General features: G+C 46.4%; 1 long non-coding RNA gene across 1 annotated transcript; it reads right to left on the bottom strand.

The window, feature by feature from the left end:
• Positions 1 to 10359: 10359 nt before the first annotated feature.
• LOC138489803 (uncharacterized) lies at positions 10360 to 36593 on the bottom strand. Its single transcript, XR_011274913.1, has 2 exons — positions 35617 to 36593; positions 10360 to 11294 (listed from the first exon to the last, which is right to left on the bottom strand). It is a non-coding gene; the product is annotated as an uncharacterized lncRNA (long non-coding RNA).
• Between the last annotated feature and the right edge of the window lie 35496 nt (positions 36594 to 72089).

Consider the following 72089-nt stretch of genomic DNA (forward strand, 5'->3'; position numbering starts at 1 on the left):
TTAGGCTTTTTTTCCCCACATTTCAGACTTTGCAGGGGTTTCTGGGTAATAAATTCTGTGGTGATTTGCGCAAATCATACCTCTGCGGATTCCCACGGGTGTCTTCTTTTTGGAAATGCATGGGGTTCCCTGTTTTCCTTGGTGGCTTCGACTCCCGCGGCCCATATCTGTATGGTGTGCCGGTCGGCAGAGAGTCTGAAATTCCGGTCTAAAAACAGACTTGGGGTTACTTGTGTTTTAGGCTTCCCCCTTGGCGCCCAGGTAGGTGCACCCACACATGTGAGGTACCGTTTTCATCGGGACACCTGTGGGAACGCGGGACGGTAGGCCATATGTTGTTGGGGGCGTGTTTCGATGGGTGAGCCGAGCAAAATGTGCAGAAAATGCGTTTCTTTCCCACATTTCGGACTTTGCGAGGGTGTCTGGGTAATAAATTCTGGGGCGATTTGCGCAAATCATACCTCTGCGGATTCCCACGGGCGTCCTCTTTCGGAAATGCATAGGGTTCCCTGTTTTCCTTGGTGGCTTGGACACCCGAGGCACATATCTGTATGGTGTGCCGATCGGCAGAGAGTCTGAAATTCCGGTCTGAAAACAGACTTGGGGTTACTTGTGTTTTAGGCTTTCCTCTTGGCGGCCAGGTAGGTGCACCTACACATGCGAGGTACCTTTTTCAATGGGACACCTGTGGGAACGCGGAACGGTAGGCCATGTGTTTTTGGGGGCGTGTATCGATGGGTGAGCCGAGCGAAATGTGGGGAAAATGCCGTTTTTTCCCACATTTCGGAATTTGCAGGGGTGTCTGGGTAATAAATTCTGGGGAGATTTGCGCAAATCATACCTCTGAGGATTCCCACAGGTGTCCTCTTTTCAGAAATGCATGGGGTTCCCTGTTTTCCTTGGTGGCTTGGACACCCGAGGCCCATATCTCTATGGTGTGCCGGTCGGCAGAGAGTCTGAAATTCCGGTCTGAAAACAGACTTGGGGTTACTTGTGTTTTAGGCTTTCCCTTTGGCGCCCAGGTAGGTGCACCCACACATGTGAGGTATCGTTTTCATCGGGACACCTGTGGGAACGTGGGACAGTAGGCCATGTGGTGTTGGGAGCGTGTTTCGATTTGTGAGCCGAGGGAAATGTGCGGAAAATGCATTCTTTTCCCCACATTTCGGACTTTGCAGGGGTGTTTGGGTAATAAATTCTGGGGCGATTTGCGCAAATCATACCTCTGCGGATTCCCACGGTTGTCCTCTTTTCAGAAATGCATGGGGTTCCTTGTTTTCCTTGGTGGCTTGGACACCCGAGGCCCATATCTCTATGGTGTGCCGGTCGGCAGAGAGTCTGAAATTCCGGTCTGAAAACAGACTTGGGGTTACTTGTGTTTTAGGCTTTCCCTTTGGCGCCCAGGTAGGTGCACCCACACATGTGAGGTACCGTTTTCATCGGGACACCGGTGGGAACGTGGGACAGTAGGCCATGTGTTGTTGGGAACGTGTTTCTATGGGTGAGTCGAGGGAAATGTGCGGAAAATGCATTCTTTTCCCCACATTTCGGACTTTGCAGGGGTGTCTGGGTAATAAATTCTGGGGCGATTTGTGCAAATCATACCTCTGAGGATTCCCACAGGTGTCCTCTTTTCAGAAATGCATGGGGTTCCCTGTTTTCCTTGGTGGCTTGGACACCCGAGGCCCATATCTCTATGGTGTGCCGGTCGGCAGAGAGTCTGAAATTCTGGTCTGAAAACAGACTTGGGGTTACTTGTGTTTTAGGCTTTCCCTTTGGCGCCCAGGTAGGTGCACCCACACATGTGAGGTACCGTTTTCATCGGGACACCGGTGGGAACGTGGGACAGTAGGCCATGTGTTGTTGGGAACGTGTTTCGATGGGTGAGCCGAGGGAAATGTGCGGAAAATGCATTCTTTTCCCCACATTTCGGACTTTGCAGGGGTGTCTGGGTAATAAATTCTGGGGCGATTTGCACAAATCATACCTCTTAGGATTCCCACAGGTGTCCTCTTTTCAGAAATGCATGGGATTCCCTGTTTTCCTTGGTGGCTTGGACACCCGAGGCCCATATCTCTATGGTGTGCCGGTCGGCAGAGAGTCTGAAATTCCGGTCTGAAAACAGACTTGGGGTTACTTGTGTTTTAGGCTTTCCCTTTGGCGCCCAGGTAGGTGCACCCACGCATGTGAGGTACCGTTTTCATCGGGACACCTGTGGGAACGTGGGACAGTAGGCCATGTGTTGTTGGGAGCATGTTTCGATGGGTGAGCCAAGGGAAATGTGCGGAAAATGCATTCTTTTCCCCACATTTCAGACTTTGCAGGGGTGTCTGGGTAATAAATTCTGGGGCGATTTGCGCAAATCATACCTCTGCGGATTCCCACGGTTGTCCTCTTTTCGGAAATGCATGGGGTTCCCTGTTTTCCTTGGTGGATTGGACACCCGAGGCCCATATCTGTATGGTGTGCCAGTCGGCAGAGAGTCTGAAATTCCGGTCTGAAAACAGACTTGGGGTTACTTGTGGATTAGGCTTTCCCCTTGGTGCCCAGGTAGGTGCACCCACACATGTGAGGTACCGTTTTCATCGGGACACCTGTGTAAATGCGGGACAGTAGTCCATGTGTTGTTGGGAGCGTGTTTCGATGGGTGAGCCGAGCGAAATATGCGGAAAATGCATTTTTCCCCACATTTCGGACTTTGCAGGGGTGTCTGGGTAATAAATTCTGGGGCGATTTGCACAAATCATACCTCTGCGGATTCACACGGTTGTCCTCTTTTTCGGAAATGCATGGGGTTCCCTGTTTTCCTTGGTGGCTTGGACACCCGAGGCCCATATCTGTATGGTGTGCCGGTCGGCAGAGAGTCTGAAATTCCGGTGTGAAAACAGACGTGGGGTTACTTGTGTTTTAGGCTTTCCCCTTGGCGCCCAGGTAGGTGCACCTACACATGGGAGGTACCGTTTTCATCGGGGCACCTGTGGGAATGCGGGACAGTAGGCCATGTGTTGTTGGGGGCATGTTTCGATGGGTGAGCCGAGCGAAATGTGCGGAAAATGCGTTTCTTTCCCACATTTCGGACTTTGCAAGGGTGTCTGGGTAATAAATTCTGGGGCGATTTGCGCAAATCATACCTCTGCGGATTCCCACAGTTGTCCTCTTTTCGGAAATGCATGGGCTTCCCTGTTTTCCTTGGTGGCTTGGACAACCGAGGCCCATATCTGTATGGTGTGCCGGTCGGCAGAGAGTCTGAAATTCCGGTCTGAAAACAGATTTGGGGTTACTTGTGTTTTAGGCTTTCCCCTTGGCGCCCAGGTAGGTCAACCCACACATGTGAGGTACCGTTTTCATCTGGGCACCGGTGGGAACGCGGGACAGTAGGCCATGTGTTGTTGGGGGCATGTTTCGATGGGTGAGCCGAGCAAAATGTGCGGAAAATGCGTTTTTTTCCCACATTTCGGACTTTGCGGGGGTGTCTGGGTAATAAATTCTGGGCCGATTTGCGCAAATCATACCTCTGAGGATTCCCACAGGTGTACTCTTTTCGGAAATGCATGGGGTTCCCTGTTTTCCTTGGTGGCTTGGACACCCGAGGCCCATATCTGTATGGTGGGCCGGTCGGCAGAGAGTCTGAAATTCCGGTCTGAAAACAGACTTGGGGTTACTTGTGTTTTAGGCTTTCCCCTTGGCGCCCAGGTAGGTGCACCCACACATGTGAGGTACCGTTCTCATCGGGACACCTTTGGGAATGCGGGACAGTAGTCTATGGTTGTTGGGAGCGTGTTTCGATGGGTGAGCCGAGCTAAATGTGCGGAAAATGCATTTTTTCCCCACATTTCGGACTTGGCAGCGGTGTCTGGGTAATAAATTCTAAGGCGATTTGCGCAACTCATACCTCTGCGGATTCCCACGGTTGTCCTCTTTTCGGAAATGCATGGGGTTCCCTGTTTTCCTTGGTGGCTTGGACACCCGAGGCCCATATCTGTATGGTGTGCCGGTCGGCAGAGAGTCTGAAATTCCGGTCTGAAAACAGACTTGGGGTTACTTGTGTTTTAGGCTTTCCCCTTGGCGCCCAGGTAGGTGCACCCACACATGTGAGGTACCGTTTTCATCGGAGCACCTGTGGGAACGCGGGACACTAGGCCATGTGTTGTTGGGGGCATGTTTCGATGGGTGAGCCGAGCGAAATATGCGGAAAATGCGTTTCTTTCCCACATTTCGGACTTTGCGAGGGTGTCTGGGTAATAAATTCTGGGGCGATTTGCACAAATCATACCTCTGCGGATTCCAACGGGTGTCCTCTTTCGGAAATGCATGGGGTTCCCTGTTTTCCTTGGTGGCTTGGACACCCGATGGCACATATCTGTATGGTGTGCCGGTCGGCAGAAAGTCTGAAATTCCGGTCTGAAAACAGACTTGGAGTTACTTGTGTTTTAGGCTTTTTTTCCCCACATTTCAGACTTTGCAGGGGTTTCTGGGTAATACATTCTGTGGTGATTTGCGTAAATCATACCTCTGTGAATTCCCACGAGTATCCTCTTTTCGGAAATGCATGGGCTTCCCTGTTTTCCTTGGTGGCTTGGACAACCGAGGCCCATATCTGTATGGTGTGCCGGTCGGCAGAGAGTCTGAAATTCCGGTCTGAAAACAGACTTGGGGTTACTTGTGCTTTAGGCTTTCCCCTTGGCGCCCAGGTAGGTGCACCCACACATGTGAGGTACCGTTTTCATCTGGGCACCGGTGGGAACGCGGGACAGTAGGCCATGTGTTGTTGGGGGCATGTTTCGATGGGTGAGCTGAGCAAAATGTGCGGAAAATGCATTTTTTTCCCACATTTCAGACTTTGCGGGGGTGTCGGGGTAATATATTCTGGGGCGATTTGCGCAAATCATACCTCTGAGGATTCCCACGGGTGTCCCGTTTTCGGAAATGCATGGGGTTCCCTGTTTTCCTTGGTGGCTTGGACACCCGAGGCCCATATCTGTATGGTGTGCCGGTCGGCAGAGAGTCTGAAATTCCGGTCTGAAAACAGACTTGGGGTTACTTGTGTTTTAGGCTTTCCCCTTGGCGCCCAGGTAGGTGCACTCACACATGTGAGGTACCGTTTTCATCGGGACACCTGTGGGAACGCGGGACAGTAGTGTATGTGTTGTTGGGAGCGTGTTTCGATGGGTGAGCCGAGCTAAATGTGCGGAAAATGCATTTTTTCCCCACATTTCGGACTTTGCAGGGGTGTCTGGGTAATAAATTCTGGGGCGATTTGCGCAAATCATACCTCTGCGGATTCCAACGGGTGTCCTCTTTCAGAAATGCATGGGGTTCCCTGTTTTCCTTGGTGGCTTGGACACCCAATGGCACATATCTGTATGGTGTGCCGGTCGGCAGAAAGTCTGAAATTCCGGTCTGAAAACAGACTTGGGGTTACTTGTGTTTTAGGCTTTTTTTCCCCACATTTCAGACTTTGCAGGGGCTTCTGGGTAATAAATTCTGTGGTGATTTGCGCAAATCATACCTCTGCGGATTCCCACGGGTGTCTTCTTTTTGGAAATGCATGGGGTTTCCTGTTTTACTTGGTGGCTTGGACACCCGCGGCCCATATCTGTATGGTGTGCCGGTCGGCAGAGAGTCTGAAATTCCGGTCTAAAAACAGACTTGGGGTTACTTGTGTTTTAGGCTTTCCCCTTGGCGCCCAGGTAGGTGCACCCACACATGTGAGGTACCGTTTTCATCGGGACACCTGTGGGAACGTGGGACGGTAGGCCATATGTTCTTGGGGGCGTGTTTCGATGGGTGAGCCGAGTGAAATGTGCGGAAAATGCATTTTTTTCCCCACATTTCGGAATTTGCAGGGGTGTCTGGGTAATACATTCTGGGGCGATTTGCGTAAATCATACCTCTGTGGATTCCCACGGGTATCCTCTTTTCGGAAATGCATGGAGTTCCCTGTTTTCCTTGGTGGCTTGGACACCCGAGGCCCATATCTGTATGGTGTGCCGGTCGGCAGAGAGTCTGAAATTCCGGTCTAAAAACAGACTTGGAGTTACTTGTGTTTTAGGCTTTCCCCTTGACGCCCAGGTAGGTCCACCCACACATGTGAGGTACCGTTTTCATCGGGACACCTGTGGAAACATGGGACGGTAGGCCATATGTTGTTGGGGGTGTGTTTCAATGGGTCAGCCGAGTGAAATGTGCAGAAAATGGATTTTTTTCCCCACATTTCGGAATTTGCAGGGGTGTCTGTGTAATAAATTCTGGGGCGATTTGCGCAAATCATACCTCTGCAGATTCCCACGGGTGTCCTCTTTTCGGAAATGCATGGGGTTCCCTGTTTTCCTTGGTGGCTTGGACACCCGAGGCCCATATCTGTATGGTGTGCCAGTCGGCAGAGAGTCTGACATCCGGTCTGAAAACAGACTTGGGGTTACTTGTGTTTTAGGCTTTCCCCTTGGCGCGCAGGTAGGTACACCCACAATTGTGAGGTACCGTTTTCATCGGGAGACCTGTGGGAACGCGGGACGGTAGGCCATGTGTTGTTGGGGGGGGGTGTTTCGATGGGTGAGCCAAGCAAAATGTGCGGAAAATACGTTTTTTCCCCACATTTCGGACTTTGCGGGGGTGTCTGGGTAATAAATTCTGGGGCGATTTGCGCAAATCATACCTCTGAGGATTCCCACGGGTGTCCTCTTTTCGGTAATGCATGGGGTTCCCTGTTTTCCTTGGTGGCTTGGACACCCGAGGCCCATATCTGCATGGTGTGCCAGTCGGCAGAGAGTCTGAAATTCCGGTCTGAAAACAGACTTGGGGTTACTTGTGTTTTAGGCTTTCCCCTTTGCGCCCAGATAGGTGCACCCACACATGTGAGGTACCGTTTTCATCGGGGCACCGGTGGGAAGCGGGACAGTATGCCATGTGTTGTTGGTGGCATGTTTCGATGGGTGAGCCGAGCAAAATGTGCAGAAAATGCGTTTCTTTCCCACATTTCGGACTTTGCAAGGGTGTCTGGGTAATAAATTCTGGGGCGATTTGCGTAAATCATACCTCTGCGGATTCCCACGGGTGTCCTCTTTCGGAAATGCATAGGGTTCCCTGTTTTCCTTGGTGGCTTGGACACCCGAGGCACATATCTGTATGGTGTGCCGATCGGCAGAGAGTCTGAAATTCCGGTCTGAAAACAGACTTGGGGTTACTTGTGTTTTAGGCTTTCCTCTTGGCGGCCAGGTAGGTGCACCTACACATGTGAGGTACCTTTTTCAATGGGACACCTGTGGGAACGCGGAACGGTAGGCCATGTGTTGTTGGGGGCCTGTATCGATGGGTGAGCCGAGCGAAATGTGGGGAAAATGCGTTTTTTTCCCACATTTCGGAATTTGCAGGGGTGTCTGGGTAATAAATTCTGGGGAGATTTGCGCAAATCATACCTCTGAGGATTCCCACAGGTGTCCTCTTTTCAGAAATGCATGGGGTTCCCTGTTTTCCTTGGTGGCTTGGACACCCGAGGCCCATATCTCTATGGTGTGCCGGTCGGCAGAGAGTCTGAAATTCCGGTCTGAAAACAAACTTGGGGTTACTTGTGTTTTAGGCTTTCCCTTTGGCGCCCAGGTAGGTGCACCCACACATGTGAGGTACCGTTTTCATCGGGACACCTGTGGTAACGTGGGACAGTAGGCCATGTGTTGTTGGGAGCGTGTTTCGATTTGTGAGCCGAGGGAAATGTGCGGAAAATGCATTCTTTTCCCCACATTTCGGACTTTGCAGGGGTGTTTGGGTAATAAATTCTTGGGCGATTTAGCGCAAATCATACCTCTGCGGATTCCCACGGTTGTCCTCTTTTCAGAAATGCATGGGGTTCCTTGTTTTCCTTGGTGGCTTGGACACCCGAGGCCCATATCTCTATGGTGTGCCGGTCGGCAGAGAGTCTGAAATTCCGGTCTGAAAACAGACTTGGGGTTACTTGTGTTTTAGGCTTTCCCTTTGGCGCCCAGGTAGGTGCACCCACACATGTGAGGTACCGTTTTCATCGGGACACCGGTGGGAACGTGGGACAGTAGGCCATGTGTTGTTGGGATCGTGTTTCGATGGGTGAGCAGAGGGAAATGTGCGGAAAATGCATTCTTTTCCCCACATTTCGGACTTTGCAGGGGTGTCTGGGTAAAAAATTCTGGGGCGATTTGCGCAAATCATGCCTCTGAGGATTCCCACAGGTGTCCTCTTTTCAGAAATGCATGGGGTTCCCTGTTTTCCTTGGTGGCTTGGACACCCGAGGCCCATATCTCTATGGTGTGCCGGTCGGCAGAGAGTCTGAAATTCCGGTCTGAAAACAGACTTGGGGTTACTTGTGTTTTAGGCTTTCCCTTTGGTGACCAGGTAGGTGCACCCACACATGTGAGGTACCGTTTTCATCGGGACACCGGTGGGAACGTGGGACAGTAGGCTATGTGTTGTTGGGAACGTGTTCCGATGGGTGAGCCGAGGGAAATGTGCAGAAAATGCATTCTTTTCCCCACATTTCGGACTTTGCAGGGGTGTCTGGGTAATAAATTATGGGGCAATTTGCGCAAATCATACCTCTGTGGATTCCCACGGTTGTCTTCTTTTCGGAAATGCATGGGGTTCCCTGTTTTCCTTGGTGGCTTGGACACCCGAAGCCCATATCTGTATGGTGTGCCGGTCGGCAGAGAGTCTGAAATTCCGGTCTGAAAACAGTCTTGAGGTTACTTGTGTTTTAGGCTTTCCCCTTGGCGCCCAGGTAGGTGCCCCTACACATGTGAAGTACCGTTTTCAATGGGACACCTGTGGGAACGCGGGACGGTAGGCCATGTGTTGTTGGGAGCGTGTATCGATGGGTGACCCGAGCGAAATGTGCGGAATTTTTTTTTTTTCCCACATTTCGGGCTTTGCGGGGGTGTCTGGGTAATGCATTCTGGGGTGATTTGCGCAAATCCTACCTCTGAGGATTCCCACGGGTGTCCTCTTTCTGGAAATGCATGGGGTTCCCTGTTTTCCTTGGTGGCTTGGACACCAGAAGCCCATCTCTGTATGGTGTGTCGGTCGGCAGAGAGTCTGAAATTCCGGTCTGAAAACAGACTTGGGGTTACTTGTGTTTTAGGCTTTCCCCTTGGCGCCCAGGTAGGTGCACCCACACATATGAGGTACCGTTTTCATCGGGACACCTGTGGGAACGCGGGACGGTAGGCCATGTGTTGTTGGGGGTGTGTTTCGATGGGTGAGCCGAGCGAAATGTGCAGAAAATGTGTTTTATTTCCGCACATTTCGGACTTTGAGGGGGTGTCTGCATAATAAATTCTGGGGCGATTTGCGCAAATCATACCTCTGCAGATTCCCACGGGTGTCCTCTTTTTGGAAATGCATGGGGTTCCCTGTTTTCCTTGGTGGCTTGGACACCCGAGGCCCATATCTGTATGGTGTTCTGGTCGGCAGAGAGTCTAAAATTCCAGTCTGAAACAGACTTGGGGTTACTTGTGTTTTAGGCTTTCCCCTTGGTGCCCAAGTAGGTGCACCCACACATGTGAGGTACCGTTTTCATCGGGACACCTGTGGGAATATGGGAAGGTATAACATTTGTTGTGTTTGTGTGGTTTTCATAACGTTTTGACCCATTTGCTGGTGCCCTTTGCCACACAACCCTTTCATTTCCCAAATGTGACCTACATTTATTTGCTGCTTTAGCCACCATACACTTTTGTAACCTGCACAAGTCACCTACCCTTGAAAGGGTGTGCCTGTGCTCTTTCAAAAAATGTATGCTTGCCGTTCCTCACCACGTTGATTTTCCCGATTTAGACATGCTAAGAGGGTCTGTTCAGGCCGTGAGCGTAAAACTCTTGTGTACCATAGCTCGGTGTTTGGCTTGTGGTATTGCTTGTTTTGTAAAACACTACAAAAAATGTGTGCTCTCCTAACTGCAAGAGTCGGGGGAATGTAGCGGAGCATTGCTTTTCTCAAAATTCATAGAAGCCATTGCCGTACCAAGCCAAGCATGTCCAACACATACCTTTTTTTCGGTCATTTTGCTGCTTTTCCCCCAATCTATGGCAGTTTCCCTACCTAGTTGTTGCCTGACCTACGCAAATCACCCCTTCCTAAACTTGGAATTTTGTCTAATTTTCAGAAATATATGCCTTTCTGTCCTCCAATTCGGCTTTCCTACCCTTTTCTTCCATTCCGTCCATGCATGTCCAATTGGCAAAAAAGGCCAAAATCGCCTACCTCTCACAAAACGGTTGATAACCACATCAAAATATTTTTTTTTCATTTCCAATCAACCTGTTCTTTAAAGCCAGGAACGTCGGGAACTCAGCACAGCAAACCATTTGTTCCTTTTACAAGGAAAAAACCACAGGCTTCTTTGAACATCATTTTATTGACATTTTTTGAAAAAACCCAAAATGTTTGCCCTTTTTGCTTATTTTCTCTCACCCCCCTACAGCAACCTAGGATTCCTGGGTGGCGTTACGGCCGCCTTCATGTGGGAAAAAGAGGAGCCAAATTTGGCCGAGATATCTCATGTAACAAAGAAGTTACAAGCCATTGAATGGCCACATAACGAAATCACCAAAAAAGGCCGTGGCACAGGGAAGAAATACCCATGGCACTTAAAGGGTTAAACATGACAGCTGAAAGTACAGGGCTGTTTCTTTCAGTCCTTAATAAAGTACACTTTTAATCATCATCTATTAGTTTCTTTGTGAAAAGTGTGTCTGAACCATAACAATGCACCCCCTGGGTGACAGTTTCAGTGAACAAATTGCTGCATTTATTTCTCAGCCCGCAATTGATGTGCTTGTGCAATCTGCACTCGGATTACATTTTTGTTTCAGCCTTCTCTGGATTTCCCTTTCAGAAAGACACCTGTGTAGTCTGGCTTAATAGGCCCAATTTTTCAGTGTGCAGGTTTCTGAAGGCTGGCAGGTCAGTTTACCACTGGGTCCTTCAGTTCTGTTGGGTTGGGGCCTTTGATTACACCCCACATGCCCCCACCCGTTCTTTCGTGATTCTATGGTGTGGAAGAGCAGGGCAGAGTGGGGTTTCATCCGATGTCCCCTTTTCTTATATTTCTGTTTTCGTTGGCGCCCGCCCGGCTCAATTTCCTTCATTAGAGTGTGGGTACTCCAGTTTCCCCTTCCGTCTCTGGGTTGGGGTGTGTAGCATGGCACCCCTTTTCTTCCTTCATTAGGGAGTGGGCACTCCAGCCTCCCCTTCCATCTTTGAGTTGGGTGGTGTAGCACTTTCCTTCCGAGGTCCGTAGGTCATCTCCTGACTTCCCTCTTGCCCCCAGGCTGGAAGTTAAGGAAGTTAGTTATCTAACAATAGAAAGAAAAAGAGGTTCAGTACTATTTACACACCACATTTCCTCAGAAGAAGGACATTGCATTCGAGAGACAATATTTACATAGAAATAGACATCAATTTTAAGACTTCCATCCGAAAGAGGAAAACATTGTAGAGGAGCAGCTTGTTAGGGAGAATTCTCTGTTTAGGCTGAATATCCTAACCTAGTGAGTCCCCCAGCAGCTTTGCTGGATTTCTGGAGTTTGTTTTTTTCCATCCTGCCCACTCTTGGACATAAATGTGTGTAATTCCTTTGAGTATCAATGTGTTCTATGGGCTATGGGGTCTTTTACTCCATAGGGTCTCATATGTTTTTCTATGTGTGTTACACCGCACCCTCTGTGCCGTAGCACTGGGGCTTCCTAGCGGACCTCCATCATAGACTCCATACTCGGGGACTGACTACTGTCTCCCAGGGCATGTAAAGTCACCATTGGCTTTACTAGACCTAAATTTACTAACAGAACTAGTACAAACCATCCTATTGTGGACGTACTAGTAGGAGTAATTCGATTACCCCTGGGTCTGTTATTCGAGGGGGCACTGTCCCGTCCCCCCTCGTCGAGTTTTGGCTGGTGGCAGTGGAAACTACTTGTTATATTCGACCCCGGATATAACCCTATGGGATTCTTCCCATTGTTGGAGGTTAATACTTTTTCTCGTTAATCTCTAACATACCACCGGTTTATTTGTCTTAAAAAATCTATCGGTTGGTATTTTCTGCCAGAACTCAGTTTTTAAAATGGCGTCTGTGTTCGTCTCTGTGACTCCTAAACCAAAGGTTGAGCCCTTTGTTCCACTTTTGGCGGGCTTCTGCAGAGAGGCCCTCCAAAGTGGTGCCATTCTGTCTTGGTACCACAGGGGGCGTGGGAGGGGGTTTAGGCACCCTGGACTGAGTTGCCTTGCCAACTCTAGTCGCACTATGGTGTGATTGGCCCAAGTGGTGAGCCACCCCGCTCACCACTTAGCGTGTTTTGATTGCCATCTAGGCTGAATTAATGGGGTTTTCTGCATGAAAGCAGGGCTTTTGGACTGGATCTTCAGAAGTCGCCACAGGACCTAACAATCCGACGAGGGTAAAGCTGAGCCGACCTGCAACGCCGACACCTCCGGTGGAGCCCTGCTGAACCGACTCACCACTTCCCGACGACAGAGGAGATCTCCCCGCCGGAGAGTCTCTTCCCCTGACTGGTGGGAACAACCAGTCTCCTTTGCTTTTTCTTCGTCCCAGGACGTAGTGGTCGAATTGCCCATGCAGAGCACCCTGGCAACCGGATAGTCACTACCCCTGTACCGCGACCAAAAGGTGGGGCCTTGTATCGGAGCACTCCGCGGCTGGTCTCTTCCCTGGTGATGCAACGATCTTCAACTTTCCCTCGACGACGAGATCATCTCTTCTCTTGGCAAAGACCCGACGTGCATCCACCACCAGGAACAACTGCCCCCGCCGGAGCTGTCCCTCCACAAACAAGGTACCGTGTCCGACTGGCTTCCCTTTCTGCCGGATAGTGTGAGGTGTCTTAATCCTCATCTCTCCCTTGGGTCGCCTCAAAGCTTTCTCAACTTTCTATTCTGAACTGGTCTGATCTTTCCATAACAATTTGCGACAAAGACTAGGAACGCATTTCTACTGTGATACTTTCTGGGACCTATCGCCTTGCCTCTCTCCGAGTGGGCCTGGCCTCTGACTTTGTGATCTACAGTAGACCCTGCCTTACTTGCCTTGCATTTGTTTGTAAAAGTGTTGGTACCAAGTTGATTTCATAACCTGCCTTTCTCTCCCCCATCCTAACGAATACTAGAGTGCCATCTAGGTTAAAGCATTCACCTCTGTCTGCAAATAAGTGGTGCCGTTGAACCTAGACTTGTCGAACTATTGTTAGGGGGATTGATTTTTCGGATAGTAATTGTATTTGAAGTGTTCACCGTATTAGTGCTAGTGTATTTTCATAGATGTGTTTTTATAAATAAATAACTATATATCTTTACACTGAAGCCTTGTTCCGTGTTTGCTTGTCCTACTGTGTAAATTGCCCTATGTTGTATACTCCACATACTGCCTAACCTTTCTTGAGGGAAGTCTGACTGCTCAGCCACAGCTACCCAGTGAATCTGTGTGGTACAGACTGCTACCAAGTGGGTTTACTGCCAAACACCTGTAGTCCTAAATCTTTTGCAGTGGTCCCAGAGGGAACTGCACAGGTTTCCGCCTAACACTGGTGTACATTGGTGGGATTTGTATCGAATATACAGTTTAGAGTGCTTTTCAACACTTATAACTAACCACAAAGCTTAGCACTAAAAAAGCAACTTTCAAAAACATGTCTACTATGGAAGTGTACAGTCATGAGTCCTTGTCAGGTGAAAATACTGAGAGTTTGAAAGCTCTCTGTAGACAAGAGAATCTTTCTGTAAGAGGCAAGAAAGTAGAATTGATCGTGAGATTGCTGGAAAACCAAAGTCTGGGCACTGGTTCAGAGGAACCAACTTCTCCAGCAAATGTAGATAACAGTAATGGTATTGATCTAAATCAAGTTTCTGATGATAGTGATGAAGAGGCTGAAGAGGAAGGAGAGGCTAACAAAACTGTCTCCCCTGCTCCTCTGTCTGCCTTACCAGCTGTACCTACCGGGCCTATAACGGGTCCCGCACTAAGTCCTCAAATCCTTGAACTAGAAAAAATTAAAATAGACTTGGAATTCAGAAGGATCACTGCTCAAACTGAACAGAAACACCAAGAAATGCAACACATTCTTAGGCTCCAAGAAATGGAGCTCAAGCATGAGTTAGAAATCAAAAAGTTGTCTGTCGAAACTGCTTCTGTCTCTGGCTCTTCTAGAAGCTCCAGTCCAAAAAGACCCCGGATGCCGAAGGAATTAATTGGTATGTATGAACCGAAGTTGGATGTGTTGGATTGGCTGAGTTTGTTTGAGTATAATCATGGGCTCCAGAACATCACGGGTAACGAGCTGCTTACCTGGTTGTTCTCTAGGCTCCCCCCTGTTGCAACTGATGTGGTAATGGAGTTGGGGGAGAAGGATAGGAAAGAGTACGAAAGTGTGAAACTAGCTTTGATAGCTAGATTCGGGAAGACCCCTTCCCAGTATCTTAAGAGGTTTAGAACCCTCAAAAAGCATGATGGTACCCCTTGGGCTACCTGGGTGAGTGAAGGGTTGAAAAACTTAGAGGGATGGATTAAGGGTTACAAAGTGAACACTTATGAGGGTATGAAGAATCTTTTTATGTTGGAGTCGATTTATGATGCCTGTTCTCCTGAGCTCAGACAGCACTTGGCTGATTCAAAGGAATTGGATTCCAGGAAACTAGCTAAGGCTGCTGACTTGTGGGTTGCCAACAGGGCTACTCATAAGGATTCTGGGGCTACTCAGAAAAAAGGATGAGGGAAAACAGCCTAAGAAAGACTCAAAAGAGAATTCAAATAACCCAAATTCCAAAGAGGGCCCCAAACAAAACCAGAAGGGTAAGCCACAAGGAAAACCGCAGCAGAATAGTGTGTCTTCTGGTGCCAAACCGGAAGGAGGCCAGAACAAGCCACCATTCCAGAAAGCATTCGGTAAATGCTTTGTTTGTGGCTCGACTGACCACGTGAAAGGAGATCCCAGATGTAAGGGTAAACCTTCAGGGGTCCAGCTTGTCTCCTTAGCCTTCGCTCCAGAGGAGGAAGTCCAAATGGCAAGTGGAAACTTTCTACTGCTAGCTGATGAACCCATTGGATTCTCAGCCAGCGTTTCTTTAGTATCTCTGGGGTTGTGGGAACAACAGAATTTAGACGTCTATAATTCTATCCCCGATAATACTAAAGAGTATTATAAGGACAGTGTCCAAGTGAATGGTCAGGAGACTCCTGCCATTATGGACACTGGGGCCAGCATAACTGTGTTGGATAAATCGTTGGATAAATCGTTTTTTCAGGCTGAGGATGTTGCTAAGGCACCCAAACGCCTCACCAAGTTAGCTGGAGGGCCTTTGCAGATGCTTCTCCAAATATCAGTTCTCATCCAGTGTAACGACATGACTGTGAAGATACCTGTCAGCATACAGAGTGAGGTACCAGGACGTGTTCTGTTGGGTAACGATTTAAAAACTCTTGGAGTTGTGTCGCACACCCCCAGACCTCCTAGTAAACGGTTACAGGAGTTAAGCAGACCTGCAAGAGAGAGGACCATGTGTGGTACTCTCCAGGAGATGATGAAGAAAGAAATCACTCCTGCTCCACTGGAATTGTCGGCCGCTGTCTCGAGGAGATCACAAGTGAAAGGGCAACCTAAGACTTCTACTCCGAAACCAGTCGCCAGCATTCCAGTGCAGCCAACAAGGACTTCCCCGCGGTTGTCCAAAGTTACACCCCTAACTCCACCTCCAGCTAAGGCTGAGAGGGAGGTACAACCCTGTGTGGTAGAATTAGACTCTGAGGAAGAGCTAATGGAAGGCCAGGAACTCATTGGAGATCTGGATCCTATTGACCATCCTGAGCTGCAGTCTTTACTGGCAGAAGGTGGGCCCAGCAGGGCAGACTTCAGTAAGGGACAGAGAGATTTTCCAACTCTGGAAGGTCTTCGCCACCAGGCAGAAGTTCAGGCTGAAGGGCAAGAGCCTGGGAAATACAGGTTGCACTGGGAAGATGGCCTCTTCTACAGTGAACCGACCGAGTCTGCACCTGGAGACTACAAACGACTTGTAGTACCCCAAGAGAACAGACCACAGTTCCTGCAGTTAGCCCACGAGATTCCTTTGGCTGGTCACTTGAGTTTCAAGAAGACTAAGGAAAGGTTATCTCTCTAGTTTTATTGGCCAAAGATGGGGGCCGAAGTTGAAAAACACTGCAGGAGTTGCCACACCTGCCAGACCTCTGGTAAGGTTGGCGCCAAGAATGTGGTACCGTTAGTGCCTCTCCCCGTTGTGGGAGTCCCATTTGAGAGAGTAGGGATTGACATTGGTGGTCCCCTTGATCCTCCAACTTACTCAGGCAACAGGTTTATACTTGTTGTAGTAGACCATGCTACTAGGTATCCTGAGGCAATTCCTATGAGGACTGTTACAGCTCCGGCTGTGGCTAAGGCCCTCCTCTGTATTTTTACCAGGGTCGGGTTTCCTAAGGAAGTAATCTCTGACAGGCGGTCAAACTTTATGTCCCACTACATGAAGGCCATGTGGAAAACCTGTGGAGTTACTTACAAGTTCTCAACAGCTTACCACCCACAAACCAATGGGTTGGTAGAACGGTTCAACCGAGCCATGAAGAGCATGATAGGTGCTTTAGAGGAACCCCTTAAACGAAAGTGGGACCTTCTACTGCCATGCCTTCTATTTGCTTATAGAGAAGTCCCTCAGGAGGGAGTAGGTTATTCTCCCTTCGAACTTCTCTATGGTCATCCCGTCAGAGGTCCATTGGCCCTGATTAAGGAGGGGTTGGAGAGTGCTCCTTCCCCCAAGCCAGTCAGAGTGACTGACTACGTGATAGGTCTCTGGAGGAGAATGTCGCACATGATGACAGAAGCAAGCGATAACTTGAAAGCTGGACAAGCATTGGTCAAGCACTGGCATGATCAAAAGGCTAACATGGTTGAGTTCACCCAAGACCAGCTCGTTCTCGTTATGATCCCAACAAGGCAGAGGGCCTTGCAAGACAAATGGATGGGACCCTTCAGAGTGGTGGTTAAACTCGGAGAGGTCAACTATCTGGTGGACTTGGCCAATCCCAAGGAGGCTCCAACAGTCTTCTACACCAACCGACTTAAAGCGTATGTCTCGAGACCTGATGTAGGGGCGTTGCTTCTAGCATCATCAGAGGAAGAAGAAGAGAGTGAAGCTCTTCCGGATCTCCTCAGAGGCTTACCTTTAGACGAAAAAATTGAAGGAGTAAATCTCTCTTCAAATCTGACACTCGAGCAACAAGAAGAGTGCAAAGCTATGTTGAATCAGTTTGCCTCCCTGTTCTCGCTTTCACCAGGCTTGACCCCTTGGGGACAGCATGACATGCTCACTGGTGACTGTCTGCCAGTCAAAAGCAGAGGATACCGCATGTCAGAAGACGTACGAACCCACATCAAAGGTGAGGTCAGCAAGATGCTTGATCTCGGGGTAATAGAGCCCTCTACTAGTCCATGGTCTAGCCCAGTTGTGTTAGTACCAAAGGCCGGATCTAAAGAACTTAGATTCTGCATGGATTATAGAGCTCTTAATGCAGTCACCACGACTGATGCCCACCCTTTGCCAAGAACAGATGAGTTGGTGGATAAACTCGGCGCAGCCAAGTTCCTCAGCACATTTGACTTGACGTCAGGCTATTGGCAAATAGCCCTGACAGACCATGCCAAGGAGAAAACTGCATTTTCTACCCCCGTTGGCTTATACCAGTTTAAGGTAATGCCTTTCGGATTGAAAAATGCACCTGCTACATTTCAACGGATGGTAAACCAGGTTCTGAATGGGATGGAGGACTTCTGAATGGCATACTTGGATGACATAGCAGTGTTCAGCAATTCCTGGGAAGAGCATGTAACCCACCTGAGAGATGTTTTGCAGGCTCTTGGACGAGCCAATCTGACCATAAAGGCGAGTAAATGCCAAATTGGACAAAGTAAGGTAGTCTATCTTGGACATGAGGTAGGAGGTGGAGAAATAAGGCCTTTGCTCAGTAAGATTGAAGCTGTGCAAAATTGGACAACACCTACTACTCAGACCCAAGTGAGAGCCTTCCTAGGCCTCACTGGGTATTACAGGAATTTCATGGAGAATAATGGGACCATAGCTTCTCCACTGAATGTCATCTCCTCGCCCAAATTTCCTAAGAAGGTTAGATGGAACGAGGAGCGCAATCAGGCTTTTGAAACCCTGAAAAAGGCTCTTTGCCAAGCCCCAGTACTCAGAGCTCCTGATTACCGCCAAACTTTATTTGTGCAGACAGATGCTTCAAATGTAGGAATAGGTGCCGTACTCAGTCAACTGGATGGAAAGGTAGGGAGCACCCCGTTTGCTTCATCAGCCGCAAGCTGAAGGATCCTGAAACAAGGTGGGCAACAATCGAAAGAGAGTGCGTTGCTATCGTGTGGGCTCTGAAGAAGTTTAGGCCATACTTGTATGGTTCTACTTTTGTCATTCAGACTGACCACCAACCCTTGAGATGGTTAATGCAAATGAAAGGGGAAAACCCAAAACTACTGAGATGGTCGATCTGCCTGCAAGGGTTTGATTTTACCATTGAGCACAGGTCAGGGTGTCACCACCAAAATGCTGATGGTCTCTCTAGGATGTATGTCATCGACTAGAGGTATGAGATTCATCCAGGAGTGGATTAAATCCTCCTGTCCCTTAGTCGGGGTGGGGGGGCGAGTGTTAGGGAGAATTCTCTATTTAGGCTGAATTTCCTAACCTAGTGAGTCCCCCAGCAGCTTTGCTGGATTTCTGGAGTTTGTTTTTTTCCATCCTGCCAAGAGTGAGACTCTTTTCCGCCCACTCTTGGACATGAATGTGTGTAATTCCTTTGAGTATCAATGTGTTCTATGGGCTATGGGGTCTTTTACTCCATAGGGTCTTATATGTTTTTCTATGTATGTTACACCGCACACTCCGTGCCGTAGCACTGGGGCGTCCTAGCGGACCTCCATCATAGACTCCATACCCGGGGACTGACTACTGTCTCCCCGGGCATGTAATGTCACCATTGGCTTTACTAGACCTAAATTTACTAACAGAACTGATACAAACCATCCTAATGTGGGCGTACTAGTAGGAGTAATTTGAGTACCCCTGGGTCTGTTATTCGAGGGGGCACTGTCCCGTCCCCCCTCGTCGAGTTTTGGCTGGTAGCAGTGGAAACTACTTGTTATATTCGACCCCGGATATAACCCTAGAGGATTCTTCCCATTGTTGGAGGTTAATACTTTTTCTCGTTAATCTCTAACATACCACCGGTTTATTTGTCTTAAACAAATCTATCGGTTGGTATTTTCGGCCAGAACTCGGTTTTTAAAATGGCGTCTGTGTTCGTCTCTGTGACTCCTAAACCAAAGGTTGAGCCCTTTGTTCCACTTTTGGCGGGCTTCTGCACAGAGGCCCTCCAAAGTGGTGCCATTCTGTCTGGGTACCACGGGGGGTGTGGGAGGGGGTTTAGGCACCCTGGACTGAGTTGCCTTGCCAAATCTAGTCGCACTCTGGTGTGATTGGCCCAAGTGGTGAGCCACCCCGCTTACCACTTAGCGTGTTTTGATTGACAGCTAGGCTGATTGAATGGGGGTTTTCTGCATAAAAACAGGGCTTTTGGGACTGGATCTTCAGAAGTCGCCACAGGACCTAAGAATCCGAGGAGGGTAAAGCTGAGCCGACCTGCAACGACGACACCTCCGGTGGAGCCCTGCTGAACCGACTCACCACTTCCCGACGACAGAGGAGATCTCCCCGCCAGAGAGTCTCTTCCCCTGACTGGTGGGAACAAGCAGTCTCCTTTGCTTTTTCTTCGTCCCAGGATGTAGTGGTCGAATTGCCCATGCAGAGAACCCCGGCAACCGGATAGCCACTACCCCTGTACCGCGACCAAAAGGTGGTGCCTTTTGACGGAGACTCCGCGGCTGGTCTCTTCCCTGGTGGTGCAACGATCTTCAACTTTCCTTCGACGATGAGATCATCTCTTCTCTTGGCAAAGACCCGACGTGCATCCACCACCAGGAACAACTGCCCCCGCCGGAGCTGTCCCTCCACAAACAAGGTACCGTGTCCGCCTGGCTTCCCTTTCTGCCGGATAGTGTGAGGTGTCTTAATCCTCATCTCTCCCTTGGGTCGCCTCAAAGCTTTCTCAACTTTCTATTCTGAACTGGTCTGATCTTTCCATAACAATTTGCGACAAAGACTAGGAACGCATACCTACTGTGATACTTTCTGGGAACTATCGCCTTGCCTCTCTCCGAGTGGGCCTGGCCTCTGACTTTGTGATCTACAGTAGACTCTGCCTTACTTGCCTTGCATTTGTTTGTAAAAGAGTTGGTACCGAGTTGATTTCATAACCTGCCTTTCTCTCCCCCATCCTAACGAATACTAGAGTGCCATCTAGGTTAAAGCATTCACCTCTGTCTGCAAATAAGTGGTGCCGTTGAACCTAGACTTGTCAAACTATTGTTAGGGGGATTGATTTTTCTGATAGTAATTGTATTTGAAGTGTTCACCGTATTAGTGCTAGTGTATTTTCATAGATGTGTTTTTATAAATAAATAACTATATATCTTTACACCGAAGCCTTGTTCCGTGTTTGCTTGTCCTACTGTGTAAATTGCCCTATGTTGTATACTCCACATACTGCCTAACTCTTCTTGAGGGAAGTCTGACTGCTCAGCCACAGCTACCCAGTGAATCTGTGTGGTACAGACTGCTACCAAGTGGGTTTACTGCCAAACACCTGTAGTCCTCAATCTTTTGCAGTGGTCCCAGAGGGAACTGCACAGGTTTCCGCCTAACACAGCTCTATGTCTCTGCAGGAAACCCTGCCCCCCTACACCTCCCATATGTTGGAGACCTGAGATCGTGCCGTGTTTGACACCTGCAGTTGTGCCAATACTGCAGTGTTTGTTCGAGAGAAGATACCCTTTGAGACAACCCTACCGAATGTATCCCCGAAGCGATGACAAACCAAGGGACGAACTCCCTGAAGGAATATGAGAAGAAGAGAAAAGATGTCAGTGACGTCACATACAGTGTGCACAATGTCTCGGGATACTAATTAAAGAGAATGTATGAATCACCCCAGGAGAGAGGAGTGGTGAGAGGGATAAAAAAGGGGAAGGTCTGAAGAGATCAGACCATTAAGAGTGTGCCCTACTGAGTGAGTCGGGCCAGAATCATATCATATCATATCATATCATATCAATACAAATTGTCACTTACAATAGCTTGTCTTTAATATCGCTTCCCTTTCTCACTGTGATATCAAAACAGGTCAAACATATCTCTACTACTCACACCACTCCTCTGTAATAGTAGAGAGCTGAAAGCTGAAATTGTGAAGCGGGATGGAGGCTTGAGTTGTACAATCACAAAAATCATGAACATGTCCAAAATATCTAATCCAAATGAAAAGCCACCTAACTCAACCATCATGGTCTCTAATGGCTGTCACAAAAAGCCTTAAAAGAAATATTGTGTCAATTGGATTAATCATCTAAACAAAAGTGAAATCACAAGAACATAGTTCAATTGGTTTGAGCTTCTTTAGTTAAGCGCTTGCTGTTTCTATATATTGCTCATTGAAAAAGGATAGTTTTCTCAAAAAGTCAAAAGCAGAAGCCTCTATAATCAGAAACCTAATTTTAATGCTGCAATAATCCAGGTCAGAAAAAGGATCAACTAGAATGGAGACAGCTATCCAGATGAGGTCCTCAGCTCAGCTCTGCCCCAACTGCACTCCATGATGATCTTAAACAGCACTCCCTTAACTCCTTCCAAAAGCTCTCTATACATAACTTCTGGCTTTCAAAACATATACCCAGAGCTTCATGAGCACGCTCCCCGAGAATATGTTCACACATTCTGATGGGACGAGGGACTGATATTGCATGAGCTTCATGCACAAGACTCCTAAATCTGCAATACCTGACATTGCCCGGATGTCATATTAAGAGTACATCCGGTAGCATGGAATCCACCAGAACATTGTTTATTATTTACGGGAACATCAGGGACTATTTACATGAACCAAACAGCGAGTAGATCTCGCCTGGAATCTATCCTTACAGTGTCCTCTTGGGTACCATAAACAAATGATAGCCTGGCTGGAGGCCCAGACTCCGAAGACAGCAAAGGATTATTCATGTGTGCACAATACGTAGATACAATTTAAATGCAAAACAGGCCTCATTTTCCTAAAAATTCTGTATGCAATATATGCATGCCTAACATATGCCTACTCATTTAAGTTCCATGTGTGGCCTACATATGTAACAGGACTAATATGTAAAGGCACTACACGGTTTCTGAAAATGCTCATGTTTCATGAATATATTTTTGGCCAGCTCAGCTAAACTACATGACATCTTTACCTTTTGACATACTGCTACCTTTATCCTTCCTTAACTCCCCCCCTTTAGTTTTTTAATGTGGATGGCATTTCTGTTTGCCTTCTCCAAGCTTACGGGTTATCCCTCTTCTCTGCCATCTCCTCCTTCTCTCTGCTTCTCTTTTCTCAGGGACATTGCAGGCCACTCCTTCAGGTAATTTCCAATCACCTCCCAAATTATATTTTCTCCAAGCACCTCAACTTACTCCTCCTCTCGCCCCTTGATGGTAACCACTTACCTCCTTTGTAGCTTTTCATCCTTCCTCTCCTTCCTTAGCTTGTCCTTCACTTTCCTCATGACTTCCCTCCTCTGCATCTGCCCTCTGTCCTTCACCTCAATCCTACTCTTCCCATTCCCGTCCACCTCTCTCCAGGCTCCACTCTTTTCCTTCCCCTCCTCATGTGCAAGCTCGCCAAAACTCTGTCTTCCTCCAACATCGCCCTCACCACTCTCACAAAGCTTCTGGGTTATATAGATGGTGGGCCTAGCCCACTTGAAGAGACCGTGCCTAACCACCCTCATATGCGTGCCATAATTAGACTTCCACTCCAATTAGTTCAGCTGCATCTGTGCATGGCCTTTTTCTCGCTCTAGCTGCCCATCTCCTACATTTGCAACAATGATGCCTGAGTCTTGATCAAGGCCTTCCGCCAACTTGGATTTCCATTTCACACAGGTCTGGGGAAGGGGGGCTGCCACCGCAGATCTGCACAGTCCATGTCTGTGCACAGGACTGCTCTGTGGTGACTTCATCTTAGTCAAAGGCTTCCAGGGGCATGGGGGGTCATGCACGCCTTGCAATTACGGGAAATGCCCCTCTCAGCGTGCACTTTGTATTTTCTGGATGCTGGCTTCCCTGTGGCAATATCCTCTTAGTGGTTAGGACTTTGCAAACCCCCCTTTATTGTGTGGCTGAGTTTCATGGAAAGGGTGCCTGTGCTTATGTGGCTGTGTACGTGCCCAATCCCTACACCCACTGACGTCCTTGGAGAATTATTTGTCTATGATAAGGTCTCATGTGGCCAAACACTGTAAAACAGGTGAAGATTGGAAGCAGCACAAGCCTGGACTGCTTCTACGTGTGGCCCTTTTTAATGTCATAAGCTCCGATTTTCTTTTATGTTTAAATGCTGCACTGAATGTCTAGCCATGCTTTGATGCCTGTTCTATTCATGATGCATCATTCCAGAGCCTCATGAACATTCCACACTGTCATATGAATGACATGACACCCCAAGTGGCACTAAAACATCGCAGCACTGGGCAGCCGGCATGTGGTCACATAAAAATGGTAGTATGTGCTGGGGGAGCCGGGAACTGTGGGCCTCCATTGTGATGATCACAAGTGGTCAAGGTGCAGATCCCACATGGCTGCTCACCATTCAGAGATGTGGCCACAGCGGGGGCACAGGCATTTGGGTGGCTTCAGATCTTCATGGTGGCCCCCGATGCTTTGCTGGAAATGAAATGGCGCTTAGACTGGCCATAATCATCAACGCACATAATCAGTTTCAGGAAGGTAGTGGTTGCCATCTGGATGCCTGAAGATGGAAGACTCTACAATCATGCTGATGCGATAGCTCAGCGGGTTGAGTGCTCGGTGCTGTAATCTGTGGGGGATCTGCAGGTTGCAGGTTTGAATCCCGGCAAGGCCGGCTCAGATATGAGTATCAACTTGGTTGGGTGCAATTGTATATGAATATGTTCTCCATAAAGGGCTTTGGTGGAAGTGCAATAATAACACATCGTTATCTTGCGTAATTAAAACAAAATGACGTCTTACTACTCTGCAGCCAGGTGATTGGCTCAAGGTCATAAGCTTGATGTATATTCAAATGGTAGTGCCACAATACCTACAGTGTGCAGGTCATATTTTCAGAAAATCTTTCCAAGGAACTTTGGTACCCCTTGAAGTCTGTGGCGTCCTTTGTGACCATTATGAAGGCATTCACTCTCCAAACGTTGGGCTTCACTACAGAGGCATTTCACGTGTTTAGAGCTCAACAACGGAGCAGAGTCCAGACACAAGGTGTGTGAAGAAATTGTGCACGAGGCCACAAGAACTTCTGGAGTCTTGTTGAGCCCACTTGTAGCCCAGCAAGGAATCCCCACAAGCTGAACATGTTATCCTGTCAGACAGACGGGGCTCTCCCCATGATCATTTGAGGGGGAAGAGCCCTTCGGTCCCTTCCGCTTTTCACTGAGCTGGGAACCGTGGCACCGACACTGGGGAGTTTCCTAGCCTTCCATGCTTATCAGTAGTCTGTGCCCATACCCCCAGATTTCCGCCATGTTTAAAGGAGTCTGAGCTCTGGGTAATATTCAGAGGGTTGCCTACGAATAGGTATAATCATTAAGTCTGTTTATCTCTCGTGCAGCATGGTGCATACTTGCTAACATGGCCCATTCCAATCTGTAGGTGCTTCTCAAGCCCTGGTGTTTTCTTTGCATTCTGGGACTTGTAGTTGCAAGTTTCTCCATTATAAATCTCGGACAACAAGTCCCAGAATGCAAAGGAATGGATAAGCTCCAACAGATTGGAATGGGTCATGTTGGCAACTGTGATGTTGCCCGGAGCTTCCTGGTGGAACATTATTTGCCTCTGCATAGGATCCAAAGGCACGGCACAGAAATGGTGTCCACCTCCTGGTGGATCAGAGTTATTAGCTCTACACTCTATCACCTGCATAGGCTTGCATAATGCCCAGTACCCTCTACAGTCCATGAAGGGCTCGCCCTTCTTTCTCGGGTACATTGCAAACGGTAAACTGTGCTCTTGCGCTTCCAAAGGAATGTAACTTCTGGTGGGAATTTCCAGGAAACCCACCATGTATTATGCAGTGGGGAAGGAATTCGTTGAGATCCTTATGCCTGGCTGGTCTTGGAATCCGATTTGTCACATTTTTGTTTTAAAGACCTTATTGTATGCAGCGTAAACACTGAAATGTGTCGTGCCCAGCTGTGTGCCAGTTCAAATCGCTGTAACTAATACTTTTTGGGACCAATATTAATCCTTTGCATACCAGAACTTTAATGCTTTCCTGTGGAGATGAGGAATTCTAGATATGCCCTAAGGCGAATCATAGGGTTGATGAGTACACGGGAGAGGAGGCAAGAGGCACAGCACACAAAAATGCATAAGGTGGCTTCACGGCTTTCTTCGGGGCTCTGTGCCATGGGGCAGTATATTGCCCAGTGGGCTACTCCTAACCTGTTTCCACAAGACTCCCACTTAGCGCATCCTCCACAGCTCCTCCAGGGCTTGGCATATACATTCTGGCATTCATAGACACTGTATATAGGTGTTGCTGCAATGTTGTCCAGTGAGGGCCCAGAAGCTGCCGCCCCAAGATCAGAACTGGCTTTTGGATCAACAGTGCTGTGAAACTCTTGGAGTTTTGTATTCATCTTTTTTTTCTGCATCTTTACCCATCCTTTTCCCCACCCTCTGCCTCCCCCACCTTCCTCACTCCTTTTCTGTTCATGCGCTCTGAAGTAGCATGTATGCACGTGGCGCTTTACAAAAGCCTGATGAGCTCATGTTTCTCCTGTGCGTAATTCGGTGGCGGGGACCCATTACGTTTAGACTATAAGGTACGGGGGTACGCACCGCCACATGTTCGTCATTTGCACTGCAGAGTGCAAATGCAAAGGGCAAAAGGTGATGTCACACAAGAGTGGCGTCAATTGACAACATTCAGAAGGCGGCGCACAACAGGGCAACGAGTCTCCGAAATCCGTAGAGATTGTCCCTTCGGTAATGACTGGTTGGGGAGATTATTTGCCATTTAGACCCTGCTAAATTGCTTGATGTGAGCTTTTGGTGTCAACGCTATTAGATGTAGATTTCGAGACAATCGCTAACTTTTCTGACCACAACACCTGCATTAAAATCTCAGCCTCCTGACTTAGCCAAGCCATGCGGCAAAATCACTCCAGCTGCCCAGTTCCTCGGTTCCCTCAGCTCTACACGAGAAGGGATTAGGGAAGGGGTTAAACCCCAGAGGTACTTGATACTGGGCAGACATCCTGCACATTTGCATGTGCTTGTTGTGTAGCCAGAAACACGCGATGATCACCCTAGCGCACCCTTTGCAAACTTGCACATGTCATCTGCTCCAGGCGCGGATTTTCTGATCCACAGCCCCTTGCATGGTGAGACTGTCGGCACATACTTAAATAGGACGAACAAATCTACAAGTCCCAGCATGCAAAGTGCTGTTGGCTATGAAGCCAGGAGTGGATTCAATGAAACTGATGATTTGGGGCCCGATGGTAAGCTTGAAACAGATTCAGAAAGGGCACACCCATTTCTACAGCTTTGACGAAAGGGGCCAAAGGCTTATTGGCTCCAACCGGGTTTGCCCCAAAATATTGGAGAAAAAAATGTGAATGCGCGTTAACTGCGCATTCGGTATTAACCAAAAAATGGAATGCCATGATGCCGCACAGGGGTAGCAAGGCTTGCGGGGGTGTGCGGCACCCCACCCCTGTTCGGTATTATGGGCTTTGGGGGTTGTGGGCGTGGCCCCCGCTTCCATGACACTGGAAGCAGGGGTAATAAAGAAACAAAAGAAAAAAATAGAAAAGGGATTCTGCGGCGCCAGCTCCGACCCACGTTAGTAGGAGGGAACTGGCGCTGCACGAGTACAGGAGAGTCAGTGGTGTGTGGCGCCAAAAATGATAAATGGGGGTTAAGTTGATGAGGAATGGTGGCTAGTGATCTAGGGGATCACTGCGCAACAGGATTTTGCGATTCAATCTTTTCGAAGTTGAAATTTCCCGATGCGCAGTAATCACGTCAATCCTCCCACAGGGACGTCATTTCACCAAAATGCCAGGGGTAGCAGAAGTGACATCACATGACCCTTGACCCCCTGATGACATCACAGGAAGTGATGTCATTTGACCCCTCCCCGAAGTGATATTGTGGGAAGCGATGGAACAAGAACCTTTCTCCAGTTGACAAAACAGGAAGTGGCATCACATAGCATTGTACGCTACGAAAAATATGGTTACGATATCACTATAATGTGATGTACATTTCATACAAGAATGGATCGCCATATGTATCTAAGATCAGTGTGTATAGGCCCATATTACCAAATTACTGTAAATGCAAGCAGACGTCCATGATCAAATGATAATGACGTGTTATTATATAGCACTTACGCTTAAGCGCTTTATATAGAAAAAAATATTCACCCAATATCACCCACCCTGTGTTGGTACTCATTTATCGACCTCAGAAGGATGAAAGGCTGAGTTGAGGCGTTTAAGAACAGACTAAATCAGTGACTCACACCCAGAAGTGTGCCCAAAATAAGCCTTTAATAAGTCTAGCAATTATTGTATAGAATTCCAGAAAGACACATTATGTGGTATTCCTATTCCTTCTTATTTAGGGTCAGTGCTGGAAATGTTAGACTTGTGGCCCTCCTGTTCTTATTTTTCTTCTTTTTTTAAGGGGCCTAAACAAGAAAGCCAGCCACTCCAGAAGTAAAGAGCCACATGGTGCTGGCCACAGCCCAGGAGCTTGCATTAAAAAATAATCTTTAAAAAAAAAAAATTGTTTTTCTAGAGGTCGCATTTGCGACCTCTGGCAACCCTTAAATGGCGTCCCTGTCCTCCCAATCTACATGTTCTTTGCCCCAAAAGAGGAGGGTAAATATGTAGGAAAGGGACCTTGCCCTGAACCCACTGCGACCTTCTGCAAACCATTAGAAAGTATACGCGTTTCCTTGTTTGGAAAAAGCTTAGTGTTTTTCCTGAAACTTCCCAAATGTTAGTCCTGCAAAGCTGTCCGGCAAATACCAAATGTAAAGCAGGGTAGTGGGTTGTCGGGAGAGTTACAGAAGTCTGGGCCAGTGGGAATGAAAGGACCTCTCACGGGTTCCACAACTTGGTCTTTGCAGTAAGTGCAGGCGTGCTTTCAGTATAACTATAGCAGAGGGCCTGCTGCTGCCTAATTGCCAGGTCTGCGTTCAGTGGGCAGAACACAGCAGACTGCTGATGCAGTCCGACGGGAGAATCTAGCAAAACACGCCTCTGTTCAAAACAATTCAGGAAGCCTAGAGTTCGCTAGATGAGGAGTAACGTTGGAAATGCAGGCCCTGCTCGTGAGGGTGTGCGCCTTCCCCTTGCCTCTGCATCAGGCATTCCCATCAGGCCTTCCCCGTGCCTCTGCATCAGGCCTTCCCCTTGCCTCTGCACCAGGCCTTCCCCTTGCCTCTGCATCAGGCCTTCCCCCTGCCTCTCCATCAGGCCTTCCCCTTGCCTCTGCCTCAGGCCTTCCCCTTGCCTCTGCATCAGGCCTTCACCGTACCTCTACATCAGCCCTTCCCCTTGCCTCTGCATCAAGCCTTCCTCTTGCCTCTGCATCAGGCTTTCCCCTTGCCTCTGCATCAGGCCTTCCCCATGCCTCTGCATCAGCCCTTGGCTAGATGAGGAGTAACGTTGGAAGTGCAGGCCCTGCTCGTGAGGGTGTGTGCCTTCCCCTTGCCTCTGCATCAGGCCTTCCCCTTGCCTCTGCATCAGGCCTTCCCATCAGGCCTTCCCCGTGCCTCTGCATCAGGCCTTCCCCTTGCCTCTGCATCAGGCCTTCCCCCTGCCTCTCCATCAGGCCTTCCCCTTGCCTCTGGCCTTCCCCTTGCCTCTGCATCAGGCCTTCACCGTACCTCTACATCAGCCCTTCCCCTTGCCTCTGCATCAAGCCTTCCTCTTGCCTCTGCATCAGGCTTTCCCCTTGCCTCTGCATCAGGCCTTCCCCATGCCTCTGCATCAGCCCTTCCCCTTGCCTCTCCATCATGCCTTCCCCTTGCCTCTGCAACAGGCCTTCCCCGTGCCTCTGCATCAGCCCTTCCCCTTGCCTCTGCATCAGGCCTTCCCCTTGCCTCTGCATCAGGCTTTCCCCTTGCCTCTGCATCACCTCCTGTCCGGGCCTCGTTGTCTGACCATATAAAGCAATAATGGGTCAAATTTTGGTTTGGAAATGAAAATACCTTGATGCCTTTGATGACCAATGTTGGCTCCCATGTGCATCCAAAATCCCTCCAAAAATGCAAAACACTGCTCGCTCCTGCCCTCGTTTCCATAGTAGTATACACATGCGAACAAAGAACACGTGTCCAGATCCGTCTAATCCAAAGGAATTAGGAATATTTCTAGTCTAAACAATTGGACTCATTATTTCCTGCCTCACTGGTTAAAGAATGGTGCTCAAGTAATCGTCGTAGGTGGTGCCTGCGGCCGGTGATTGTCTTAAGGCTGCCAGTCGGTATGGTCTTTTTCAAAGGCCGATTTAGAAAGACCGACTCAGAGCGGTCATTCTAAATCTTAGCTGTCACACTCCTGCGGCATCCAAGTGTGCGCAGGGGCTGACAGGCTAACCGGGACGGGTAGGGGAAGACTGGCTAAAGGTGTTTGCGTGCTTGTGTGTATGATAGGGGACAGTGTTTGTAGTGGGGAGGGGCGGGGGAGAAGGGGTGTGTCTGCATATGTGTGTGCATTTGTATGTGAGGCGGGGGCTGGGGAAAACGTGTGTATCTGAGTGTGAGTATTTGGATGGGAGGCAGGGTTGGGGCGGGGACAGAGGTTGAAAGAGGGTTCGGGGGTGAAAAACGTTATTTAAAAGTTTGGGGGTGGTGGGATTGAGGTATTTCGAATATTAAAGGCTGCACCAAATCGTCCGAAAAAAATCAGTCTTTTTTGTTTGCTGCCTTTAATATTCGAGATTATCACATAGAAGCGCGCAGTCATCTGGTTGGCGTGGACAGTCACTGCAAATAAGCAGTGGGCCCTCGATGAGAGATAGCTTGGCTTTGTTGGATAGGAAACATATATGCTCTATATGTACATGGCATGCTATATGCCACTCTAGCACGCGTTCTCTCTTCATCTCTCTATCTTTCTCTCCCCTCACTGCAACCTCTTCCTCTCCCCGCCTCGCCTTCTCTCCATCTCAGTTTAACTCAGTGATGGCTGCGTTGCCAGGTGTCAGCCCAGTCGTCTTTGTTCACAACAGCACCACCAGAGAAAAAGAGCACATATTTAGTGCAGGGGCCAGAAAGTCTTGCAAAAGTAACCAAGGTAGCCATTAAAAAGAAAAAAATAGGACCTTTATAATGTGTATCAACAGTGTAAAGCTGGAGTTTTCTAAACATGTACAAGGTTCATTTCTAGCGATCACTTCCACTATATAATGTAGTATTAATAAGAATGCTGCACTTATCTTACAGAGCACATTATCAAAACCTAGAATAACCACACAAAAAAATATTCTCATCGAAGGTTATCATTCCAACATGCACGTTCTTGTCCACTTTTATGGCCTTTTCAAATACCCTTATATAAAAAGTGAAGCAGACAAATAGCACCAATGAGACCATCTTGCTGCTTTCCATAAAATCAAGGAGTATTTTGGTAACATCAGAATTACCACAGATCTTTATTTGACAAATGTGTCTGTGATAAAAGAGCTGTATGCTTGAATCACTAAACAAATAATACACACGAGGGTTGGTGCCTGTTTCATATTTCACAGCAGTCACCCTTATATTAAATCGTTTGTAACATTGAAGCATATATATAGATTTGTAATGTTCTGGGATTGGATTTTAGGATAAAATGAATACAACATCAGTTACTCCACTGGAAAGTGTTCCCAGTCATGTTTACAAAAAACACACAAAGACCGGAGCTGCCATTTGTGCAGCGCACAACATGATAACCACAATGACGGCAAGAAAATTCCGAAAATGTGCATGAAATACTGCAGTAAAAGGATGTAAAAAACAAGAAAATGTTTATTGAAACATAGTTTCAATTATTTCCAGAGCACCTAGCTGCCAGGTAACCCCAAATTAAAGATGAGGAAAACATTTTGTTCATCCGAGCTTGACAATTTACTATGCAACTTCTATGCTGCGGGTAAAAAACATCTGATGGCAAAACATCAATTTCTCCAAGATAATGAATGGTGTAACTTTTACTAACCCTAAAGGAAAAGCAAACAGTACGGGAACACGGTTGTGCAATCAGAACACTACCCCTGACATTCAACAGGTCTTCAACACAAAGTATTCCTTGATATAATGCTTTCTCCAAAAGGGGATGAGACAACCTCAGAAACGTACAGCAAAGAGAACTGCACTAGCGAAGCAGATGCTCGGAAACACACATGTTTCAACATAAAATGAGATGAGCTTCCAAAGTAACCACAAAGGATGAGCCAAACAACCAAGGATGAACCAAGTACAGACAACTAACATCTCCTCCTCCCGATTAAAACTTCGACAAAGTAACCAATAACAACAGTGAGCTAAAGACTTGGTAGAGTCTCTCCCATGGGCCATCCACCCAAGAACAGGTCATTGGCTGTGTTCGTGCTGGTAGAGAGACTCGCAGACCCCCCTTTGTTTTGCATAACCAATAACAACAACAAACTACATCAAGTCATACATATTTCTGTTTTCTTCTCAGAAGGTTCACAAAACTACCCAGACATAAGCATTGAGAAGTAGATCCTAAAATCAGCCCTGAATACTGAGCTTTTTGGCTGCATCCAGAAATGGCAGCACCGCAAGATGAAACATGGAATTGGGAACCATTAGCGATATGATGAACACGCTTTAACACCAGGTGTCAAACCCACACTAATCACTGTCTAAGAGCAACGTGGATTACAACATGAGACCAATATCAATTCAGACACATACAAGCTGTTAGCAATCATAGCATTAAAACAAATATATAAACATGAATTCCACCCATTTAGAAGACTCAATGAAATGATCCTAACAATACCAAAAACACATTCAACCCAGTGTGGTGTGGTCACCTGACACCTGCTTGCCTGTAGAGGAAGGTTGGGGAACTCTGCGGTCCCGAGGAAGCCATGCGCGTCATTGTGCAAGCCCTGTGGGCGGTATGAGGAGGGTCCTCCCGGCCATCCTTTGTGCGACCAGGATGTCAGATAGTGCCTAGCATGGGGGACGGATCCTGGGTAGGAAAGGTGGGTATCTACTTGATGTAGGGGAACAATAAGGTTATCCACATAGCTCCAGGGCCTAGTACTAGCTTCCTGATAGAATAGGCTCATGAATGGGTGTTTCCCTCCTGCATTAGAAGCCAGTGATTGTTCATTGTCTGCGAGCCCTAGGCAGGGAGCCATGCACAGAGCGGGAGGGAGTACACAGTCAGGGCATGAAGATGTGGCATGGACACTGGACTAGCACTAAAAAGAAATTCCACAGCAGTCACTGAAAACTTGCCACCTACTATGCACCTGATCCCACTGTGGCAGACGGAGTTTGAATCCCTTCAGGCCATGGGGGCTGGGACCTTGAATTATCCTCATTGCTACAGGATGCACAACATCTGCCGGAGGGATCGAGGGTCATGAATTTCTGTGCTTCATGACTTGGTGAACCCTCGTTTTGCTCCTGCCCACTACCCTTACCTTTTATCTGGGGGGCCTGTCTCCCTCGCAGCCATAGTTCTCCTAACGGTTTCCTCGGTCTTGACCATGCATTGTTGGACACTCACCTCCCTGCAACTCCTCTAGTCCACGCACCCCTGGGCCAAACCATTCTCTGCTTGGTGCATGGGTGTCTCACATTCTCTCTTCTTTTCATGAGTGTACTTTTACCAGGGACACCTGTGTCCCCTGTGGTTGTTTCTCCCTTTTCCCTCTGAAAAACCTCAGAACATCGACCCCTCCACTCACTTGCTGCACTGTCTATCTCTGCTCACACTGTTTACAGTGTGGTCGTGTAAATGTGTTCCGCAAAATAGTGACCTGGCCCCTGCAGAAGACCTCTGCTGCCATCCATAGATATGAGGAGGAGGTGCAACCGTTTAGCAAGGGAAAATGTTGAACCACAAAGCTAATGGGGAAACAGAGCCACCCACACATCAGAGTCCTCATTTTGTTAATCACTTTACCAGCAGCTGCATAAAAGGGGAAACACACCTCCTGGCTGGGTAGGTGATATGACAACATTCCTGACAGGGAGTATTGAGGAGGCGAGAAGAACCTCTGTTGGCCAAGCTAAAACTGCAATGCGTGTGCCAAAAGGAAATGGCCAGAGATAGGGCATAAGAGCAGGAGTTGGCTAAGCCTGAGGTGCCTACGCCTGGAAGAATCCAGGTTGAGAGGCCATGCTGGGTGTAGAGGAATGCTGACGTGTACTTGAATACTGTTGAGAGATCATACCCCAAACTGAAGTGTTGAGAGTAAAGCTATTTTGTAGCTATTGTCCAGACCCTGTTGGGAGTAGTGAGTGCACCGACCCAACCAAAGAACCCTTATTGAAATTCCATAATCTTATGGGGCTAGGAAGGCCACCAGCTCATATAAATAATTCTAGCTAATGCTGAGAATACAAGTGGTGTAAATCCTACAAAGAGGCACCTGGTATGTGGGAGAATACCTAACAACTTTGGATACCGAGAATCCCTTTGGAAAATATGGGTGTCCTAGAGGTAGCTATTCCGAGGCTGTCACTGTATCCTACCAGGACCAAGACATCAACCAGGAGAATGCCAAGCACCAGGACTAAGCCAAGACAAAGGGCCTCATTACACGGAAGGCGGTAAACCATGGTGCTTTTAGCACCATGGTTGCCGCCAGTACCATACCGGTACCACCATGGAGGAAAGGGGAATTACCACCCCATTCCAAGGTTGGCGGACGGTAATTCCCCCTTTCTCCATGGCCCTTCCCCATTCCCATTTTTGCCCCATAGTGCTCAATGGGAATGGGGAAGGAGCTAATTACGGTACCGCAAATTGCGGTACCATAATTAGCACCAAGGTCCCTTCGCGGGTCCCAACTTTAACGGCTGGTCTACACCAGCCGTTAAGGTCGGATCCCGCAAAGGGACCTCGTAGTAAGGTGGTATGGGTTTACCGGTACCGGTGCCCTTACCAGTACCGGTAAACCCTTACCACCTACCGTGTAATGAGGCCCAAAGACCAGGGCCAGAACAAAGACCCCAGCAATGATGCGATCCATAGCATTGTGAAAGAGGTATGCATGGACAAGTGAGAGAATTGATGGGCACTGCCATAGGCAAATGCATGGCACTTTTATTTGCCATTGAAAAGGGCATGTCCTTTAGACTAGGCCTCATCACAGAGATTGTGTAAATGCACGTTACTTGCACTGTTCTGTCTAGATATCTCTCCTCTTGCGTGTGATATCTCTCCTCCTCCAACGCATATACACTGAACAGAAGTGATGAAACATCACGTGTGTGTGTGTGTTCATTGGTCACCACCCACAAGAGCAACAACATTTTTCAATAGGCAACAGTGTTGTCCATATGAATTATGATTAAAAACCAGTGCATTGTATTGACCCGCCATGTTTCCTCCCCCGCACTTTTCCCTAGGTATTAGCCCTGTTTTCTCCTTTAATTGAATTACTTGTGACTATGTTCTACCAACCAAGAAATCCTATTTAACACATAACTAACTAGAAATACCTGGTGTTGCCCAGACTAGAGTGTGCTATAATAACCCCCTGGTGGTTAAGCAGCGGTTCTCCTCCTAAAACTGAATAGAATTGTGCATACACTTGTATTCATTTCACCTCAAATTCCTTATAGAAAGTTGGCTCTAGGACATTCTCTAACACATATTGTTGGCCTTTCTTAGGTTGCCAGTAAGCTTTTCTTTTTTAATTCGGCCAGATGAGTATTCCAAACTATTTGAGTTGCTCGCCTTCAAACTTAACTGACCCTAAGGGCCTCATTAGGAGGTTGTCAGTGCAGGGGGGAAAAAGCAGTCACAGGATTGCTGCCAATTCTTTCTGCACTGCCAAATTTAGAGTTTCCTTACCAAAATTCAGTCAAATCTGCCTCATTTCGTGTGGAGCAAATTTCTTGGACACATGACCATTACTTTACTGCACGTGGTCATATTTAACTTCCCAAATGTAGTCATACATGACTCCCAAATGGTGAATAACCGAAAGGTACAACTGTTTTTGAATTATGTGGAGCCTTCAAGTTACCATATGCTCACCACATTCGGTAATGGTAGATCTGTTTGGGAGAGTTACCACAGGTAATACTGCTAAATTCCGAATGAGGCCCTAGATAGGCTATTTTTCCAAAATACCTGTTCATCTACTTATGGAATAAATAAGATTTTGGTGACATTTTGTCATAAACTGAAAATCCCTCCTGAAACTCCCCCTCACCTGTGTCCTCTATGGAACTTTCTTGCGCCACGGAATCTTTCTTTCTTTGTAGCTTTTTCTGATCCTTAGTCTTCTTCTGTTTCTTTTGGTGTAGGTAGGGGCGAGCTCCCTCGTTAGCCACCTTGATCGGAGTAGAATCCAGTTCTGGAGGACCTCTGAGGAGCAAGCCCCCAAAATCAGGGAAAAAGCCTTCTAGGCGCAAAACACCCTGAACGTAGATGTAACAGGATCTGGTCTGTATTCCTTGATGTAGCAAGTATTGTTCGAGATGAAATTGCTTGATGTACCAAAGTGCAGGGGAAAAAATCCCTAGAGTCAATAGAGCACTGGAAGTATTGGAAGTCTTCTGAGTGAAGAATACAAGGTGCTGAACGGGTAAGGTTGTCACTGGACACAATACGAGTCTCCAAGATAGGCTGCTACAACGGAACCAATAGGAAGGGTTCTGACAGCAGCTGGTTAGACAGAGAGCACATACAGTAAACAGACCTAGGCAGTTGAAGAGAGTAAACTGCTGGACAAAAGGAGATTCGGCAACAGCAAGCTGAAGCAGAACGTAGAAGCCTATTGCTAGGAACGATAGACAAGAAAAGATCAGTAAAAGTAAAGAGGCAAAAGAATAAGGGGCAAGGAGGACAGCTACAAGTAAGGAATAGGCAACAGAGGCTGACAATCCGAAATAGAATAAAGAAAAGACGGGCAGAACAAGGAGTAGACAAGGAGCTCCCAAAGGCTTGGAAAACGGAACCGCGAGCGGTAAACGTTAAGAGAGGAAGAATGCAAGAAGGTTAGAAACAGAGAGCAAAAGAGAATAACAAACGCAGAATTAAGGTCCACTGAAAAAGGCAAAGCCAGAAACGTGATCAAAAGATAAAAGATAAGTCACCGCGAAAGATTACCCAAATGTATGGAAATGGAGAGAAAGACAAATACACAGGAAGAACAACGGAAGGCAAGAAGGAACGCTAGTACACTGGACAAACAGGAACCGGCAGCGAGAGACGGAGTCAACGCAAGGAGGAAGAGGATTCCTCCCAGCATATAGTATTGGCAACCATCTTGCAGGAGGACTAGACCATCAAAACGGAACCAGGGGAAGCATCGTATGTGTATTTCCAACTCTGCCAGCACTTCCAAGGGCGATGTATGACACATTTCCCAAGTATGAAATTGTCTGAACCAGAACCAAGAAGTTGCTTTATCAATCAATGTATTTGTTTATGAGTGTGGAGATGGTCCTTTGGTGGTCTGCAGAGCTGCTGTTACTCTGCCCTTTCTTCCTTCTTAGCAGGTTTTTATACTCCCTTCAGCGATGAGCCCTGTGTCCTTTACTACTATGAATGGAAGGCTTGCACTGAGCCTTCCCACTCTTCCTCAGGGCCAGGCAGTTGTTCCACCTTTACCATGTCTCCCACTGGATGTTGCCTCTTGATTCTGCTTATATCCCTTTTTAGTTTTTGTTCTTGCTCCATCTCCTGGATGTATGTACAGGTGACCTCTGCCTAGAGATTCATAGGTGGTCGACACTTTTTCACCACAGTGAGTTATGTTATATTGTCATTAAGTAGTGTTAGTTAGTCTTCTACTCATCTTTCGTCTGGCAAGTTTCACATTTAGAAGTGCCATGATTATTCCTTCCACGATGGGATACTTTTGCCAGCTGTGGCTACACCCACTGTCATAGCTGCTAGTGCTCTTTGTGTGTTCACTATATCTCAATAGAATAGGTCATAATGATAACATAACAATCCGGCTTTCCCGAGTGCAATTGTGCATTCACTGCCTGCAGTGAGAAAAAAAAGTCAATAAAAATGGCCATTGTCATTCAAATAGAAAAAGGACTAGGTCCCTTTTCGGATGACAGCAGCCATTTTGGAACTTGTTTTCCATGGCCGCCATCATACGAAAAGGTAACTAGTTCCTTTTCTGTGTTTATGGTGGTGCCCATTTTTTTGAAAACATGTTTTCACCGATGGGAGATGCGCTCGCGCTGAGCCCATCTCCCATCGGAAGGGACAAAAATGAAATCTATCCGCAACTCGGGAAATCCCAGGGTGCAAATAACTTTCATGCCCCAGCTCATGCGGGGGGGGGTATGGCGTTTAATGTCCTACAGCCCGAGCTGAGGCCCTGGCTTTGCTTGGGCCTACCAAAGCTTGGGCTGGCAGGCCGTTAAAAGCCATGCCCGCCCCCTAGCCGGGGCGTGAAAGCTACATTAATGCTATGTCTAACCAACTGTAGGTCAAAACCCAGAGGTCACAAATCTTCATTCTCCATAGGCGGATTGCAGGTAAGTGTTGCTTTAGGTTTTTGGAATTGGAAGCACACCCCATCTTCAGCTGGACCTGGAGGGGTCACAGCAGTTGGTGCAGCTTCAAGAGCTGGTAGCAAAGGAAAGGTGAACAGTGTCAAAATGTCTTCATAATGTTTCATAGAATGGTTGGGGAAATGTATTATTTTGGAACCTGTTAGGATGAAACAGAATTAGAGGTTCTAGTGGTGATCCTAATATATGAGAGGACCTTGTCTGGCAATTACACTGACAAATAGCAAACCCCCTGCAGACCAGTTCTGACAGTCAATATGCTGTAGGTATGTTATGTTATTTTATATTTGTCTAGTGCCTACTGCCATAGTTATTAATTCAAAGCACGGTGGGGTGAAAGGGCCTTCGAAAGACTGCAGTCTGTGCAAGTATGAAAATAAAAAGAGTACTACATTGCATGTAAGAGCAAAATAGAATTAGGCGACTATTGTATTACTAGCAGAGATGATTCGTTTAAAACATCATCAAAATCATGCAGATCATTGTGTCCAGGTGCAGAGATATCTGTGCCTAAGTAAGTGACTATTTGACTATTTGACAGATGGACTGAATTGTTCGGTGACTCAGCTGTGTTGTATGTGTTACAATGCAAAAGGGGGAATTGTAAATAGTCTATCAACCCCTAGGGCAACTGTGTATAGTTGAGGGATTTGTTATACTTTACATGCCGAAAACATACATGCTGAATAGCATGTAGTCACGGCAAAACAATCTGCAGCCCTGCACTCTCACCACTGGCCTATTGCATACAGGTCCTGTTTCACTAGCTCACACTGCACCTGCCAATCCCAACTTTTCTCTCTCTCTCTCTCGCTCGCTCTCTCGTAAATTGAATCCCATGTGAAGCAGAACAAGCACCTGGAAGTTGGCAGATGAGGGGGAAGGGTTAGGCAGTCTGCAAACTCCAGTCAATTACTATAAGCAAAAGCTAAGGGGCCTGGGAGGCAAGAATATTTGGTTTAGAGAAAGGGCTACTTGACATGTTGGGCCACACTCACCAATATTGCTTTGCTTACCATGTTGAGAGATGTTTCAAGCTCACTCTACCATGCTCAGGTGCTGTGCTCAGTGGCCTGTTCGGAATTCTGCCCATCAGGGCAGGTCCTGCCTTGGGCAGGGCAAGATGGCACTTGTCAGGCATATGTCTGGTCAGGGGCCAGAATCTCTGCTCATTATGCACAGAGGATTACTTTGCTGTCTCCCTCAAGCCACAAACTCTTCTCACACAGCCCACAGTGAAAACCACCTTCTCCATCACCAACAGACACAAAACGCACCAGGTTTTGACGTGGCACCAAGACTTCGGTATCTGCAACCCAGCTGGGGATTCTTCATGATGAAAAGTAGAACAGAAAAGATGGAGGGTGGAGTGGGGATTCCTCAAAATTGTGCTTCACACTGGCAGAAAAAAGGGGATGGGGAGGTGCAGCAGCTGCAGGATGGTGAAGAGCAGTGTGTTGTCATTGGCAGACAGGCGTCAAGGGGCTAAGGAATATGATGGACTTTCCCATAAGGCTACCGTCTCGAGTTTGCAGTCTCCCTGGCCCCTTTGTAGCTAATGGCCTCACAGGGCTTCCTTAATTGTGTCGCAGCTAAAATTATGGAAGCACGGCAAAGACAGCCATGCTTTATTCATCCAGATTCTAAACACTGTCCGCCCAACAGTAGGGTAGGGCTGTCATGCATTAACATGCACAAAGTGTGAATTGTTCTCCACAGGTGGTCTCTTGGAGCCGGCAAAGTTTCCAACTCACCCATTTAGAGCTGTATACACTAGAAAAAAGAGGAAATGAAAAGGGCTGTTGTGCTGTTTCTTTGAAGTACTTGGGGTGTTGGCGTATTTGTACTCGTACATTTACAACTTTTACACAAATTAGTAAGATGTCTTGGGGAAATGTCAGAAAAACCAGGAGAAGAACCCCACACTTCTCCACAAAGTGGGCAGCTGCTGTGTGTGCCCACACTCCTCCCGAACTGTGCATCTGCTGTGTGTGCCCTCTGTGATCACAAAAATAATGGTACATTGGCATCTTTTGGTCTCATGCTAAAATGAGTAAGACATTTTAAACAGGGGCTGTGCAACACAAAGAAGACACATTCAGCTCCCTGAAAAGTGATCAAAACCACATTTGTTTGGATAGGATCATGCATTTTGTAAGTGCATAGGCCAATGTGTAGGCTGGGTCTAAGGTCGTAAAATGCTGCTGTAAGAGCTCCTTATGGCTAGTTCCAAATGAAGGTGCTTGGGAAGTGTCTATTCCTTTATTTGTAGCTGTTTTTATCATGTAGTAACATCATAGTTTGTATTGCAGAGGGCCTGGCAGTGTTATTTTTAGGCAGTCTTCTGAGATATATGGCCTCAACTGTGCATGTAAATTAGTCCCTGCTTTAATTATAATAAGACAGATGTGTGCCCTTTCACCTGTTCCTTGCACTGAAGTCCTGTTAGGAACACGTACTAACATAGGGAAAAAGGTTGTCTTTAGTATAGGTAACATGCAATGTAAGTTGTCTTGTATGGCGCACGTCTGCCACTATTGGTGGCCTTGCAGCACTTGGCTCTGTAAGAAAAAAGGGGGAGGGCTTCATTAGTGGAACAGCGGTAAAGACATATGCAAAACCTCGGTGTTGATGAATGCAGGTCAGAAGGACCCAAATCCTGAGTGCCAAACTGCTTTCTATGAGTTTGCCGGAGAAAGTTGGTAGTGTGTTATAAATAGGGAAGAGCCCAAGATCTGAAAGAGTACAGTTGTGACGAATCAGATTCGGCTCCACAGCAATACAAGGATGAGTAGGGGTGAAATGGGCCACAATCATAAAGGTAAAACAGGGATAGTTAAGAGATATACCTCCTTCACCGCTTGTGGAAAGGTGGGCTGGAGGAAGGCTATGTTTTCAAAAGGGTTGTGAAGGTGAAGCAGTAGTGACTAAAACAGCACAGTAACACAGTCCAAAACAAAAGGAACGTCCAACCAAGGTTCTAGACAAATATATATTCTTTAATTAAACACACCATCTGCAATAGAACGAATAGAAAATACTGTACAAAACCCACCTCGAAGGAAGAACGGAGAAGATGTGACAGCCTGAGGAAAGTAGCACTCTGAGCATGGTTCTAGAGTTGGTATGCAAGTTACTAGCCATGAAAAAGATATATTGTTGTTGAAAACAGGTGCAATCGTGACTTCACCAGTCTCTAGGGCCCAAGTGGACCAAGGGGGCAGTTTGTGGTCAATAGTACCTGGATCCGGTTCTTGGTGGGTTGACAAAGTCAGCCCTGATGTTGAATGTTGATGCAAGTGAATCAGGCTTAGTCAAGACACGTTGGATCGTGTGGGCCCAAGGAACAAGCAGGTGTTGAGTAGGGGCGACTGCCATTGCTCTGTGCGGTCAAAGAAGGGCTCTCCGCGATGCAGGTCAGGGAGGTCCCAGGATCTCTTTGCACTTGGGCCCGGCTGACTTGGGCTTCTAGCCATTGGGAGGGGTCGATGAGTGACACTCCAGCGGTTTGAGTCGGCGGGTGACAGTCATCAAAAGTGGTGATCTTGGGTGTGTCAATGTGGCAACCGGTCGAGGGCTAGCTGGCCCAAGTCATGGTTGTAACCCCTAGTCAGAGTCGCCGCGTGACTCACCAATGATTCAGGTCAGGTCCCGGCATTGAACAGTAGCTTCGGGCCTAGGAAGTGACAGGCACAGCTAGGGCACGATGCAGCCTCAAGCTGGTTGAAGTGCAAGCAAGAGTTCGGATTGGTGGAGGAGCACAAAATCCAACGCTGGTGTCTTCCCTCTTGCTCATGGTGCGGTGAACACAGAGTGACTGGTTCGATGCTGCAGAACAGGGAGCTTCAGCTGGTCTGGTCCTCCGGCTGCTGTGAGGCCCACTGAGAGGACCTGATTTACAGCAAAAGGTTACTCCTGAAGTTCCCTGGGAGTGGGTAAGAGCAGATCTTTCTTCTGCCTTTGACATCCCATGCCTCACCTCAGGCTGAGGGCATTGGAAAGTGTAGGTTTCCCAAAGGAAGTTCAGTTAGTTCTTCTCAGGTGGTTCCTTGTGTCTTGAGAGGATCTGAGAGATGCTGAGAGGCTCTCCAGAAGGGGAGGGAAAAACTCCCCAAGTGATTGGGCTAAAGATAGCATGCCTTACAGATCCCAATCCCTGCTCTTGAACGGAGTGGACTTTGCCCTTCTGATGTCCCACTCAAAGTGCTTTGTTCCAGAGGAAGTGGAGTGGACTGGAAGGACAAAGAGAGACAAAGAGAAATAAAATGGTGACAGTCTCCTTCCATTGACCAGAGCACTCCTGCCTAATTTAATCCAGCCCTCATCCCTTCTCACTAAGAACAAAGACCTTTAGAGATTCAGCACCCTGGTGTGAGGCTACTCCTTTTGAATAAGTATGATCCTTTGATACCCGGGCCCAGGACATCTGCCTGCTGTGCAGCTGTCTTTGGCGGAGGGTGTTACCTGCCCTCTCAAAGAGATCAAAGAAGAGACTCTGTCCCCCAGGTTCTTGTCCTGCCATTTGGGAGTCTCCACAAGCTGACCACAATAACCATCAACTTGAAGAGGGGGTCCTTGTAATAGCCCCCATGTCCCCTATGTGGAAGTAAACCCCCAGAATGAAGATTGAAAAATATAACTCGCTGCTCAGTTCAGCACCGACTGCACCAATGTATCCTACATATGCAAAGAGATATTCTCTCAGGAAACCTTTCAACCCATATCCAAATGGCTGCTTCGAAGAGATAAGTGTCCCATCAATGAACCAAGTTGACTTATAGCGAAGCCCAACCATGATGACGTCACTAGTGAAAACACGACATAGCAGTATTAGTCATTAAGCAAATTTGCACTCCTGCATGAAGATACGCATGTACACACAAGTATACATGAAGAACATGATTACACCTTCTGTAGCTAGAGGACAGATACATTCACATACTGCCAAAAGCTTTACTTTTTCTTTAGCCAAATGGAGAAATGCAAGAAAGCCAAACATACGTGGACCAAGCTTGCAGCAGCTTTATTGCAACTAATCATAAGGAGCTAAAGGAACATATAAGGAACATATCGGGCTGTATCGCGACTAACCTCATAGAAGATATTTGAGCACATAGAGAAACCATACAATGACTGTAGTGAATACACATGAGACCACATGCCTCAAATACATGGAGGGGGAGATACAGGCTCTGCAGCACAATACACAGAGACAGTGTTTGCATCCAAGGACAAGGGCAGGTGGAAAAATCCTTATTCCAGAGGCAGCGAGCCACCTGCAAAAATTCCTCATAATTGCAGACAGGACAGCTTTGTTTTGCGGTCTTCGCACACATGACTCAGCAGAGCCGAACAATAGCTATTTACTCGTGGTGAGAAGTGAAGCACTTCCCAGCGAAGCAGAGAAGACTGATACAGGCCTTGCCCACCAAAACGTGCACCCTGAAGGCACTTTCTCAGGCTAGGTGATCAGACCAATGGCAACAATGGGGACACTGTGAACAGGACCTGCTTTAGCCAATCCAGATGCTCTGATCATGGGCTGATGTTGAATGTTGCACAGGCCAATGGTCTTTGAGCGACCCCACAACAATGTTATTGACAGTTTCTGGGGAAGTCTCAGGCGAAGACACCTGACATGCTAGGCCATGAGGATTCAAATGTATACAGGCTCCATACGTAATAGACTCAGGCTAACCAATTGGGATAACGCTTAGGATTTTCTGGATGGAGTTGATGTTTGTGATGTCACTGCGGTACAAAACTGAGTGACACCAGCTTAGGAGTTGTGATTGCTGGAGATTTGTGATTTACTGTATTATCCCTGTCAATTGGAGAATAAAGACAGTAAACATTGCCCCATTGCTGAGTCTTCTGTTATTGCCAGGGGATGATGGGCATTAGATACTCTACTAGCTTGTGATATTATTAATGCGAGTGCCCCAGTCCTCTGGCCTATTAAAACTTTATACAGCAGAGCTGACTCGCAGGAGCTGAAACATGGATGATATAATTCGGGATGTGGTGGCCATGTTCATAAGTTGTGCCATGCCAAGTTATTGTGTTAGGTTTCTTCTGCTCCGCGGCATAAAGAGCATTTCAGGCCCAGGCCTGATCCATCTTCCTGCTCCCTGCCTCCCTCTCGTCCCCTGTGCCCTGAGTGGGCCTGCTACCTGAACCGAAAACACAGCAAGGGTGTAATCACCCCCTCTGCGTGACGTTGAAGCATGCAGAGCTGCTTATCCCTTTTGAGTGCCAGTACATAACTCTTGTGGTGAGCCTGGCTCATGTTATTTGAAGTACTGACATTGTTTTTAAAAAGTGATTTTGTCAGGTTTCTGCCTCTCTACAGGGTGTAGACCATTTCAGGCCCAGGCCCAATCCCTCTTCCTGCTACCCGCCTCCCTCTCCTCCCCGTGTCCTGATAGGGCCTGCTACACAACCGAAAAACATAGCAAGTGTATGTAAAGAAGCAACCAAATGCCTCTGCAGGAAGTCCTGCAAACCCCTCCCACCTATATGCTGGAAGCCTGATATTGTGCCATGCCTGACACCAGCAGTTGTGACCATTCTGCGGCGAATCTTCGAGAGTAGGTATCCACTATGAAAACCTTATCAGATGTAGTCCCTGAAGAGATTACAATCTCATGGAGGAAATCCCCAAATAAATATGAAAAGAATACGAAAAGGAGCAGGTGATGTCACAAGAAACGAGCGTGACACACTAAGAAGACTGGCTGAAGAAGAGAGTGTGTGAACCATATAGATACTGATGGCAAAATAAAGACTGGAATAAACCTTTTTATACTAAACAAAGAATGCATGTGTGAAGAACACTGAAGAAAATGAAAGTTGTTCAAAACTGATCAGATGCAGTAAAGCAAGTAGACTAAGTGATCCTAGAAGCTGGCTATACGTAGTGAATAGACTGCAGGCGGAGCCGCCATTATATAGAAGCTGGGCATTGGTGTCACAGCTTTAGTAAGTTCAAACCCATGGAGAAAAGAGCCGAAAGCTGTGTCGCAGCAAAGAATTAGCTGAGATTGTGGAAGAAACGCAAGGGTTGTCTGGCCTGGTGTCAAGGCTGGAGCAGTCAAGACTGGTTATCTATCCTTGAAGGAAGTGAACGTGAGATACTGAATCATCCCTGGTTAAGGTGCAAAGAAAGAACACCATGAGTGCCAAGGTTTATTCATTTAAGACAATTAAATGCTGCGAGATGGGCCCAGTTCTGGTCTCCTGTCACGTGAGCCAAGGATGGAAATAGAGCATGCAGTTCCAGAACTATAATAGCGCATGCCCGTACTCTCTAATATTCACAGAGGCAAGGATACTTGCAAGGCCAAGTTCAAAGACAGTCTTCATGGCAGAAGGATTGGGTGATGAGAGCTGACCGACTAATTGGGTGGGAAGGTACAGTCAAGTCCACCTCCTGACACCTGGGGTTTGACCTTATGTGCTGCTAGTGAGCAAAATGTTCCAGACTGACACGAATGTGCCAACCAATTGTAGAGGGCCATATAACAAAGGGCCTTATAGTTTGAGAGCCAATAATATACAGTTTATCTAATAATTGTTGAAGATGACTTGCACTATGGGTGGGCATGAGTTGTCCACCTGACAGTCAATATCCAATCACAACCCAACCCCTTATAGAAAGTATACTTAGATGTTCCCCTTGATCATATCACAACCCTCCGTAGGTTTTTCTTATTTGCCACGTAGTATGACATCACGTATGATGAATTGTTACTATATAAGTGTGATTTTTATGAATGCTTCAAGAATGCTTGTGCAACGTCCCTTGATGTCCGTTGCAACTCCATGTTTTAGACAATTGATATTAAAACAGACAAACTTTACCATCTTCCTGAGTTTGTTCCATTATTTGGTGTAAGAGTTGCTCTGCTTCCCATCCTCTGCATGATATGCTACCCAAAGGACCTTATGTTCAGGTATAATCACCCCCTCTGTGTTACATTGCACCATTTAAAGCTGCTTATCCCTTTTGAGTGCCGGCGAGTGTCTAATTCTTGTGGTGAGCCTGGCTCACGTTATTTGAAGTACTGAAATTGTTTAGAGCATTTCAGGCCCAGGCAGAATCCCTCTTCCTGCTCCCTGCCTCCCTCTCCTCCCTCATGCCCTTATTGGGTCTTTTGCCCCCACTTAATCCAAGAACACAGAGCAGCCCTCTGCCCGTGCAGCCCGTGGGGATAATGGCCCAGAGGCAAAGTGCAGCTCCTATAGAAACAGCACCAGATTGTGTTTGCCAGTGTTCGCCGGTGGAGCATGCAGTGCAGCCGTTTTACAGCAGTGACTGACAAGGTAAGCAAGGAGCGGGCAGGGTAAACAGCCATTACTGCTCCCTATTAAGCTGTCCCACCTCTCTTATTACCCCTATTACCAAAAGGCTTGTAGTCAGCTGCACGTCGCCCACCATTGTATGTTATCCATATCTGGCATTTAGGCGAATTGTGTTAGTTAGCCATATCTGGCAGTTAGGCCTCTATCCAGGAATCCTGAATCTGGGTGTTTTGCATTTGCTGTTGTGTTTTGAAATGTAGGCTTTTCTCCCACTGTCCAGGAAACTCAAATCTAGGTAGTTTGCCTTTGCTGCTGTGTTTTGAAATGTAGGCTTTTTCCCCTCTATCCAGGAAACTCAAATCTAGGTGTTTTTGCATTTGCTTCTGTATTTGAAGTTGTGGCGTTCCTTCCTCTATCCAGAAATAATCCCCTCCATCCAGCAACGTGCTCCCAGCTTCAGGTGTTCCACCGCATCTACTGGGTCCAGCCCAAGCTGTACTTTAGTGTTACAGCTGTGCTCCAGGTGAAACAACTGCGGAACTAAGTCCCTGCATAGTAGGTCTCCTGCGGCTGGCAAACAAAAGCTGACAAAGGATGATATCTCTTAGCCTCTTCGCCAAGCTCGCCCTCCCACTGCCGCAGGACTCTCTCTTCACTGGTATGGACTCCCTTTTCGTGTACCTGATTTGTCTGCCACTGGCTTGCTGCTAGGCCACCTAGTGAGGTTGTTGTGCATTGTGTAGTTTCTCCCTCCGTCTCTTTTCCCACTTCCATTTCTCTACTTTCTCCTTGTATGGTGCTTTCCATCTCCCCTTTCTTCTCTAACTGCTGCTCTATCACCTATCCTCTCTCTCTTTCGAAGCCTGGAAGGAAAAATTTAAAGAAAGATCTCCTGGTCTCCAATCCAGGCCTGCCCATCGCAGACATCTATGTCAACGCTTCTTCCAGGCAGACCGTCACTAACATCCTCTTTGTCCTTCCCTCTAGGGACCTTTGGATTCCCCATATGGTCTCAGTGCTTCCAGCTTTCTCTTCTTCACCCATTAACGGTGGAACCAAAAGAGAAGTACTCTTGGCATATTCACCCTCCTCTAGGGGCATCATTAATGTGTACCAGAATGGCACTGTCATGGTTCAGGGCTCTCAGCCCAACCTCCTCCTTATTGATAGTCATCTTCCTTCTCTCATCAACTTCCTCCCTTCTTCTGCCACTCTTCCTTCTGCTACTCCTCTGGCCTATTCGGTACCACCTACAGGCGTACCACATGCATGTACCCTTCCTCAGAAGACCCTCAAAGGTGGCAACCAGCTGTACTTAGCTACACTCAACTCTTGCTCTGTCGGTAAACACTCCTCTGACATCTGCCACCTCCTTCAAGACTTCGACCTTGACGTCCTTGGTCTCACTGAGACATGGTTCACGGCCAGCTCTGCCACCTTTTTTGACAAAACTCCTCCTGCAAGGCTACAAAATCGTCTCTAAACCCAGGGCTAACTGGGCTGGGGGTAGAGTGGCCATGAACTTCCCTGAATGGGTCCCTGGCAATTTAATACCCACTGAATCCTATTCTTCCTTCAAATGCCTCATCCGCAGGCTTGGCATCTCTCCATTCCTCTCGCTCACTCTTGCCACCATTTATAGGACCCCTGGTCCGGTCTCCCTCTTCCTCTCAAAGCCTTTACTTTCAAGCTTCTCTTCCTCAGAGACTTCAATATTCATCTTGACTCCCCTGATGCAGTCTCTGGACTCTTCCTCAGCCTCTGTGACTCTCCGGTCCGATGCAGTGTCGTGTCGTGGAGCTTGCACACCCCAGCTCTCTTTCTCCCGCTGTTGTTTCCCTGGCTCCTTGCTCTGCGAAGAGCCGTGTCGGTTTCCCCTTCTGGTTGCTGCAGCAACCCTGGCCGGCTCCTTCCTATCACGTGCTTCGCTCCGCCTACCGCAGACCGGCCTTCGTTCCTCCGCGCAGCTGCTCACCTTCGTTGCTGGCTGCGGCTCCCGGCTGGCTCCCCCACTTTGCTGGAAACCTCCAGTGAGTTGGCTTTGATCTGCTTATGGTACGCTATTCGGATGCATCTTTCTGTTGACAGCATGCTTCCTGAGGCGGTGCTTTTCTATTTCTTCCCCGCAACTTTCAGTCAGACCCTGGTGCAGCTAGCTGTTTTGGATTCCGGTGGGCTTAGTTTTTTTAAACTGCTTGTCTGTAACCAGGAAAATGTCCTGGCCTGACCTTCTTGTTTGCTGCTGCTTGCACGAAGGCCCCCCCCTTGCAAGGCAAAGCTCACGGACGCCACTTGCAAAGTTGTATGATAAAACACCGGAGTAGGGTAAAGTTCACAATTCACAGATGTCTTGATGCTGCACGTAGTAACACCGGAGCAAGACAAAGCTCACAGTGGTGTTCAATAGGGAAACAGGCCAATGTTTCAAAAGGAAAAGTATTCTGCGTACACAGACTACTTGTTTGGTGCTCCGTGCGGAGTACCAAATAGATTGTACATCACTGCTGCTAGGGCAGCTCCTTATATTGGTGGTGAATAGCCCCAGGCTATGTCTGTTCGTGTGGGGGCTTTGCCGTGCCCCCGGCCGGCTGGCGCAGACATTTCGCACCTTGGGGTGCTCTTTGTTCCCTACCTGGATGTTTCCTGCTTCCCTGACTTTGGTGCTTGGCACCTTCTGTTGTGTTATAGCACCCTGTTGTGTCCCTCATCCTGCCTGGCACCGTGTGTCTGTGGGAGGGGAGAGAGAGAGAGAGGTGTTTTGCTTCCCCTGAGTCACAGGCTGCTGACCTGTCAGTCAGTGTGTCTGCCCCTCTCCCTTCCTGTCCTCCTTGCGCCACCGGTTACTAGCCCCCAATTTCTTAGCTCTTGATGCCCCCTCCACAGCCCCGCAGTGCTGTCTAAGATCACTGTAACAAGAAAAACGCGGCCCCTGCCAAATAAGGTGACCAGACGTCTGGGTTTTCCCAGGACAGTCTGGGGAAATCACCCGACGTCCGGGGGTCCCGGGAGTTATTTTCTTTTATAAACCCTGTGCGGGGTTTTGGATATGGTCACTTTTTTTGGGGTCCCGATTTTGAAATCGCTAAATCGGGTCGCGGCGCAAATCTTTTTGTGCAAATGGGGGTGTGAAATGCTTTTCACGCCCCCATTTCCTCCTCCTTCCCCTAGCCGGCACTCTAATCCAATGAGAGCGGTGCGCATGTTAGCACACCCCCTCCGCGCCCCCCGCAACAGGCCACCGACATAGAGTAGGTATAAAGTTGTATGTGTATTTACCTCAGTCCTACTTCTATTTCGGTGGCCCGTCCGGTTTCTTTTTTTTAAAAAATCTGGTCACCCTACTGCCAAAACACCTGGACAGGCCAGGTTTGACAAAGCCTGTGCGGAACAGGAATCTGATCGACAAATAACTATCAATAATAGATCCAAGAGTGTGCCAATTAGATATGCTATACCCTGCTACAAGGCTTTCATTAGAGATGAGAAGACAAGGTTATTCGCAACAAGATCGGACGCTAAAGAATAAGCAGCTAAAAGAAACACCTCCAAGTCCATTTGGCTCAATGTTGCAGAACCCTTCGATACTGTTAGATCCGGTTTAGACGCTAGGATAGATGAGGACGAGTGGGGGTCTTGTTTTGAGGGTATGTTCACCAATGACCTCCATCCAACAATCTGTGCCTGATGAACTCAATCCACTCACAGGCTCCTCTACCCTCAACATCACTTCTATTCCGGTCAGAAGAAACATATTACAGCCGAACATGTTGCTCTCCTCCTTACATGAGAACATTGGGATTACCATTAAGAAATGAGTGTGTGGGAAAGCCCCATGTTTGAACGGGATTCCTACCAAACTGTTTAAATGGGCCCCTGTTTAGTGGATACCCTTACTATGGAAGCTGTTTATTAGTATTTAGAAAACCTGTGTTTATCCCGATTCATGGCATACAAGCACCTCCTTATACAAACCAATCGGTTTGGTTGACTTTGACTTTAGCAAGAAACAAAGATTAGGTAAAAACCCAATCATACAGCCGCTCTCTGGACTGCCTTCAGCAAACGCAGAGAGAACTTCTCCGCTTCGTTCTCTACATATGCACCTGCTCGCTGTACATGGTGGAGCAGCCTGGCCTTTGAAACATAGATTTCGCCATTTCTCACCTACATCAGACTTGCCCTGATGAAGGAATTTGTTGTATTCCGAAAAGCATTGGCACGATATAAGTCTGCGGATAGAGTGATTTATGACAATCTCTTCCTCACGAAAAACATTATTGGTGGCTACTTGCCACTTCTTTCAATAAAATAATTTCCTAATTGATGGATAAACCAACATTGAAAACCACTATATATTTGACTTTCGTATTTTTCCAAGAATTGGACTAAAGGAACTATACATAGCAAAATTACAACAAATACAGAACCCAGTTTGGGATTCCAGAGAGCGGCTGTATGATTGGGTTTTTACCTAATCTTTGTTTCTTGCTGCATTTCTGGGTTTGGGTGTCTCCAGGCCTTTTTCAGCCAGCTCCTGTATACAGGATCTAACTTCCTAACAAAGATTCATCACACTAGAAACCTTTGATAACGCTAGAAAGACTCGATACCCTTGTGGTGCCCACTCAAATTTGCTTCCTGACTTTGACTTTAGGCCAGGTTTGTCTACTGTAGACCAGGTCTTTATTTTGTACCATATTGACTACACGTTTTGTACCCTGAACAAAATGCAACATTTCTAGATTTGTCCTTAACCCAGGGCCAGACTCTTGTCCAAATTAGCTCATATGCCACTGGAAACATCACTATTAAACATTGTTGTAGGTCAGTATGACAATACTTCATCACAAGTGCATTTGGCCATTTAGGGAAGCTTTCAAGGTCTTTTCGGATGACCGGGGAGTTTGACGAGGTTGCATACTTGCACCTCTCCTCTTCTCCTCTATGTGAATGATTTGGTGGATAACATTTAAGCTGCTTTCTATGATGTCCCTCATATGGGAGGAGAAAAGTACCGTTACTCCCTTCTTCTGATGACTCTATCTTTCTGGCCAGGTCCCAGATTGTAATGCAGGCCCAAGTGGCAGTAGCTGGCAGGCATTGCAGTGCAAACAATCTCAAAATGAACCAATGTAAACTAAAAGTATGATTTTTGGGGAACATAGTCTATACAACAGAGCAAGCCAAGTTTTTCTAGATGGGATCCCTTTAGAATAAGTCAATGAATACCTCAATATGGGTGTGACATTCTCTGATGCCTACAGCTGGAGATTCCACATATCAGGTGCATTGAGAAAGGCTGTGGCCATAGAAACGGTAGTAGTGGTATTAACTGGCAATTGAAGTAGTAGGTGCAAAATAATGCGAGTACCTGGGCATCTAATAGCAGTGCCTGGTAAATGCCCAAAACATAGATGCAAGCCAATACTTGTTCTTAACAGGACTTCAATGAAGGACACACATAGTGTTTATAAATGGAGTGGCTGGAGGCAGACCCGGTTAAGACATTTTTATTACACCAGTAGTGTATTTACAACTCCAATTGAGTCATTACCTCTCAGAAAACTGCTTTGAAGAAACCATGGTAGTCACTTCAAGTGCAAAGTTTGATGGTAAGGCTTTATTAAAGCGAGCTCAAAGAGTTAATATTAGGATGTGTTTTAGGCGGGACGGTGCTGGACGCCAACCCCAGAAAGTACTGCAAAGAGGTCTTGCAAATGCCCCGGACATAGTGGCTGTCTGGCATGTATGCAGGCTATCCCCAGGAAGTACCGCAACAAGGCCTTGCAAATTCCCCAGGCATAGTGGCTGCCGGGCATGTATGCAGGCTATCCCCAGGAAGTACTGCAACAAGGCCTTGCAAATTCCCCGGGCATAGTGGCTGCCGGGCATGTATGCAGGCTATCCCCAGGAAGTACTGCAACAAGGCCTTGCAAATTCCCCGGGCATAGTGGCTGCCGGGCATGTATGCAGGCTATCCCCAGGAAGTACTGCAACAAGGCCTTGCAAATTCCCCGGGCATAGTGGCTGCCGGGCATGTATGCAGGCTATCCCCAGGAAACACAGCAAATGTGTTCATAGTACCTGGTGGGTACAGGTATTGCGTGTGCGACCTGATTGGTGGGAAAGTTCATTGCCTGTGTTTATGAAGTATGGTAATATTGATTTATTTAATGGTGTCAATTGTGAAATCATATGTGGAGTCTTCAGTAATGTAACTGATTATGCCGTTTGTAATGTCTCGTGTGAGGTCTTAAGCAGTGCATGGTGGACTCTCTGCAGATTTCCTGGTGGGCCTCTGCACCATGAGCCTCTTTTGAGTGGGTGAAGTAAAGTCATTGTTAGAAAGCTTCAAGTATAAGTTAATATGGGACCACTTTGAAAAACATTTACAGGGCCACTTTTGGTTCCCAGTAATGGTTGCTCTTCTAATGCTAACTAGCAGTTTCAATTATTTTTTTTATGTTGCATTGTAACAATAACGTTCTTTTAGCTAAATTGTTTGCTGATAATTTGTAAGGATTTTTTTTCATAGTTTAATATTTTGCCATACCAGACAACTATAACTACCTTTAACACAGTTTCTATAAGATATATAGATAGATACCATAGGTCGAAAGATTAGAGAGATAAAAAGGCGGGAGATAGATGGGTAGATAGGATAGTTAGGTGGACAAGATAGATAGATATTCAACTCTACCGGGTGCCTTATTCATATACTATTTACAAAAGCCTGGAAACTCAGAAGTGATAAGTCAAGAAGAAACTGGCACCTCAGCGAGTGAATGAAATGCTTGCTCCATCGCTCTGGTGTTGAACAGTTTCCCACACAGGCCTTCTTTGGAATAAGGCCTGTTTAATGCTTCGGGTACGTGTGAAAATGATAGTGTGTTGTGCACTGTCTCAAAGCGACACGAGCACAAAAAGGAGAAAGGTGTCAGGTGCAGGAGAGCTAGAAAATGTAGACCGGGTCAATGGCGCCTTACACCCGACAAGCGTCCCTTTGAGCTCAAGCCGGCCACCGCCACCCTCGCGAATAGCGTCTTCATTCATTCCAGCTTGCACCCGGGGTTGCACAGAGGCCCCCAGCAAGTGGCACATGAACACTCTTTCTTCAAGACCCCGGCGCGGCCTGGGCGAGCCTTTAATCGCATGTGTTGCCCTGGTTCTGAATAGAGCTGTATGACTTTTGCTGACACTCATGTATGGGCTTACTGACGACCCGGAAGAGGTTCCCTGTCATGTTTCTGGTGCTCTGATACTGCCAGTGAGACGTCCTTTTGCGAACTTACTTATCCTGCCATAATAGTGGGCGCTGCCAACATGCTTTCCACCCTGTAAGTTGTGCTTCAAGTGGGGTAGCAAATTGAAGGGGGCCCTCATTTGGGGGCGAAGCTTGACTGATGGTCGTGGCCTGCGACTTGATGGGCGTTGCCTAAGGAAGACCATGTAAAAATGCACATGGGTGGTCTGGCCTACATAACTAAGTGCCTATGGCAACACTGTCTGTTTGGTACAACCAAAGTGTGTGATCCTGGGCAAATCATGTTAATATATCATGCTATTATAAAAAATTTTAAAAAAGCATGACTATAGAGTTGCTCCATTTATAATAATAGTGCAATTTAGGTATTTTGCACCACAAAGTTATATACCACTTGGCTTACTTATGGCAACTTATTCTAAAGTCACTTCCATGGTGCCTCTAAGTATCAAAGACTGATGATGCTCCTTGAAATGCCCTTTTCTGTGAAGTCACTTCTGTTGGTGCAATTCATATGCAAAATAAGAGGTGTGCATGTATTTTACCCCATAGCGCCCGGACAGAGCTCTAATAGATGAGTTTCCTGCATCTGTAATGGTCCTGTAGTTTACATTTTTTTGTTATGTGTCCTAAAAAGTAGATTGGGGCGGGTGTGGGCAGTTTGGGGCATTATGAAATCGTATAGAATTATCTGCACTGCATTTGGGGGGGGAAAGTTGGAGAACTTTTTGTCGTGGCTCGACACCCCCCAACACTCTTGCAGCACACATTTCCTTTTTTATCTGTCAGTTGTTTCTCTTTCCCTCACTGTGACATAAAGAGACACTACAGACAGATTAATGTGCAAAAAAACGGAATGTTTTGTAACGTACCTGGTCATGGCTTATCTCATCCAGGAAAATGTCCCCCTGCAGCGTTGTGGGACCGGGGGGCACTGGCTGGGCCCCACTTTTTGGAGACTGCTAGGGCACAGCCCCAGCTGGCCCTGGCCCACTTAAAGCCCTGTTTCAATCCCATTTTTCTCTATCTGTACTCTAATGGCATCATTCATTGTGCCTGCCAGAGGAAACTATTTACTGGAAGAGACAGAATAAAAGCACACGTGGTTGACATACACACACACCACCTTATCGAATGAATGTGTCTCCTTGGTGGAGCTTTACTTTATTACAGTTATGCTGCACACAATGGACCCAGAGGCATGATGGTGCATACAGACGAACAATACAAACCAATATAAAACATAAAACATAAAAAGGAAAACAGGATACAGTATCTAAGTAACAGCACGATCTCCAGAATACCATGAGAATCTACACCTCAAAAATGTGGCGGTGACATGGGGGGGGGGGGGGGGTCAGTTGACCAAAAAATAGAGGTGTGCTACTCCCCTGCGGACCCTCTCTCCCCTTCTCCTATCCTGGTCTTTCACTCGACCCTCTGCACCTGCTTTCTGCTGCAGTGCTGTGGTTGAGTCACATCAAACAGAGCCACTGGACTGGTCATAATCAAAACTCGGGGCAACCTTGCACTTCACAGAGGCTCAACTACCACAGCAGCAGTCAGTGGCAGGGCGACTGCTCTAGCTAAGCATGGTTATTCATTATGTGGACTGCAACTCCTATCAGCCCTAGCCAGCATAGTCAAAGGTGAAGGATCATGGGAGTGGTAGTCCAAAACATCTTGGGAGCCAAATAGTAAGTAGCCATGAGGAAGAGAGAGTAACCACAAAGAGGCTCATCATAATGTTGGTAACTCAGCTTGATTATTGAATGCACGCATGACACATATTAAATTGTATAATCAACCTCTTTGTAGGGAAGCAGCTGCGTACATCTGCAGGCGATCCCGCCCCCTTACCTCCCCTGTATTGGTGACATGATATCATGCCATGCCTGAAACCAGCCATGATACCAATACTGTAGCGAGTGTTTGAAAGAAGATACCCGTTAATAAGCTGTAAATAAGATGTTGCTGAAAACAGAAGTTCAACACATGTACAGATGCTGAAACGCAAGGTAGATTAAGTCATCATAGAGGCCAGGAATAAGTAGTAAATAGAAAGTAGGCGAAGCCACCATTGTACAGAACTGGACATTGGGCGTTGAGAGATGCAGGGCTAATCGGGTGGTGAGGTAGTATCATGTCCTATCTCCCTGCTCCTGGGTCTGGACTTACGTGCTGCTAAACACACCGAATGTTCCAGACATGGCACAAGCGTGCCAACCAATTATATTAGTCCATATAATGAAGGGCCTTATAGTTTGTAGGACCAATGAGACTCTATGTATCTAATGTTTCTGAAATTACATGTTTTTAGAGGTAGGCATACGTGGTACACCTGATGCTGGACAACCAGTAACAATCCCAGTTTGTATACAATTGTATATCTAGATGTTTCACATAACTAATTCCAACCCTTGATAGGTTTTTTTCACTATTGCCACGTAGTATGATGTCGCTCTGACGCATTATCACTATAACAATTGTGTTCTTTGTGGAGATCATTGAGAGACTGAGGTTACATCCTTTGATGTTCATTGTAACCTCCCTGTTTTAGATAATTGTTAATAAAACAGTACTTTGCCATCTTCCTGAGTTGGTTCTGTTATTTGGACTCAGAATTATTCTGGTGTAACCCCATCCATTCCATATGCAAGTTCCTAAGGTCCATATGCTCACGTGGCAGTAGTGCGGATGGTTTCAAGATCAAAACCAGTTTAGCTCCAGAATTTCAGACGATCAGGCATCCTCCAGCATTAGCTGGAAGATTGCATAGTTTCCTGTGGAGAGCGGCCGATAGCAATAAACTTGCAAGAAGAATCGAGACAGTTGGCAGGTCCCTCTGTTTCCACGGGCGCTCTGCGGAGGGAAGGCGAAGTGGTCGGATTGGAGGAGGAGTCGATACAGAAGGCCTCGAGTTGATTTACAAATGTAAGTAGACTAAGGGGAATCGCAATATAAAGGGGCATGATTGTGAGATTTTGAGTAACAGGAAATCTTGTGTAGATAAAGGAACGCCTAAGTAATCCTAGTTCAAGGGAACTAGAAGAAGACGCCACAAACTCCAACGAGAGTATTAATAAAGAGGGAATAAGCATTGTCAGGACCATGAAAAGTGATGTCTTAAACCCTTTATAGGGTAAAATAAGTAGAGGCGAGAGAAGTATACCTCTTATTATAAATAATTATAAGTAAGAGAAGGTGATCACAAGGGCTATTAATGTGTAGTGTGTGATTACTTTAAGTATTGTTTGTTGTGTGAAGTATCAAAAGGTAATGGAAAGGTGAAAGGTTCAAAGTCACATTTGTTTGAAGTTAAGGTGTAGTAAACGATTGACGCCAATCAAAAGACATATAGGCTATTGAAACAAAAGAGGACTGAGCAGGGAATGATGGTGCTTGCTCATATTTCGTGTTTTAAAACTAAAGGTGGTGATTTGAGCTAAAATAAAAGGTTTATTTAATGATCTGGTAAGTATTGACAGTCAATCGAGACTTTCCATTATGGAGGACACTCCTCTCATGAATCTTTGTAAGAAACTGCCAAAACATGCACCCATGCTCAAACAGTGCAGTGCTGAATGGATAAAGGGCAGAGCTGATAAAATGTTCATGCCATGGCCACAAGGGGTTCATTGTCAAAAGCAGTATTGCAACACATGGCCACATACATGCACGCTGCGTACACGGGAAAGAAATTAGAGAAAAGGATGGAAATTTTAGAACATAACACACTAGTTAAATGATACTAACTTCTCAAAGGATATTCAGAACAAAGATATCTTCATTGAAGTGCTGTGATTCCAGTTTTATTAACTCATACAATTTTCCATTCCTGTGCAGTAGTTGTAGTTTCTTATCCCATCATCAACACATGACTGCGAGTACCAGAATGCAAAGAGTTGAGCCAAACATACAGGACTAAATCATCATGATCTCACACCTGATTCAGGGCAATTTGAGATCTCAGTTAAATAACCATAGTTTTTTTTTTATTTTTTCACTGTAATCTCAGAACATAAAGGCCTGGAATATGAAATATATGTAACTGACAGATCGCCTGTTTATATTCAGGTGCTCAGGTGCAGCTTGTTGTGAACTGGGGACTATGTTGGTGTTAGTGTTGACATGGAAATGCATTAGTCACAGTGAGAGGGTTGACAATCTGAGTGTTTTGTTGCTCTCTCTGGCTCACTTTTCTGTATCTGTACACTTTCTCAAAACAAAGAGATATTACCAAGTATCACTATGGGAAATCCCCTTTTTAAGATGATTTTTAGTTTCGAGCAGAGTAGCAATGGAGAAATCGGTGCCTTTGGGTTTTCAACAAAAATAAAACATTTTAGTTTGTTTGGATTTAAGTGTTAAACCCGAAAACCAAAAATCCTACATATGGAGAAAATACCCTCAACAGAGAGTCGGGAAAAAAGAGGAGGAAGAAGGGTGGACACGAACCGAACCGAGGGAGTGAGAAGGAGCTATGGAATGGAGTCGGAGAACTAGAAAGGGGGATCTCAGTCTAGAAAAAGAAAAACAGGTGGAGTATGATCTCAGGGGTGGAGAGTGAGATAGATACTGAACAATAGTGCTTTGAAATTAGGGAGAAAGAGAAGGAGTGTGTTTGGAAATAGAGAGGGAGAGATTGATGTTAGGAATGGAGTCAGAGATCCCGAAAGGGGGATCTCAGGCTAGAAAAAGGAAAACTGATGAAGGATGATCTCAGGAGTGGAGATTGAGAAAGAGACCGAACAATAGTGCTTAGAAATGTAGGAGAAAGTGAAGGAGGGAGTTTGGAAATAGAGAGGGATAAAAGGAGCGTAGGAATGGAGTGATAGAGCAAGAAAGAGGGATCTCAGGCTAGAAAAAGGAGTACAAGATGGCGGTTCATCTGAGGAGTGCAAAGTGAGATAGAGACCAAAAACAGTGCTTAAATGATGAAGAAAGAGCAGGCACGAGTTCAGAATGGAGATGAGGCAGGAGAGGAGGGAGCTCGGGAACAGAGAAGGAAAACAAGGAGAGGACTCAGAACTGGAAAGAGTGAGAGAAGGAGAAAGTGCAGAATTGGAAAGGGAAGGAGGGAGTGCATATGACTGGAGAGTTCACATGAAGGGAAGGTGGAAACAGCCCAAGGAAAGAGAGAGTGAAGGAGAAACCCTGAGCTCGTAAATGGAGATGGAGGAGGCCGGGCGCTCACGAGAGAGAGAGGGGGAAGTCTAGAGTAAAGTAATGTAAAAGAAGTGAGAGAGAGGGATTGCTGGAATATAGAACGTTCCCAAAGCTATTTTTATTAAGTATTATTCAGAAAGGCATTTGGGGTGGCAGAGAGGCACATCATGGTTCTCTGCATTTGTTTTTTGGAACGTATGTGATACCAAAAAACAGCTGCAGGAAAACGATCTCTATTAAAACATGTAAAGATGCACAGTGGCCAAAACTGCATTCATTAATAAATAAAGCTAATGAGGAGGCCCCATAAATTTAGATTTATTACTAAGGGCTAGACTACATAAATTGCTGTGGTTGGTGCAAATTACGAGTGTTGAGTTAAATTGCATAACAGAGTTGAGTTATTTTGCTCCACTGGTGCTACAATTACAGGGGGTTATTGCCACTGGTTGAGTTGAATTGGGCTGTATACGGTGTGTGTATGTGTGTGGGTGTGCAACTCTGTACATGTGTCCCCGCAGTTCATCTCCTGCAATGGCCCTGGGCTGGGATGCATGCATACACGTGATGGGTGGGGTTTGATTGTGCAGGGCCTCCTTATCCCCAGTATCATGGCACTGGGAAGAGCTCAGACTAGCCCACATGCCCACCAGCTTAGCAGAGCAGAGAGAATCCATGCTTCTTACATGGGCAGTCCATCACTGGAGGGTATTCACAGTCCAGGAAGGGGCACTTCTGTGGAGAGTAATGGGAGTGGGAAGATCATTAAGATGTCGATGGGGGTTCTTGTCAAGAAAGGCATGCTGCAAGTAGATCTACAAAAATAATGACTGTCGTGTTCTGGGTTCTGATTCTACTGTTGTTTATCCTTGCTTGTACGTTCGAGTCAGTTGGTGTCTGGCGGCTTTATCTATGCAGCTCTCTGCTTCACTCTGCAGGTTTCTCTTCAATAAAACTTCTTACCAACACCCTCCTCCTTAATCCTTTCACTGGTGGTGAGCTGAGTCTGCAGGGGGGAGTGGACACACCTGCGGAGGCCCCCCTGAGTCTTCTTCGGAAGATGGCAGAGGAGGGAGGCAAGGCACATGTAGCGCCAACCACCTCTGCCCGAGCAACGCTGTTTGCAGCGTATGGTCAGCGAGCCCCACGGTTGATGCGCTCACAGCCGCAGTAGTGCTTCAGGAGGGGCAGAAGGCCCCACAAATTTCAGGAGCTAACCGGATTTCAGGGATGACGCGTGGAGCAGCGTGTGAGCAAAGCCCAACGGTGTTAGAGGAAAGGACCTATAATTGGTTATTTATAATGCGCTTAATACCTAGAGGTTTCTAAGCGCGGACCAGGGGATGGAACTGTGTTTCTCTGTGTCGTCTTGTGCTCGTCCAAGACAAGCGCTTTACACCCAAAGACCTATCAATGTTTGTGTATGCATGTTCCTTTCCATGTGTATACACACAGTGGTGTCAATGGCAGCAAGACTCTTTGGGCTCATCGGTGGGCAAGCTTTGGCTAAGCCAAGAGGATTGTCTGGGGATTTGGTGCCACATGCTGCACATCTCGACTTGGAACAGATAAACAGTGTCTCATGTAACACAGGTCATATCAGCTTGCATAGCAACTTGTAGCAGTTTGTTCTGTGATTATTTTTGGGAGTAGTTTCACACCAGTGGCACTGCTAGGGAACCTAACATGGCAGCAGCATGCATTCCCCCACCCCAACCTTTCCGGGCAGAACCCGGGATTCCTCCCATTAGATGGGAGAGGTGAAGAAAGATGGTCAACACCTACCTTATAGCGATGGGGAGGTTTCACCAGCCTGGAAACAGGTTGTTCTACTTTACAATCCCGGTACTGAGGGGCGCATCTTCTGCCATGGCCTGCCTGAGTTACTTGAGGGAGGATCTGGAGAGTTGGATGATTTTGTCATTGCCGTAAGGAAGCTTGAAGAGCACTTCAACCCCAAAACGATTGTGACTTTTGAAAGTCACAAATTCTTTCAGATGAACCAAGAACATCCGGAGACGGTGGAGAGCTATGCAGCTGTCTCAAGGACACTGAGTCACACATGTGAGTTTGGGCCTTTGACGAACTCAGAGAAAAACTGGTCCGATGCACCAATAGTGCCAGGGTGCAGGGGAAGCTCTTGGCTAAGGGCTGACACTAGAGAAGGCTGTTGAGGTGACGAAAAGCATGGAGCAGACGGCACACTACATAAGGAATCTGAAGCTGGAGAAATCAAGGCAAGAGGTGTGTGCCATCAAGCCTAGGATGTGAGTGAAGGGAACAAGGACATTAAATGTTCTAAATGTGTGAGTTGGAGACATTTGTCCTTCAGTTTGTCTTGCCCGGGCAAAGGAATGCCAATTGTATGACGTGCAAAAAGAAGGGACCCTTTGCCCGGGTGTGCAAAGAGGGTGTGATCAATGTAGTGGAGCCATTGCTTGTCTGGCACAAACAAGAAGTGGCCCAAACCTCCCAATCGCCAACAATCAAAGGGAATACTTGCCATGTTTTTGAAATCTCTGCAGCCTCTGGGGCAAGAAAGGTCCAGTAGACAACTTTACCATCAACGGGAATGTTTTGTCCATACTGATGGATAGTACATCATCTCTGTGGATAATTGTATTCAATGAAATGTTAACAGGAGTCTTAGCAAGCCGAACGGTGGACCTGAAGGGGCATTATATTCACCATTGTGAGTATGGAGAGATAGAAATTGAATTGCTGCAAACATATGCGTCACTTATCGAGTGCAGGGGCAGGAAGTGCTCTGCTGAGGTCTATGTGGCTAAAAAAGGATTGGCTTTGCTTAGTTGCGACGAGCAGGCAGCACTAGGCCTTCACATTCAGGCTAATTCAAGTGAGCCAGTGACAGTAGTGAAAGGAAGAGACAAGTGGGCTGGGGAGTTTACAGAGGTATTCACGGATGAACTGGGAAAATTGAGGTACTTTGAACATTTCATCAAGATTAGGGTAAATGCAACTCCAGTGGCCCATAAGGTGCGGCCGGTGCCTCACCATCCAAAAGAACAATTTAGGAGTAAGCTAGATACGTTACTGCAGACAGGTCTTATTGAGAGAGTAGAAGGGACCAACTGGTTGTCCCCAGTGCTTCTGGTTACTAAGCAGCAGCAGAGGCAATTTGAGTCTGCGTGTTGATGTGAGAAATCTTAATAAGAACATTTTAGTAGACCGCCATCCTTTGCCCATAATATCGGAAGTTTTGACTATGCTGGGTAAAGCCAAGCACTTCACAGTGATAAATCTTTGAGCGATTATCACCAGGTACCTTTGGCATAGGAGTGCCAAGAGGTCACAGCTTTTGTTACCAATGAAGAGACCTTCAAGTTCCACAGAATGCCATTCGGCCTGGCTTCGACAGTGGCAGTACTTCAATGGATTATGGAAAAGGTGTTGGAGGGTGTGAAAACATTGTAATATTCCAGAATGATGTGTTAATACAGCCAGACTCGAGTGAGGAGCATGATAGTATATTGAGGTAGGTCTTATGCAGGTTGAGAGAGGCTGAACTCACTGTTCAGCGAAGCAAGTACAAGATTGAAGAGGAGCATGTTGAATATCTGGGTCATCAGATCCCAGCTGAGGGGATTAGTCCCAAGCTCAATTTGGTGGAGGCGATAAGCCTGGTGCCGGAATACAAGGATAAAGACCAGTTGAGGTTGTTTCTAGGGCTGGCTGAATATTACCACAAGTTTGTTCACAACTTTGCGGTAATATAAACTTCCCTTAGATCACTAGTTAAAAAGGGAGTGAGGTATGACTAGTCCAAGGAGTGTGAGAATGCTTTTGTGAGAATCAAGATGGGCATAACTAATACTCCCATTCTTGGTAAATTCTGCGATAAGAGCAAGACGTATCTTTTTAGGCTTGGGAGCATCTTTGACACAAACTGATGGTAGTAAGGAGGAACGTGTGGTGGCGTCCGCGTCTAGACCCCATAGGGTGCTGAAGGAAATTATTTTGTTCTGGAGATGGAGGCCCTTGCTGTGATTTGGGCAGTTCTGCATTTTGTTTTTGTCATCAGGGTTTCGTGTTCATGACAGATCACATGCCCCTGGTACAGATGTTGCCAGGTGGGGGGTGTAGCAGCGCCTCGCCAAGGATATCAAAGTGGCTCTTAGGGTTGCAGGGTTATGACTTCCAGGTATCTTACTCGCCATGCAAGAATAATTTGGTGGCAGATTGTTTATTGCGGCTGCCGGTGGAGGCCTCGAGAGCCAAGAAGGAGATGTGCGAAGAGGAGGCGGTTCTAACTAGTATTGAACATCAAGCTGTGAGTGGGGTGGTGTGGGAGCATGGTGAAAGTGAGGATGAGGTATTGAAATCTACCATGGAGTGGACAGTGGTAGGTTGGATAAAAGGTTTGATCCTATTTTGAGGTGAAGGATGAGTTGGGAAAGTTATTCCCCTGCAGATAGTCAGGGAGAAACTGGTGGATCCGGCACAGCAGGGGCATTTGGGGGCAAATTGCACCAAGTGAAAGCTACGCCAGAATTACTGGTGGACGATGATGGATGGTTGTGTAGAAAGGAAGGTGAGGGAATGTGGTATGTGTTTAGCAAGTGATAAGAGTAACGGAGTTCAGGAGACTCTGCTTATTCCTGTGAATGTTCTGGCCCAGCCTTGGCAGATGGTGGCTGCGGACATGATTGGTCCTATACAAGGACTGGGATGTGGTGTCAAGTTCATTTTTGTGATGGTGGACTACCATACCAAGTGAATGGAGTGGAAGGCTGTGAGGGAGGCCACAACTGTGGGGTTGGTTAAATTATTTGAGGGCGTGTATTTCCGTGAGGGCTTTCCGATGGAGATAGTCACTGATAATGGGGTTCAGTTTTTGGGGGAGTACTTCATCAAACATGTGTGTACTGTCCTCTATCATCCCAGCGCCAATGGTCTGGGTTAGCGTGTGAACAGGTCCTAAAGGGGGATCCTGTTGGCTTTGAGGTAGTCAAGTTTACAGTGGCAGGGGGTACTGAGATAAATGGTATGGGGTTATTCCACCACTCCACATTCCGTGACAAAGCTGTCTCCTTTTGTTTTGCTTAAAGGGCAGGAGCCTGGCACCAAGTTATGCCCTGCTTGGATGGGAATGGCGGGTTCTGTGTATGTGGATGGTGAGAAAATCATGAGAGTAGTAGAGGAAGGGCAGGAACATTACAGGAGAGTGTTTGATGAGTCCAGTAAGGTCAAGCTCTGTGATTGGGCAGTTGGTGATTTGCTGCTGATCCACAATCCCAGGTTGGGTTCTAAGTGTCTGGAAAGCAAATTTCTGGATCCAAGAAAGATCACTGCTGTGAGAAATGGAGTGGTTGTGGTGGAAGGAGGAGAAGTGTGGTCGAAGGGCAGGTTGACGCTTTATAGGGGTATGGCCTTCAGCAGATGTGTTGCTGGGGGTGAGGGGGATTAGGGGACTATAGCCCCAGGTCTTTTAGTTGTAGCCCAGGATAGAAGCTCAGGGGTTACAACCAAAAAGGCTAGCTAGCCCCCAGTCCCGACAGTCCCAAAATTAGCATAGCCCCGGATCTTTTCCAGATCTAGCAACACCCCTGGCCTGCAGTGGTGTGGTTGGTGTTGCTATTGGGAATGCTGTTGGACAAGGGTCCAGGACCAGTGAGATAGCGAGGAGGATTCCAACCCACTTCAAGCATCCATGAGAGTTGCTAGTTCTGAAGTGTTCTTTTGTGCTTAGATCTTACCAATTGCCCAGTTTATGAGTGTTGTTTTTCCCTTTTTTCTTTATCTTTGTTTTATCCCCTTTTCTTCAAAAGGGGGGGAGATATTCTGGGCTCTGATTGTGCTGTTGTTTATCCTTGTACCTTCAAGTCTTTTGTGTCTTGGGACTTTATCTAGGCAGTACTTTGCTGCACTCTGCAGGTTTCTCTTCAATAAAGCCCCTTACCCGCACCGCCTCCTTAATCCTTTCAATGCCATTCTGTGAAAAGAGAAAACCATTTGCTGATGTCCTGCCCTGTGCCTTAATGACATTAAAGGACCTTCGAAATGCTAGCAGGGGACTGATAAGTCTGGAGGTGAGGAGGAAAGCATGATGCCGAGGAAACTGGAAGCCAGTGAAACTGCTGAAGATCCTGCATTGAAGACACTACAATAACAGAAAGAAGCAGGAAGACTCTGTACTCTGGACCAGAGTATTATCATAAATCATAAATCACAAATCTGAAGAGATATCCAGAGAGCAAAAATATATATTAACCACAAGGGTGTATTGAATTTTAGTCACCATGATACATTTTTTTTTTTTTAGAAAATCAATTAATGAGATATTACTTTACATTGCATCATTATATCACATAACACGACAGCAAGGGTATACATAAAAACTGGCTAATTTTAGTCCATCACTACAACCATTCACAGTGCAGCATTCAGACCATACACGACACTCAGTGACATTCAACCAAACAACAATAGCTAAAAAACATGACAAAATTGAGTAGCAGTAGGAGGTGGATGAACATTCCTCAAGTCCCATCCGATTATTTTAGTATTTAAAGTTTTTACACAAACAGCTATAGAAATGATTAAAAACAATCTATCGCAAGGGTGGATCTAGGGAAGAAAATGTTACATAGATCACATCCCTGGAAAGTAAGCTCAACCGGTTTCGACGTAGAATGTACTTTGGACAACGTCTTCATCAGGAGATACAAGTCATAAAAAGCTCAGATGTATGACCATTCGCAGACTGCATGGGAAAAAGAGTAGAGTTGCTGCTGTCTGCCCCCAAGGAAATCTGCACCTGGGATAGCGCTGCTGCGGATACACCGTGCTATGATGGATATGTTGGGGTGACCTCTTTGATGGATTGTGCAGCGAAACGGGGCGTGTCAGCAAAAAGTGGCCTGGTACAATAAATGCCAGGGCGTGCGCGGCATTGGCGGCTGTCAATTTCACCAGTGTCCGACGCGGAAAGCGCAATGCTCCTGCATAGAAGACAACTAGCATTGCTTCCTGCCCAAATGCTGAAGACTCAAGATTGGCCTTGGCTGTGCCTGGAGAGAGCATAGTGTAGAGCTGTACCTGAAATGCATAAAGCCAGCGTAAATGGTGCAAACATAATTCACTTCCATGCAGTAATAACAGCGGGCCCAGGCAACAGACATATTTGGGCTCAAGCTAAAGAAAGGAAGGGATTCCAGACAGGGTCGGACTAGGGTAGACAATTGTGCTCGGACACTAATGAAAGAGTGGCCCACAGTCACAAATGTCAATTCATTTTCTTATGTGACAGATTGTTTCAATAGTACCCAAAGTGTTGGGCCAAATGTGTTGCACATTGTACATTTTAAAGAATATTTGTTGAGTAGCCCTGGTCAAAATGTGCAAAACGTCACACAATGAAATGACTCATAAAACTGGCCCACTCTGACCACAAGTGGCCCACACAAGCATTTTAAAACTGCACTTCGGACATTGTCCCATTGACCGACAGGCCATTCTGAGTCCGATCCTTAAATCTTTAGTCACCCCCCTCATATGCGCCTTCGTCCCTGTTGTAACCAATAACTTGAAATTTTGCCCTAGCAGGGATCAGGGCAAACACAGGAAATCCATTAATGGGGCCCTGACTCTCTTTATCTTTGCTGGAATTACAGACGAGTGGCATTTGAAGGGCAACATTGCCAGTCCTGAAGACGGTCCTTGTTACCAAGGCAATAACACAATAGCAGCCACGAGGAAGTCATACGGGCAGTAGTATAGATGCAGACATAGGTCAGTGGACATACGAAAAAGTTTCACATCCCAGAACAACTGCACACCCCACAATAAACATCACAAGGGCAGTCTATATACCAGAGCACATGTCTTTCGTTCTGAGTTTACTGACCAAGAGTAAGAGGTGCAGATTGGGGGCTATGACAAAGGTATGTGCAATCTACCAAATACTGGACACGGATTGGAAGCTATGCAGAAAGTACTGTAGTACAGATGCAGCGCCCAGGTTAGCAGCAGCCTCACTAACAGTGCACGTGCTCAAGCATGAATAAAGGAGACAGACTAGAAGCAACAACGATAGAACACACACTACAGTACACAAAGAAGATCATTAAAAGTCACAGAAAGGTGTGCATTCAAACATAGATTGAGATTAGAGGAGGGACACACTGTTCAAGTGGTATTGCTGTGAGATGTGGTGTGTGATATATGAACAAACAATATTATTATTACAAAGGAAGAAACCCTATAGAAAGTCCCACCATTGGTGATGCTTTGTTGAAGTGTGGACCCTCAAAACTAAATCCCTCTAATGGTTGACAATTTTGGGGTGGGTTAGGCACTATCGTGAGATTATATTTGTACATTGCAGATTTATAAAGTGAAAACCTAGCTGGGACGCAACAGAGTGCTGTACGCACGGAGGCGCACCCAAGGGTTTATAAGCATACTGTGGGGATAGCATATGCTGTTGGAATGGGAAGGGAGAGCAGGTAAAGTGGTCAGCTCCCAAGAGGGAGAAATAGGGTTGAGTGGAGCGATAAGTGATTAAAGATGAAATTAGTTGTCCAAGTTCACTCAATTGGTTGATTGGCTAAGATGGAATTTAAACATAGAATGCAATTTTGGAACTTGATCATCTTGAGTGTCAGTTCTTGTTATAGAGCAAGGTTTAATTTTTTGTGAAAGTTTGACTTTCATGAAACAAAATAATCCACTGTTTTGCAAACCTCACTTCGAAAGTACACAAGTCACATGATAAATCAACATTACAATGGTCTAATAACAAATGTATATATTACAATGTTATAGAAAATGAATATGATTGCAGTTCTATTTTACCATCGTGTGGAAGTAGTCTTCTATTATTTCCTGCATGTGCTCTTGCAACGCACTGTCTAACAATGCTTCGGCCCTTAGTCGCCACGTTGAAGGGAACCTTACTTCTTTTTTGTGTGCTTTATAAAGGATTAGAATGTATGCAAAGTACAAAAAAGATGTGCAATGAACTGAGCTGTTACATGACATCCCTTGTGATTAAATAATGAAAATGCACATAACCATGAACACATTTCACTTGTAAAGTTTCCCCACGGTAAATAGCTTACTTCAAACACTCTTTTTTTTGATAGTTGGCCAGGACAGTGATATAACTGACCCTGAAATTTGTCACTAATCTTGGCAGCTCATAACCCTTCTGTTACATCTGAAGATTGTTGCATGAGTGGTAAAAACACATGCAAAATAGGTCTCTACGTTTAAGAAAGTGAATGCACTTTTCTAGGTTGCAACTATTTGTAAAATACACTTACCAAAAGCCCTTGAAATGCAGCAATTGCTCTGCATAGCACCTGAAAATGAACTACCCACGGTTGTTAATTTAGCTACAATTGTTCAGACTGTAATTGCCTGTAAAATATTCTTGTAAAACAAAAACATTCATTCACCTTGCACCTCACTTTACTGGAATCTTACTAATATAATGCTTGGTTCTGTGTGCCCCCGTACAGCCAGGACTCCCACTACTCAGACTGGTGACAATATCTTTTCCCGTCTGTCTGCTTAGAGCACGCACAGAACATTTCTTATCTGCTTTTCCTTCCCTCTCAGCCTGAATGAACACCAAAAGGTCTTTTCACCAGCCTGCTTGCACCATCAGAAACTGCAGCACACTGACCCAGAGAGTGAGAGAGAGAGACTATGCCCCCGTCTGATAGACAGCCATTTTTAAATCCCCTCTCTGAGATCTGCTCACAAATGTATGTTGGCCTACAGAAAGTGTAAGCAGTGACAGCCTTGCACAGTGATGTCATGTGTAAATCAAAACCAACTCCCATTGTTCAGTAAAGTTCCAGAGAGCACATGATCAGCCTGCACCTTTGACAGTGATGCAGAACAGCAATGGATGAAAAGTGTTACATTTCTCTGCATTGTTTCCTGTTCTGAACATGAACAATGAGTTTGCGTTGAGTATAATGGGCTCCACATTCTTCATTTCACATCTTCCTTGCACGAAAGCAACTTTCATTCTGCACATTTATTGTCTTTTAAAATAAGCTGGCTTGTACTATTACCCTGCACCAATATTTTGAACCACAGGGCTATGGACTGAGCTGCCTTCAATATTAGTAATGGGATAGATGAGAGTTGAGGGGTATTTTAAGGATTCATACATTATTTGTTTTATGCTTCATTGCACAGAGTTCATATTCCCCAAGGTGTGGTGCTAACTGAATGATAACATCAGCTTTTATGTAATGCCGAATTTAAACCCCCCTTTTATCTTGTATGTTTTATGTACTCACAATACTGACTCACTCCAGATTCAGCACAGAGTCTCACACCCCTTACTGTCAGATGGGATCAATTTTTTGACTTTTTGTGAAATGCTGACCTGGCTAAAATTCTGAGCCTACTTTTGTCCTACAGTACTACTGCTGTATCACCAATGTTCATATACTGAAGTTCATAATCTCAAATAGAGGACCGGAAATGTTGGTCTTGCTGGCATTTGGTACCTTGATCTGGCATGTGAGCACAGATCTGTGCAACAAGTGCTTAACCCACTGATCTCTCTTCTTAACCATCGTGACACTCAAACTCATCAACATGCATTTCAACTTAGGTTATTGCAAGCGCTCAATATATTCTGCAAAGAATGGTGAAAGGCTATGAACACACAAACGATATATGCTACATTGAACACAGAGTTCATTGCAGGAATACATAAATATAAATACAAATAAATAAAACAGGCTTGGAGGTTCAGCAGCGCACTATGCAAAATATTGGTGCATTGTTTATGTTTAAAGAAAATATCTACTGACGTCTTTGCATTAGGCAGCCAGGACCACTATAGAGAAGTCCTTCAACACTCACACCAGAAAAAATACAACCCAATAGGGAAAAAAGCCCAGCACACCTCTTGCAAGGAAAACAAAGTTTTATTTCCACAAAAATAGAAACTCACCAGCAAAGGGCTCTGCTGCTATGGAATGTTCTGGAAAAATCAGTACGAACAACACTTTATGAAGGCACCCAGCATCATCAGTGACATGAATTACATAATGTGCAAACCCGTGTGGCTGGTTGGTCGACACCCTACACATAGGCTACCTGCTCCATAAGGGATACGACACGAGGCCATTGGTCCCAGCCCTGTCTGTCCATCTTCTTCCATGTGGGCTCCTCCTTGCGCGTCATCGGGCATGAAGCTGTACATAATTGACAATAATGTGATGAAAAAAACAATACTGGCTCTATCTCTAACCTGATGTGCACTTGGTATTGCAGACATGGGGTAAGAGGATACTTTGAGGCCATCACTTCTAACAAACTACAGCTCGATTGCAGACACAGTGTTGCCCAACCAAAGTTCCCCACCCTCATTTTAGCTATTTTGTTTTATCCCTCTCGGCACCTCGCAGCACAATTTACGCAACCTATGATGAAAGCAACTGACCCCTGCATACACTTTATATCTATGTGTGTGGTTAAGGCCTGCAGCCCCGGCTTCAGCCCAAAACTAGGTCACAATTCCAATATGACTACTACTATCTAAAAAGGCTTCTAATGCCTCACGCAAAGTTAGGGCAAAGATATGCATCCCCTTCCCACACTATGGCCTCTTTTTTTTAAAGAATGGGCCAATTATTTGGACTCAGAAACTTAAAGTAGCAGTTCTATGCACTGAGACAGACAGTGATACACCCTAACAAGATATAGGTATATTAAACAATATGACTTGCATGTTTGTGTGGAGATTGATAATCAAGTAGTTGTATGCTGCAAGCTTCAAAATATACATTTTGTAACTAGATGCGTTGTATCATCTTTGATTTGCCTGGTGCCAGGTGGATTCCATTCCATTCTCCCTCTCAAAAGTTCTTGTGGTATACCACAGGTAAAAAATAACCAATAAAATTAAGCAGTCAGTACCATTAAACACACCCTCCACCCAGATCATGGGTGCAGGGAAGTTCAGAAGTGCCCAGCCGACTGGCAGGTTAACCCTCAGCAAACCAATGCCTCAATTAACAATAAAATCATTCTGAAGCTGTCCCAACTACCAGATGGCAAAGGAAATCCCTAACGGGGCAGAGCACTTATACATCACTCCAAGTTGAACAACAACAAAAACATTTAATACATCCACAAAAAGGAAAAGCCATAAGTAAATAAATTCACATAAAACAATCCTTGTTTGTGATATATCAAAAAGGACAAAAACAAAAATCCATAAAAAATGTTGACACATAAGCATATAAATAATTTAGTACATAAAAGGCTTCATGGCAATATCTGATAATTTCCTATATAAAGACATGATCACATAGCTTTATTTAATGATGCAAATTATTAAATTCAGGGGAATTAAATACTCTAAAATTGTAATATTTGGAATTTATTGTAGTCGACTTAAACACTTAATGTTTCGGCTTATTAACGGAAGCTACTAGCTGCCAAGCCTTCATAAGGGCTGGACCTTGGTAGTAAGTCAATGTTTCTCTTTGTAAAAGACCAATAAGTAGTCAAACAACTATTTTTAAATTAAACGTCATAACTCAAATTGTTTCCCGAGGGCTAAGAGTGTTATCCTGGAAAAATGAAATTACGCATTCAGTGGAAAATTTTGATTGCAAAAGTAAAGACTACAAACATATAGAGATTAAAATATCCTGCACAAATCAAGACTATAAAAACAGAGGTAAAATACCAATCTGCAGAAATAAAGATTTAACAGAAATCAAGGTTGCCTTTTTTTAGTGAGGTGACATTTGACAGATGAAATGGCGGTACCCAAAAGAAACATTTCAAGTGGAGAGCTGCAGCAGAGAGAGGTAGTTTGGTGATTATTGAGAGGTTACATCGTTGAGGGCCGAGGGGACAACTGCATTCTTAGTGCTTGAGGTGGTTTGGCATAATTGAGGTAAGTGTGCCTGAAAAGGTCCCCTTCTGGGATTCTGGAGTGTCTAGCAGGGTGATTTTAAAACCATATGGGTCACCGCCAAAGTACCCCCTATAGAATAGAACTCCATTGCCAATTATCCAGCTCAATAGGGAAAACACTGTTCTCTAGCACTTTGAAGCGTCTTGTGTGCTAGATGGAATTGCCAATAATGTTTTCAGACACAAATACCAAGACAGACTCAAAGTATATGACAAAGTACTACTTTATTGTCCGCTCAAAATAAAGTTAGGCAGTCTGGTGAACAACAAACTGTAGTCCACGCACTCACACTTTGAGGTTTTGATTATACAAAGGCTTTATACCTCAATGTACGTCAGCTATGATGTCATCCTACATGGCAAACTAAAACCTATTAAAGGGAGGAATTGCTTTGGGGAACATATGTACATATAACATATACATATTGGTAATATTAGTAGGTGCCCCTTATTTAGTAGGCATGCCTTGAACCACCTCTAAATATG

Source organism: Ambystoma mexicanum, chromosome 9 (assembly GCF_040938575.1).
Source record: "Ambystoma mexicanum isolate Mex_15411 chromosome 9, UKY_AmexF1_1, whole genome shotgun sequence".
In the NCBI taxonomy this organism is placed as follows: Eukaryota; Metazoa; Chordata; class Amphibia; order Caudata; family Ambystomatidae; genus Ambystoma; species Ambystoma mexicanum.